Source organism: Notamacropus eugenii, chromosome 3, assembly GCF_028372415.1.
Source record: "Notamacropus eugenii isolate mMacEug1 chromosome 3, mMacEug1.pri_v2, whole genome shotgun sequence".
NCBI lineage: Eukaryota > Metazoa > Chordata > Mammalia > Diprotodontia > Macropodidae > Notamacropus > Notamacropus eugenii.
Window position 1 is genome coordinate 444,886,225 of NC_092874.1, and position 72,089 is coordinate 444,958,313.

General features: G+C 36.0%; 1 pseudogene; it reads left to right on the forward strand.

Annotated features, from left to right (window-relative positions):
* Positions 1-6,862: 6,862 nt before the first annotated feature.
* On the forward strand, positions 6,863-57,874 carry LOC140532281 (nucleosome assembly protein 1-like 1; annotated as a pseudogene).
* The last annotated feature ends 14,215 nt before the right edge of the window (positions 57,875-72,089 follow it).

Consider the following 72,089-nt stretch of genomic DNA (forward strand, 5'->3'; position numbering starts at 1 on the left):
CAGAAAGCACAATGATTACCAAGAAGTTATGAAGTCAGAGACCAAAATACAGATCAATATAATCCACAGAGCTTAAGCAGAGACAAAATATAATTTTAATTTGTCTATAAAACATGATGCACTATATCAGAGCTTTGTGTCACAGAGATACTTTTACTGGTCAATAAAGGCAATCGATACATCAAAGAATGCGAGTTCAAATCATATAAGACTCTTCACTGAGTATGATAAAATAATAAAATGCTGAAATAATATACTCAAAAGTAAAATAAATAGATCAGATTTTTTGCTGTCTTGGGGAGGTGGAAAGGGGGGAAGAGAGGAAAAAAAAATTTAAAGCTCAAAATCTTATGGGAAATGAATGATCTTAAATATAACTGGAAAAAATACTATTTATAAAAAAGGAAAAAGAAACAGTAAAGGCAAAGGCTTAAAATGGATTTTGCATATCGTGTTACTTCATGAAATAAAATGTACTTTAAAGGAGACTATAAATGTTTTTGATTCCTCTGGAGACAGAGATGATTAGGTTCTTTAAAGTACAAACTTGGCATAGAAAAGAAAGGATGAAAGGGTAAACAAGTCCATAAGGAATGAAAAAAATTAAGTGGTGATTTAATGTATCCTTGTTGTAAAAAAGCAGATAAAACTGCTATCCTGTAGAATTCTGACCCTGAGTATGATATGAATGACATAACAAAGAAGAATGTTGAAAGCTAATTCCAGTTAGTTTGATCCTTAATCGTTTTAGAGAGAAAGAAAATGATGGATGAGGTGGAAAAAAAGACAATAGTTATAACTAAGAAGGTCAAATGATTAAATTTTGCCATAAAATTAGAATTGCAGAATGAACTGATACAGGATCCCTCAATTTTCTGTTTATAAGAAACAGACATTACACGTAAAGTTATATTTTTCTTTGATGGATTTTAATCTTATTAATATTGGCCATCTGTCCAGTGTAGATGATTGTAACACATCTCATGCTCTGGAAATTTTAGCCATGTCCTCAAAAAAATCTTCCTCAGAGATCCAGTTTGCTTGTTGGGTTGTATCTTTTGGCCCTTTGATATTGCATGTAGAACAGTGAAGTATATTGTCTATCTATTTTTTGTTCTTTGTTCTCTCTGTTACACATACACACACACACACACACACACACACACACACACACACTCAATAACACCAGTAACAACAAGAAAAGCAGCAACAAAAACCTGGAGCCAAAATGGAAGAGTACGCAGCAAATCACTTCAACTCTCCCATTCTTACCTCCAAACAACTATAACATAGCTCCCTGAGACAAATCCTGAAAGAGCAGAACCAGCAAAAAGACAGGTGAAAAAACATTTAGTTCAAGAAACTTGGAAGATTGGCAAGAAAGTGCCATTTTACTCAGGTGAAAGGGGAATGCATTCCGGGATGCTAACTAAGCAGTCCAGCCAAGTAGTAGCAAATTCCACCTTAGCAAACCAGTGGGAGATCTGGAGCCCCAGTATGGTGGAGCAGGCAAACATTACCTCCAAAGGACACGCCACCACCTCCCATGTACTTTAGCCTAGCCAAGGAAACTGGTAGACTCCAGTTCCTAGAACCATCACTTCTCTCAGTGTAGCCTCAGGCAAACAGGCAGATGGCAAGCTTATGGGTTCCTAAACAAACAGGTAGAGCCAGAACTGGTCTTGTGACTTCAGCATAGCTCCAGGCAAGAGGCAGCCTCTGGAGGCAAGACTATCATGTGCTTCAGCATAACTACATGGAAACACAAAAACATCCCACTGGGTCTCAGCACACACTAGACACCTAAAACCCTGAGTCAGCATGAGGTAAGCTGCTAGGCCCCTACTGCCCCCAGCAGTACCAGCCAATCCCCACCCCAACCCCTACAGACATGAAGGTCCCCCAGGTACCACAAGACAAAATCCCATGGAACCAGGCAAACAACTAGGGTCTGCAGTCACTAGTACAAGAGACCGGAGACAGTGCCTTTTCCCACTACAGGAGCAGAAGTCAAATTAAACCAAATAGGGAAATGTCTCCCTACACCAAAAAAAAAAAAATAGGACAAACAAAAATAACAAGAACAAGAAAGAATCTGATCATAGGAAGTTATTATGGTGACAAGGAAGAACCAGGAACAGATTTAGAAGAAGACAACAATGTCAAAACACTTTTGGGCAAAACCCCAAAGAAAAATGGGAAGTGGTCTCAAACCAGGAAGAACTCAAGGAAGAGCTCAGAAAGGAGCCAAAACATCATGCAAGAAAGGTAGAAGAAAAAATATCCCATTCTTTGTGACCTCATTTGGGGTTTTCTTGGCTAAGATGCTGGAGTGGTTTTCCATTTCTTTCTTCAGCTCATTTTACAGGTGAGGAAACTGAGGCAAACATGGCTAAGTTGTTTGTCCAGGGTTACATAACTAGTAAACGTCTGAGGCTAGATTTGAATTCAGGATTTCCTGACTCCAGGTCCATCACCCTATCTGGTATGCCACCAGTTTTCCTTAACTTCACTCATAACAGATTGGTAACTATGAAGAGATTAGGGGAATGAGGTTTACCTGGAGTCAATCTATTAAGGTAAGGGCCATAAAGTACTCTGGGGAAACCTTTCCCTGAGGAATTTTCCAAAGAGGATTGCCCAGGAGACTGGACTCACCTCCCCTCTGAGCCAAGTTAAACCCTTACCTTGGTGAGATATCTCAATTTGCTTATCTGTCTTGATGTGTTATCTGTATTTACTGCATTTGGTTGGTAATTGACAATATAAAGCCCAGGAAATTTCCCTAATGTCCTTAAACCCTTGAGAAATTTGAGTAACCAACATGATACTCAGACTACTAATGCAGTTTTGTTAACTGGTTTCAACAACAAATTAATTGCCCAGGGTGGCATGAGAAAGGAATTGATGAGTTAAAAGCTACAGCCCAGCATGACAATGACAGAAAATAAAAAGTAAAAGAAAAATCTAAGGATGTTTCCATGATCTGAAAGAAGAGCAGGTTGTTAAGAATTTTAAAAGAAGAAGGGGGCATTAGTGGAGTAGCTATTAAAGAAGGATTTGAGAAATAAATATAGCCTTTAAGACAGAACTAACCCTGGTGAATATTAGATATAGATTATTGCTGTTGAACTTAATTTTTGTGTTCCCACCTAATACTTGACATCAGGGCAATGTGTTTAAAAACTGAGAAAATATATATTTTTAATTCAAAGTATACTTTGATCAATTTGTGAAGCTTAAATCTGAAGTAAATAATAAAATACATAAAAAATTAAAGGGTAATTGAGACAATGCCTATTTAGAAAAAGCATTTTTAAGCTTAACTTATATATCTACTTTGGCATATATTAAATCTTTCACCAGATGAGCTCATTTTGCTAGTCAGATCCTCATAGATTCTTTTCAAGATTCTTCCTTTGGCTGGTTGTTGGTAATGTCTATGCCAGACACAGCACTCAGAAAAAGAAAGAAGCAGCAAGGGTTATGTGAAAAACTTAAATTCTCTGAAGTTTTAAGTGGTCTCAATTCCTAATTTGATGTCCATTTGATGTCCTCTGTTGTTAATAAGATCAGAACCACGATGTTTGTGTTGGTTTTCAAGACATGCAATAGTTATTAGAAAAACAAAATTTATGAGGCTGATGAAGATTTGTTAATGTGTTGGTCATAGGTAGTTTCCAGAATCAAAGAGTGAAGTATTATGAGATTAAATCTGATGGTTTGGGGGCCATCGCACTTCAAATTATTCCTAGTAATGTAGTTTATCTGGAAAAAACAAAATAAAACAAAACAAAAAAAAACTTCTTAGTCCCTATTCCCATATATTAGAGTTGCAGTATTAGAAAAAGCAGAAATACTAGCCCCTTTTCACTGCATTTTTCTTTGTATAATCTCAGGTCACCCTGATCTTTATCTTGCCACTGGACCCAGATGGTTCCAGAGGAGAAAGTGAGGCTGATGTCTTTCTACAATTCTTCCTCACTTAAATCCAATTCACTTACAAGTCATGACATCACCTTCCTAGGGTCAAGTTCTTCTCCAAGAATGAAGGACAAATAACAACTAAACGTTATGTGTGATATACATGACTTTTATTATACTTTGATTGGTAACTTTAATTAAGCTAGAATCAGAGGGGGGAATTATAAAATTGACTTTAATTGTATTTTGTTAAGACATGATGAGCTAGATTTAATATACTCTTTCCTAGTTCCTTTCCTTTGTGAACTTCAGCCACTACTTATATTTCAGAGAAACTTGCCTAAAGTGAAGCTTGTCTCCTAATTACCTCCACCTACAGTCACCCCACCCATTACTAACTTTTCAGAGAAACTTGGCTGACCTAAAGATCATAATTCATCAATTTGAACTACTCTAACAATCCTCATCACCTGCAGACTGCTTCCATTGCCTGGGAACCTTTCTCTTCTTACTTGAATCATATGTCTCAGCTATATTAAGCGTTTTCAGAAGGGGAGGTCCAAATGATGTAATATCAGTTTGAACTATTTCACTGATAGCCAATTTAAGAGAGTCAAATTTTCTTTTCAGCTCTGGTCTTTTCATCAAGAATGCTTGAAAATCCTCTATTTCATTGAAAGACCAATTTTTCCCCTGTAGTATTATACTCAGTTTTGCTGGGTAGGTGATTCTTGGTTTTAGTCCTAGTTCCTTTGACTTCTGGAATATCCTATTCCATGCCCTTCGATCCCTTAATGTAGAGGGTGCTAGATTTTGTGTTATCCTGATTGTATTTCCACAATACTTGAATTGTTTCTTTCTAGTTGCTTGCAATATTTTCTCCTTGACCTGGGAACTCTGGAATTTGGCCACAATGTTCCTAGGAGTTTCTCTTTTTGGATCTCTTTCAGGCGGTGTTCTGTGGATTCCTTGAATATTTATTTTGCCCTCTGGTTCTAGAATCTCAGGGCAGTTTTCCTTGATAATTTCATGAAATATGATGTCTAGGCTCTTTTTTTGATCATGGCTTTCAGGTAGTCTCATAATTTTTAAATTGTCTCTCCTGGATCTATTTTCCAGGTCAGTTGTTTTTCCAATGAGATATTTCACATTATCTTCCATTTTTCCATTCTTTTGGTTTTGTTTTGTGATTTCTTGCTTTCTCATAAAGTCATTAGCCTCCATCTGTGCCATTCTAATTTTGAAAGAACTATTTTCTTCAGTGAGCTTTTGAATCTCCTTTTCCATCTGTCTAATTCTGCTTTTGAAAGCATTCTTCTCCTCATTGGCTTCTTGAACATCTTTTGCCAATTGAGTTAGCCTATTTTTCAAGGTGTTATTTTCTTCAACATTTTTTTGGGTCTCCTTTAGCAGGGTGCTGACCTGCTGTTCATGCTTTGACTGCATGTCTCTCATTTCTCTTCCCAGCTTTTCCTCCACCTCTCTAACTTGATTTTCAAAATTCTTTTTGAGCTCTTCCATGGCCTGAGCCCATTGGGTGGGCTGGGACACAGAAGCCTTGATTTCTATGTCTTTGCCTGATGGTAAGCATTGTTCTTCCTCATCAGAAAGGAAGGGAGGAAATGCCTGTCACCAAGAAAGTAACCTTCTATAGTCTTATTTCTTTTCCCTTTTCTGGGTATTTTCCCAGCCAGTGACTTGACCTCTGAATATTCTCCTCACACCCACCCCGCCTCCTAATCCTCCCAGCCAATGTCTGGGGTCTGAGATTCAAATGCTGTTTCCAGCCTCAGGGCTTTTGGCGGGGGCAGGGCTGCTATTCAGCGTGAGATTAAGTTCAGGTGCTCAGGTCAAGGCAGGGCTGCCTCTCAGGCTCATTTCCCTCAGGGGGTTTATGCAGAGACCTTCAACAATGGATCCAGGCTCCTGCCTGCTTAGGGAGCCCTGGTCTGCAGCTGCCTCTCAGCTGCTGCCTCCCGAGGGGGCCTGAGTTATGGGGGCACCCCACTCCCCTCTCGACCCGCCAAAGAGACTCTCTCACCGACCCCCGTCACCTGTGGGTGGAGGGACTTGTGCACCTGCTGGAGATCCTGTCCCTGAGGCCTGCTTGGGTCTCTTCCTCTTGGTGCTGTGGCCGCAGAAGGTCAGGGCTGGGCTGGGCTTTGCGTCTGCAGCGTGATGGACCTTTTGTGAGAGGTTTGCAGGTCCCTCTGGAACAGAAATCTCCTTAGCTCCACTGTTCTGTGGCCTCACTGCTCCAGAATTCGCTGTGAGCTACTTTACACCGATGTTGTATGGGTTGTGGGTTCGGAGCTATGTGTATTTGCGTCTTTCTACTCCGCCATCTTGGCTCCGCCTCCCTGATAGCCAATTTAAAAAAAGACACCTGAGTTACTTGATATTGCTCTGTCTTATTAATCGTTATAAAAGATGTTGCTAGCCTGCCCTGTGATAGGACATACCTCCTGCCACTGTTGGGGCCCTGAGCTCCACCTCTGCAGGCATAGGAGCCCCATCTCTCCTTGGTTTGCCATGGAGTATGTGGGCTCTGGAGCAAGGACTGCTGGACAAGGCTCACAACACTCCCATTTAGTGGGCTGTGCAGGTCACACCTGAACCAAATTTGACATCTACCTACTTGTGTCTCTCTTGAGGCAAGAAAATGCAAAAGATATTTGTGTAATCCAGGTTTCTCCAGAGCTGAAATATACGGATTACTTTGTGATTGTGAATGGAACCTGCCTGAGACACCTTCAGTTTATGACTCAGTACAGGGGCAGCTAGGTGTTGCTATGGATAGAGCACCAGTGTAGGAGTCAGGAGGCATGGTCTTCTTCGGCAATGAAGGACAAACACACACACATGACCCAGGACATAGTGGAGATGCCTAAGGTCCTGAAATCCAAGAGTGATGCATTTGTTCAGATTGAAGGGAAAGATGTGGCTAATTGACTGTGTGGATTTTGGAAGCATGGTGATTCATTTGATGCGTCCAGGGACCCGAAAAACCTATGAATGGGAAAAGTTATGGACCCTGGGCACTTACGATGATCAGATAGCTCAGACTGCACCAGAGTCGCTGCCTAAAGACCTCACCCTTGGATTGCCACCAGAAGAGGAAGCTTCTGCATGTACTCCATTAGAGGCCTAGAGAGAATAAAGTAAAAACTTAAAGCAACTAGATTCGGGTAATGTTACTATGTGGTTTTTTGTTTGAATTTCCAATGAATTAATCCACTAGGACAGTGTGGCTTCTGGGCCAAGCACACTCTCACATGCACTTGATGTGAAAAACTCATGGAAAACATAGAAAGCTTTAGAAACTTGGCAGTGGCAACACTTTAGGGACTGGCTAGATGGGCCTTTCAGAAAACTTACCTCAAACTAGAAGTACTGCTTAGAGCCAGAAGGGGCACTTCAACATTTCTCCTGGTCCCTAATGAGTCTTTGTGGTCATTGACCTGGTTTGACTTCTCACCTTGGAGGAGTTGCACCTTATATCATTTAAAGAACTCTCTTCAGCTTAAAAGGTTAACAAAGGGCAGAAACATCCTTTGCTTAAGGACTGGCTTCCCTGGGGATCATCTCTACACTGAGACTTCATTGTAATTTTTATTTATGGAGAGAGAAGAAAACGCCTATGTGAAAAATAGACAGCTCAGCTTATGGACTCTTTCTAGGTTTGATACTGACAATGTGAAATTTAAAAAAATAACTAATAAGGGATCGGTTCTTAATTTCCAATTTATAGTTTGCCTCCTGACCCAAATTTAAGGCATCACAATTTTAGCTGTAAGCTTGTTTGATATGAGTTTAGAGTACAATTGTATTTAATCACATCCTCTGAATGTCATTCTACATTAATAGTTATAGAATTAGAATAGTGCCCATTTCAGAGAAAGAAGTTCATAATTCTAAGGTCATAGATTCAACTGGCAGTCAGATGCTTCTAGCTCACCAAATCCTGGCTGACCAAAACTGCTGGGGATCCCTAGTTGTTTAGAATGACAAAGCTTTCTTCCCTAAACAGAAATGTTTGGTTAACAAAACTGAGAGTGGACACAAGTTATAGAGATTGGTTCAGAATTTGAGTCTCCTCTGCCTCAAAAACAGTCTTTCTTTTCCCCTTAACCAGTTAGAATACTAACAATGGAATTTTTCTACTATGCATCAGAGGCCTGTTCTACATCTACAACTATGATACCTAATCTTTGCATTTTAGAAGTAATTTCTGGCTTTAAAAAAAAAAAATCCCTGCTGGAATTCAAATCTTTCACACTGGAGCTATACATACACCAGGAACCATGGTGGGAGTAAGTGGGGCTGGGTCAGAAAGAGGCATCTAGAGAAGAGGAGCTGTCTTGGAGCTGGCCATGCACCTAAGGAAAGCTTTCTTTGTCCTGGACAGACAGATGCTAGCTTGCTCTTCACCTGCGAATGTGTCTGACCTATGAGCCACTCTGGGACCTCCTTGAATTCCAGACATCAAAGCAGTGCTCATTTGATTTAGCTTAAAAGGCTAAATATGAGGAAAACAAAATAAAACCACATACTAATTTAAAAAAAAAAAAGGATTCTGTTGGCCATCACTCAAGTTCTTTGGTAATTTAAGGAAGTCATTAACCCAACCCAATTTATTAGTTACTGTTAGCCTGATAGAAGTTAATTATGCTGCAAACCTTGTCTCTTAATTTACTTTGATTTCTATCATAATGTTGGGAAGGCATTCCCATACTATGAAGCTAGAAGGTATCAAAGAAAGAAAGTTGGCCATTTGGTAGTTTCTCACATCAAATAATTATTCATAATAAATACATTAGTTCAAGACTAATATTGCTAAAGGAAAGAGTAAGTAAAGTCCTAACTTTCAAAATTTCTGTACCCTGAGGTGTAACAGTCACATGTTAATTTCAACATTCACATAATGGTAAATAGTCCCTACTGTATTCACATGGTTAAATAACCCTCAGTCATCTAATCAACTAGCAAGAGTGACTGAGACAGAATAGTAATCATTCACACTTCTATGGTCCTATTCTTTTATAGGGAAGGAAAGGTCTTACACTGATCCTATTTATCTTTGATTTACCATTGATCCACACAGAATTCTTCTGAGACAGATGAAATATTATGGGAGTTGGGGAAAGACTGGTGTGGCTTTGAAATGCTGACTATAAAATATCTTACCATGCCTGAACAGGGTGATTTGTGGGTCATTTCTGTTGGCATTAAGAAGAGAGACCTCTTATTAAGAGGATTATTACTCATTGTTTAAAAGCTCTGTGGGTACTCAGTTTTTATGAATTCAAGGGTTCTGACTAAACAGTTTCCTTTAACAGGAAGTTTCTGTCTCAGTAATTTCTCTTTTTAGAAAAATATCGTGATTGTCCATGGCTGCAAAAAACCTCAGAGATTATTTATGAACACATTCTATTTCTTACCTTTGTTTTCAATGTCTATTTTCAAAGTACTTCAATGAGTACTATTTTATGAATCCTATGAATTGTTGACTAGAAATTTATTTTTATTCCCTTTGAACATCATTCACTGGAAGGAACTTTTTTATGTAATAGCGCTAAAAGAGATTTGAACTTGACCTCTCAGAACCTGAGTTTGTATCCTAGCTCTCCTACTTACTGCCTGTGTAAACTTAGCCAAATCACTTCCAGTCATTTGACCTCAGGTTTATCTTCTATAAAATGAGAAAACTGAACTCCTTAATCTTGGAATTAAGCCAAATCATGTCTGTTGCATATCTCCAATTTTGGTCCCATAATTTTCTATTCCATTGAACTAGTTATTGTTCTGCAATTCTTTCAGTCATGCCTGACTCTTTTTGACTCTATTATGGGTTTACTTGGCAAAATTACTGAAAGAATTTGCCATTTCCTCCTCCAGCTCATTTTACAGATGAGAAAACCGAGGCACTAAGTGACTTGCCCAAGGTCATATAACTAGTAAATGTCTAAGGCTCAATTTAAATTTGGTTCTTCCTGACTCCAGGCCTAGTGCTTTATCCATTGTGCCATCTTGCTGCCCATTGGGCCATGTGGTCTGAGAACAGTAACAAAATATAATAGGATTTTTTTTAACCCCAGGACAAGGAAAATGAATTACCTTTTCAGTTAGTGATGAGTGACTTTGAGGAGATTCTAGGACACTGGATTATATTGGGGTGAAGGCTACAGTGGCGAGTTTTGGAAATTTCTTGTTGTAACTAAAGCTTTCATTTACTCTTGCTTGGTGACTTAAATGGAGTCATTCATGTAGGAAATATTAAGGATTTGCTAAAGGAAGAAGACATTCTTTGTGACTCCAGGCAAGTCACTTAATGTCTGTTTACCTCGGTTACCTTCATTGTAAAATGGGTTTCATAATAGCACCTACTCCCAGGGTTTCTGTGAGGATCAAATAAGATAACATTTGTGAAACTTAGCACAGTGTTTGCCACATAATACACATGTAAAAAACATGTATTACTTTTCCTCCTTTCCTTTGTTGCTATGCCTTTTAAGTAAATACCCCTTTACAAAATTTTACAGATGTGTGTTGATCCTTCGTTGCTGAAGAAGACCATGCCGTCAGGAAATAATGACATAACTTGCACTTGACTTTGTTTTGAGTGAGGTAGGGCTGTGCAGGTCACCAACCTCACTTCTCCTCCAGAGCCATCTGAATCCAGTGACCTGATATTCAACAAGATGACTGGAGATGACCCAGGAGGAGACAATTGGGGTTAGTCCACCTTCAGGCAGTGGGAGTCAGGATAATCGCTTTTACTCTATTTTATCAAATTATGTACTGACTGTTGGGATTGGAAGCTCAATTCCGTGTGGACAGTCTCGGGTGGGTAAAGGTGGGAGCTTCTAAATCTTAGAGCTCTCATGAGACCCCCCGCCCAGGAAACGGCAGGGGATCGAGGTGAACCGAGCTATCTCGAGTAATTCCGCCTCTTCCCATGAGAAACGTGATGGGAGAGAGATCTCCCCGCCCTCGAGATTGTCCCGGATCTGGGCACACCTAGTTACCTAACAGCACGGTATTCAGATGGAAACTATGCGGCTGAAGGTTAAGTAGGATTGAGGAAGCCTGAAAGCTCTCTTAGCACGTGAGGAGCCAAGAGGACAGTAGGCTCCGCTTCTCTTCTCTCTCCCCTCCCCCTCTCTCCCCGCTTGTACTTCTACTTCCAATCCCTTAAGATCTTAGCCTCCTTAGGAAATCTCCCCCTCTTCCTCCTAAGGAAGACCCCCCTGCACTTGTAACCAAGACCCTGAAATAAAGCTCAATCCTTGTTCGACTCTGGAACATCCTTTCTCTCATATGAGCATCCAGTTTGGCCAACCGAAGACCTCGGGAGGTGAGGTAAGAAGACTCGGGTAGCCCACACAGGCCTCTAGGCCTGGCAACTGACTAAATTGTAAAGACTGAAATCATTCTTTAAAAACAAAGTGTAGCTTCAACATCCTCTCAGCTTCCTGAAAACACTATTCCTGGATATTTAGAATAGTTTCTTTTATCTACATGCTAACAGTTAGATGTGATTCTAACATAGATGAGACAACATCGTGTCATTTAAGAAAAACACAACAAAACAAAAATTGACTTTGGAGAAGAAGATTTAAGTTCCAGTTGTAGCTGTGTGACTTCACACCTGTGTGATTCTGGGTGAAATCTTCATCCAACTCTACTGCTCTCATTATCACATTTCCTTTTCTGATGATTAAAGCAAAAACACATCAGAGTGACTGGAAGTTGGGGAATCCCTTCACACAAAATACTTAATATTTGGCCACCTGCTGACTGACTCCCTATTCACCCACAACAGGGATTGTAATTTTTTTTTTTAAAAAATCAATTAACAGAAGTCCTATTTTCGTAAAGCAGCTCAGTCAATAAAAGTGCCATATAAACAAAATAGTGGTAATTAGTTTAAAGAGCTAGTAATTATGATAATTACACTGTTACCTCATTTGTTTAATCAGGAAGGGGTGCATTTTCAGGCTCTTGTACTGGGATGCAGAATTGTAATTCATATTAATATTCACCAGGGCAACCTAGTTGAACCATACCCTCTTACTCTCTCTGACCCAAATGAATCAATTATTATTTAGCATAGAACAAGTCATCTTGGTGGGGGCTTTATTTTTTTTATGATTTTAAAGTCAATCAGCAAATTAGATAAGAAGGAGCAAAGCATTTCACTTTGATTTTCATTCCCAAGTATGATGCAAGCTGCATATGATTTATTTAACTTGTCTTACCCTTAATCCACAGTGAATATGATTTCTCTCTTTTTTTAAGGAAACAAGTAAGGTAAACAAAACAAAGGATGCTTCCAATTGAGTGTTTTCTGTTGGAAAGATGAATCTGATATTTTATAGAGTAGAAAAACAAATATGATGAAAATAGTTGATCTAAAGTCTGTCAGGAATTTCAGGATATATAATGAACAAGGCCATTAAAATGTATGTGAGTAGGGGAGAGAGGAGAGATATAAGAGAGGCAGAGAAAGGAACAGGGCTTTAAGCATCTCAGGAGAGCCTCTAGTAAATTGTCGGCTTCTTTGCAAAGAGGAAAGATCAAACAGGAAATCAAATGCTGCAAGCTGAAATATAAATAGGGTATGAATTGTAAGGAATTGAGTATTTACTCATATAGCGCTGGAGTCTCCCTTTGCTTAACTACTCCCAAGCAATAAGTCAGGAAACTTTCGAAATTCAATTAATTTCATGAGTTGCAAGGGTGACAAATGACCAGGGAGTAACTGGGGCCCTGAAGGAAGCCTCAGTATGGCTCAAGGATATTTTATATGGAGGTGATATGTGTGTTGTATGTCAAACAGAATTTTTTTATCCCTTTGGAAAAAAAGGCATCATGCACATGCACACATACATACATATATACATGCAGACACACGTGTGTGTGTGTGTGTGTGTATTTTAGGTATAATTGATTTTTTTCCGTTGTAATTTTCTATCAACATCCACAACTACGTTATTCAACTACCAAGGAAATCTGCTCATTCTCAAAAAACACAAAGTGTAGAGTTATGGTAGATGGGAAGACAACATTATACAGTCCTGGAAAGTTAATTAAGGGGGAAAATCTAGTTTCCTGAGATGCAGGGGGTCACAGTGCTTTTCTTTCATTTCCTTGAAATTCCCCCTTGGACGACGAAATGAGAGAAGCTTCCCCACTTGTATTTGCATGAATAGTAAACAGGAGTTAGCCAACGCCAGCCTTGCTTATTAAATTTGCAATGTCTTTTATGAATCTATGTATCCATTGTCTATCTTAAATGGCTCTGCATTTCCTGTAAAGGATGTGATGATAAATATAGCAGTGAGTTCCTTTTTAATATCTTAAGTTCAAGAAACCAGTAAATAGTTGCTTTCTTTCTATTGGAAATGGTATGCAATTAGTAAGCAGATTACAGAGTTGCCTGGAGATGCCAGTTGGAAGTGAATCTACTGTGCTTGGATTTTGACTGACTTGAGAAATGAAAATAAATTGGTAATTAAAATATTTTTTTTCCTTCTGTATCTTTAATTCTTGAAGAATGTCTTTAGACTTGGCCCAGTTGCAAAAGCAGACTCATCCATTTAAAAATTTATATTTATTGAAGACAAAACCCAAGGTGAATTCATCACAAAGTTGTAAGGAATCAGTGAGGATTTCTTAGTGCCAATCACTTCCAGTTCATGCTAAAATGAGCTAACTCCTTTTGAAAGGAAATGGTCTTGACTCTTCCTGGATACTGATGATACCATTTAGGAAACACTGACTTCAATGTACAAAACAGTTCAAATGGAGTTCCTATGTAGTTGTTTCCAATTTAATGAACATTTTTCTATTAGGTTGGGAGAATTTAACTTCCAAGGTCCAAGAGAATTTGATGCCCGAAACCTAATTTTTCCTCCTAGGTAGGAGAACATTGACAAAGGGAATGTATGACTAGGAAAATCAGAGACTATTGCTCTCATAACTTTGAGGAGATGTGGATCTGGCTAGAATAGAACAGCTTTTCTGTTCAATCCCAATCCATAATGCCTTATGAAAAGGCTACAGTCTGTAAATGGGCTACAGTACAAGGCAGTGCTGTACATGGGCAAATGTGGCTGAGACATGACTCACCTTTTAAAAAATCATATAACTTTTATGCATGACTTTTGGTTTTCTTCATATTAATTTCAAATATATTCCTTCCCTTTCCTGTATTCAGAGGACTCCATTTTTTAACACAGACTCAAAATAATGTGAAGAAAAGAAGTTCAACAAAACTTTACATCTCACAATATATACAATACATTACATCCATAGTTCCCCATTGTTGCAATGAAGGGAAGAGTGTGCATTTTTTTCAACCCTTCTCCCAGACCAAGGTTCATCAGTGAAGCTTCCCCCTCCCCCAAATACTTCTACAAATTTTTCTTTCTCTTTGAGTTTGGGTCCCTAGAGGGGTCATTCTTTTCAAAGTTCAGGGATGTATCCACCACTTGTTTAAAACTGAAATTCATGCCACACTTCATCCCATTTTGAATAAACTAGCAGAGTCAAGTAGTTCTTAGCAAGGACTAGCAATGCCCCCTGCCCCCACATACCTACACACTCTTCCTAGTTCTAGAAAAATGATCACTCTTTCTGTTGGTTCTTAAAAGAGTCTCTCAACCCAAGGTCCAATAAACCCACTCTGTCCCTAGACCAAATTATTCTATTTCTATTTTAATGTTATAAATGCGCAGATATCCTATTTCCAGCATTAGCATAGTGCTTGGCACATACTAAGTGCTTAATAAATGTTTTCTTCTTCCCTCCATCCCTTCCTTCCTCCTTCAATTTTCCCTCCTCCCTCCCTCCCTGCTTAGCTTTCTGTATTTTTTCTGTTTATTGTTATTCTTTGACATTGATTCAGAATTTACATAATCTAATCCAGTCTACTCAAATCACTAATGAAAAGAGTGAGACATAGAGAATTTAAATGGAGTTCAAAGTCACTTATCTAACACATGGAAGAACTTGGATTTATTAGAATAGAAGACTCCTGATTTACCTAATTACGAGGGTGAATTATTTATCCTGTCATATGGTCCCCAACAGAATGCAATTTGTTTTGGTGGTCTAATTTTCTAGAGCTTGTATTTTTACATACATATATATGCATGTCTTAATGTCCTGTTAGAGTATAATTGCAATTTTGTGTTAGATTTGGATTCAGTAAATTGTTGCTCTATCATTCACTCTTGTCAAGACCATTGAACACTAGACTCTTCCAGCCTCGACTATCTCCCAAGTCAGTCCACGCTCATGTTCGTTGGTTCCATAACACTAATTATTGATCTTATCCTCTGCCATACCCTTTTCCTTTAGTCTTCAATCTTTCCCATCAGCAGGGGCTTTTTCAATGAGCCCTGTCTTCTCATGTGGCCAAGGTATGTATGCTTCAGTATCTGACATTCCATTTGCATGAATTCTCCAAAAGTCTAACATACCTGAGACAGAATATGTTTTATTTTCTCAGGACAAACCCAGCAAAATGGAGTCTCAATTCCACTAGCGTGGTCTCTGAGTGATGGATTATTTTGTCAAAGTGACTTATGCTAGAAAGAAAAAAAAGAGAAAATGACCTTGATTTTCTTGGTCTCCTGTCTCGAAAATAGAGCGGAAGAAAAGAAGGTGCTAAGATTCATATGATATTCAAACTACCTTAAACATCAACTTAGTTGTTGGTACTCTAAATGTGATATCAAGTAATTAATTGATAACCATTTATTAGGCATTTACTTTGTTCCCAGGTTTTCCTCCACTTTGTGATAGATAGAAAGAATGAAATAATTCCTATTCTCCAGAAACTTTTATTATATAGGGGGAGACAACATATACATATGTGCTGAATAAGTATATAGAGAAAAATGTAAATAATTATAAGGTAGTTAGGAAAGGAGGGTGCCAGCAGTTGGAGTGACCTTTGAACAGTGAACAACAATTAGACTTCCTGTAGAGATCCATTAGTGCACTGGGACAAAATTTGCCCAAGATGAAAAGAAATGATTCTGTTTCTAAAGAGTGTCAAAACTGCATGAGCTCATTGATATCTGAATTAATTAGCTTTCTGGTTAATCTCTAAATACAGTTATGGTCATGACTTATTCTAAATGGGTTTCAGCATAGTTAAGACAAAGAACCAAATTTAGTTTAAACGTCTCTATACAAAGATCATAGCGGTGGCAGTATTTACTAAACTTTTTAATGTGATACTATTGTGGAATTATTGAGATCATTACACAATGGATTCTATGGTAGGATATTTGAATGACTTGAGTAGCTTACTGATAAGTCATTGCTTTGACTTCATAGAAGCAAATTGAGAACTCATAATAGTTTATTTCTTTTTTTGGCTTTGGCGTTAGGATTTTAGTTAATTCTAGTGAAAGTGATGCACTGATATTTATTTATTTACATTGTACATTAACATATTACCATCATCTTCATCTGCATCACTTTTATGATGGATAACAGTAACATTGATTGGGTTCCTATGAAAATCAAATGAGATATTATATATACATACACATATATACATACACATATATACATATACATGTACATATTTATAGGCATACACATATATGCACATATACACATACACAGATGTGTATACACATACATACATGCACATATGTATATATGATATACACATACATATATATTTGTAAAACTTAAACTGATATATCTATATGTTACTTTAAGTTTTTCCCAAAAACTTTACATAATATAAATAAATAAATACAAATTTTCTAAGTATAAAATGAAATTACTTTAAGTTTTACAAAAAAATACTTTACATATATTTATTATCTCATTTGATCCTCATAGGAACCATATGAGATAGATATTACTATTATCCCCATTTTACAATAGAAGAAACTGAACCCAAATGAGGTCTAACAACTTCTCATATGTCAGACTGCTAGTTAGTTTCTGTTGCTGGTTTTACACTCTTGTCTGCCTGATGCCAAATCTAGCACTCTGTCTACTATGACCTAGTTGCCTAGTTGGAAAGGTAAAAGAAATGGTGGACTAAAATACCATTTTTACTTCATTCTCTATTTTGCCAGCCCTAGAAATGCAAGTATCAAGATCACAACACCAAATATTATTTTTGCTACAGTTGCTATTATTGATATTTCTATTTATGATGAAGGATATGAAAGAAAGAACAAGAATAAGGAGAAAAGAGAGACAGGAAGGAGGGGAAGGAGGGGAAAAGGAAGTAGAGATGATGTTGATGAAGAGAAGGAAGGAGGACAGGGAAGATGAAGTTCTTAGCATACAATAGGCATATTTTAATGTCCCATCTCTGAACCATATTGGTTTCATGATACTTGGTAAGGCATTTAACTGGGTTTCCGTATGTATCTCTTTGAGTAGTGGTTGTTTCTTCACTGATATTTCCCTATATCACAAAACAATAATAGCTTTATTTATATTGCAATGTATATAGCAACAGACCCCCAATAAACATAGAATTCTTCTAGCTTGCCACAATTTTTAGAATTGCATGTTCAAGAGTTTTCTCATTGGGCTCTCAGGGTGGAGCTGAGATGGAGGAGTGAGAGCAAGTAGTCACCTAAATTCTAGGACAAACTCCTAATCCTGTGGGATTAGCTGAAGGGATAAACAATCTCTTAGATGAAGAGGCTAGAAAAATCATGAAGGGAGGGGTCCCTCTTGCTGTGACTGAAAGGGACCAGTACAGGACCAGAACCATCCCAGACAGCCACACCTCAGAGAACCAGGAGGAGATCCTGAGCACATAAGCATCAACATCAGGTCCCCAAGTGTGCGTTAGTACAGCCAGGGAAATCGGTAAGACACTAGCACAGAAGGAATTCACCAACCACTGATACTACCTGTGCTCTAGTATAGGAGAGGAGATCTTCTGTGACCAAACCACTCCTCCCCCACACCTCACATACCAAGGAAACTCCAGGGAAATTAAAAAAGACATCAACTGGCCTCTGCTCTGGCACACCAGCCACTTCAGCACCAGGTAAGCTGCAGCATTCTAGCTTCTAGCTGAAAGAACCAGAGGTCACAATAAACAAAACCTCAAGTTCCAAACACAAAAACCATGGGACAGACCCCCCTGTGCCCCAGAAACAGAGCTCCACTATAAAAGCCAGGAAAAAGGCAACCATCATGAGCAGGAAACAAACTAGAAATGAAAAGACCACAGAATCTTACTATGGGGACAAAGACCAAAACATAAATGTCAAAGAGATCAGTATTGAGACTGTACTCCCATCTGAAACTTCAGAAGAGAATATGAACTGGTCTCAAGCCCATAGAGCATTCTTAGAAGAGCTCAAGAAGGATTTTAAAAGTCAAATCAGGGAGAAAAATTAGCCAATGATTTTAAAAATATTAAAAAGAACTTACTGAAGAGAACAGCTCCTTAAAAAGGAAAATTGGACAAATGGAAATGGAAGTACAAAACCTAACTGGAGAAAATAGTTCCTTAAAAGGAACAATTGGGCAAATAGAAAAAGAGATACAAAATTAATTGAAGGAAACAATCTATTAAAGACTAGAATCGTGCAAGTAGATGCTGATGACTCCATGAGATATCAAGAATCAGTCAAATACAATCTAAAGAATTAAAAAAAAAATTGAAGAAAATGTGAACTTTCTCATTAGAAAAACAACTGACCTGGAAAATAGATCCAGGAGAGAAAATCTAAGAATTATTGGTCTACTGGAAGACCATGATGAAAAAAAGAAGCCTGGACAGTATCTTCCAAGAAATCATCAAGGAAAACTGTTCAGAGTTCCTAGATCCAGAGGGCAAAGAAGTCATCAAAGGAATCCACCAATCACCTCCTGAAAGAGACAGCAAACTGAAAACACCAAGGAATATTGCTGTCAAATTCCAGAACTATCAAGTTAAGTAGAAAATACTGTAAGCTGCCAGAAAGAAACAATTCAAATATCGAGTAACTATGTAGTCAGGAACACACAGGAAAGTAAAGCTTCTACATTAAAAATCTGAGGGATTGGAATTTAATATTCAGTAAGGCAAAGGGGCAGGGACTACAATCAAGGATCAATTACCCAGAAATTGAGCATAATATTTCAGGCAATAAGGTCAGATCTAAGTAAGTAGAAAAACATCAGTTGTTCATGTGTAGGCAGAGCTAATATAATAGAAATGACAATTCTACCTAAATTAACTTACTTATTCAGTGCCATACCAATCAAACTAGCAGATAATTATTTTCTAGAGCTATTCCTTGGCTCTCCTGTGTTTTCAATAGGAACGAGTGTTGTGTTTTGGCAAAAGTTTTCCCCATCTATTGAGATAGTCATGTGGTTTCTGCTAGTGTTGTTGTTGATATGGTTACTAATGCAAATAGTTTTTCTAATATTGATCCATCCCTGCATTCCCAATTTCAATCCTACCTGATCACAATGTATTATTCTCATGATAAGTTGCTGTATTCTTTTGGCTAAAATCTTATTTAAATTTTTTCCATCTATATTCATTAGAGAAATAATTTCATTTCTCTGATTTGGTTCTTCCTGCTTTAGGTATAAAAACCATATTTATTTAATAGAAAGAATTTGGGAGGACTCCCTCTTCCCCAATTTTCCCAAAGAGCTTATATACTGTTGGAATTAATTGTTCTTTAAATGTTTGACAGAATTCACTTGTAAATTCTTCTGGCCCTGGAGATTTTTTCCTAGGGAATTCGTTGAGGATTTGTTCAATTTCTTTTCCCGAGGTGGGGTTATTTAAGTATTCAAATTCCTCTTCTGTTAATCTGGGCAATTTATATTTTTTAAAATAATTTTCCATGTCATTTAGATGAAAGAATTTATGGGCATATAGTTGGGCAAAAGTAATTTCTAATTACTGTTTCAATTTCCACCTCATTGGAGGTGAGTACACAATTTTCAATTTCATTCAAATTGGTAATTTGATTTTCTTCTTTCTTTTCTTAGTCAAATTGACCAAATGTTTATCAATTTTATTGGCTTTTTCATAAAACCAACTCTTAATTTGGTTTATTAGTTCAATAGTTTTCTTAATTTCAATTTTATTAATGTCTCCTTTTGTTTTCAGGATTTCTAATTGGGTATTTACTTGGGGATTTTCAATTTGTTCTTTTTCTAGCTTTTTCAGCCTCATGCCCAATTAATTGATCTCCTCTTTCTGTATTTATTCATGTAAGTATTCAAAGATATAAAACTTCCTCAAAGAACTGTTTTTACAGTATCCCGTAAAATTTGGTAGGTTGTCTCATTATTGTCATTCTCTTAAATGAAGTTTTGATGGTTTCTATGATTTGTTGTTTGACCAATTGTTCTTCAGAATTAGAATATTTAGTTTTCAATTAATTTTTGGTCTATTTTTTCATGGCCTTTTATTACATATAATTTTTATTGCATTATGATCTGAGAAGGATACAATGGCTATCTCTGCTTTTCTGCACTGGACTATGAGGTTTTTATGGCCTAGTACAAGGTCAGTTTTTGTGTATGTGCCATGTGCCACTGAGAAAAAGGTACATTTCTTTCTATCCCCATTTAATTTTCTCCAGAGATCTATCATATCAGCCTTATCTGGAGTTTTATTCAACTTCTTAATTTTTTCTTGTTTATTTTGAGGTTATATTTATCAGGTTCAGAGAGGCAGAGGTTGATGTCCCCTATCAGTATAGTTTTGTTCTCTATTTTCTTCTTGTAACTCCCTTAACTTCTCCTCTAAGAATGTGGATGCTATACCACTCTGAACATATATGTTTAGTAATGATTCTGTCTCGTTATCTATGGTGCCTTTTAGCAAGATATAGTTTCCTTCCTTATCTCTTTTGATTAGATCTATTTCTGCTTTTGCTTTGTCTGAGATTAGGATTGCTAACTCTGCTTTATTTATGTCAGATGAAACACAATATTTTCTTCTCCAACCTTCTGCTTTTACCCCTGTTTGTGTGCCCCCATTTCATATATGTTTCTTGTAAACAACATATTTTTGTATTATGTTTTTTAATCCATTCTGCTATCAGTCTCTGCTTTTTGGGAGAATTCATACCATTCACATTCACAGTTATGATTACTATCTGTGTTTTTCCCTAGTTTCTTGTCCCCATCCCCCACCATTTGTGCTTTGAGTTCTCCCTTTTCCCTTCCCCTGCATAGACGAGTTTTAATTTTTGACCATCACCTCCCAGTCTTCCTTTCCTTCTTTCAGCCCCCATCACTTTTAATCCTCTTTTACCTTACTACTTCTTCCTTCTCTTTTAGTTTCCCCTCCTCTTTCTTTCCCCCTTCCCCTCTTACTGCCTATAGAGCTATTTAGATTTGTATACTTAGTTAAGCTTGTTGTTCCCTCCTTGAACCAAATCAGATGAGAGTAAATATCAAACAATGCTCATCTCTCTCCCCTCTTTCCCTCTTCTGTAATATAATTTTGTGTCTCTTCCTGGGTTGTAATTTATCATTTTCTGTTTCCTCCTTTTCACATCTCCTGTTACAATTCTTTCACACCCTTAAATCACATTTTTATTATCATGTCATGCTGGGGATGGAAGCTCAATTCCAGGTGGACAGTCTCAGACGGGTAAAGGTGGGAACTTCTAAATCTTAGAGTTCTCACGAGACCCCCCAGGAAACGACTGGGAATCGAGGTGAACCGAGCTATCTCGTGTATTTCCGCCTCTTCCCGTGAGAAACGTGATGGGAGAGAACTCTCCCCGCCCTCGAGATTGTCCCGGATCTGGGCACACTATTGTTATCTAACAGCATGGTATTCAGATGCAAACTATGCTGCTGGAGGGTTTAAGTAGGATCAGGAAAGCCTGAAATTTCTCTTGGGCGGAGGGGCGTGGAGTGGACAGGACAACAAGGCTCCACTTTTCCTCTCTCCTCTCTCCCCTCCCCCTCTCTCCCCGCTTATACTTCTACTTCCAATCTCTTATTGTAAGATCTTTGCCTCCTTGGGAGATTCTTCGCTCCCTCCTAAGGAAGAATTCCCCTGCACTTGTAACTAGACCCTGAAATAAAGCTCAACCCTTGTTCGACTCTGGAACGTCCTTTCTCTCATACGAGCATTCGGTTTGGCCAACCGAAGACCTCCAGTAGAGGTAAGGGAAGACTCGGGTAGCCCTCAGGCATCTAGGCCTGGCAATGTCATTTACTTTATACCCATTCCCTCAATCTGTGTGTATCCCTTTAATATATCATTATTAATAAAATATTCTCAAGATTAACAAGTATCATCTTCCCTTATAAGGATGCAAACAGTATGCCTATGTCGAATAAGAAGTTCCCCCTCCCCCCATTTACCTTTTTATGCCTCTCTTGAGACTTGTGTTTGAAGAATGAATTCTCTCTTGAGTTCTGGCATTTTCATCAGGAAGGTCTGGAAATCCCTTATTTTATTGAATGTTCATCTCCTTGCCTGAAGTATTATCCTCAATCTTGCTGGGTAAGTGATTCTTACAGAATGCCATATTCCAATTCTTCCCATCTTTTAATGTAGAAGCTGCAGGTCCTGTGTGATCTTCACTGTAGCTCCTTTATATTTCAATGGTTTCTTTCTGGCTTCCTGTAGTATTTTCTCCTGCACTTGATAGTTTTGGAATTTTGCAAAAATATTCCTTGTTGTTTTTAGTTTGGGATTCCTTTCAGGTAGTGAACAGTGGATTCTTTTGATGACCATTTTGCCCTCTGGATCTAGTACTTCTGGGCAGTTTTCCTTGATGGTTTCTTGGAAGATATTGTCCAGGATCTTTTTTCCATCATGGTTTTCTTGGAGACCAATAATCTTTGAATTTTCTCTACTGGATCTATTTTCCAGGTCAGTTGTTTTCCAATTAGATGTTTTACATTTTCTTCTATCTTTTCATTCTTTAGATTCTATTTAACTGAATCTTGATGTCTCATAGAGTCATTAGGTTCTGCTTGCCCAATTCTAATTTTTATCTAATTGTTTTCTTCAGCTAACTTTGCATCGCCTTTTTCATCTGTCCAATAGTTCCTTTTAAGGAGTTATTATCTCCAGTGTTCTTTTGTACTTTCATTTCCTTTTGTCCAGTTTTTCCAGTTAGGTTTTGTATGTCCTTTTCAATTTGTCCAATTTCTCCAGCTAGGCTTTGTGCTTCCTTTTCCATTTGTCCAATTTTTCTTTTTAATGAGCTGCTCTCTTTAGCCAATTCTTTTTTTCATATTTTTAAAACCATTGTCCAGTTTTTCTTCCATTTCTCTAATTTAGCTTTTAAATTCCTTCTTCAGTTCTTCCAATAGTGCTCTTTGGGATTGTGACCAGTTCTTAGTCTCTTCTGAAGTTTCAGATGGGACTACTGTCTCAATGCTTACCTCTTTGGTATTCAAGTTTTGGTCCTTGTCTCCTTATAAACATTTTATGGTATTTTCTGCTTTGTTTCTTACTCATGATGATGATGATCACCCTTTACCTGGCTTTTAAAGTAGATCTCTGTTTCTAGGGCACAAGGAGCTCTTTCCCACAGTTCTTGTGCATTAAACTGAGGCTTTGTGTGTTGCAGTTTCTGGTTCTTTAAGCTAGAAGCTAAAATGATGCAGCTTGCCTGGTGCTGAGCTGGCTGGAATAAGAAAGCAGAGGTCAGGTGATATCTTTCTGGGTTTCCCCGTAATTGTCCTGGAGCTATCTGTGTTAAATGTAGGGGAGGGTTGGTCTGGCTATAGCAGGCCTCCTCTGCTGAACTACAGCATAGACAAACTCAGCGTTTGGTGATCCTGTCTGCCCTAGTGTCTTCTCAATTCTCCTGGGGTGCTGAGGCATGCCTGGGGTCCTGGTGTTGGCTGTTGCAATATCCAACCCCTAGATCTCTTCCTGGTTTGCTGAGCTGGGGCTGTCTGGGACAGCTCCAGTCCTGAATTTGTCCCCTTTGACCAGAGCAAGAGGGACGCTCCTTAGTGATTTTCCTAGCTTCACGTGCTACGAGACTGTTTGACCCTTTTCCAGAATATTTTTGGGGAATTATTTTATGGGTCTTTCAATGTCAACAAGGGGAGGGAGAGAGCATTTACTGATCACTCTGCCATCTTGACTGTCAGAAGTTCAAGCAGATAACTTGCAGACATTTAATCTGTGGACTGATAGTTTCTGAAGCAACCACTTGCTGGAGCTCTGCAGATCTCACTTGCTTGGCTCCTCTGGACTCCTGCCCTGGACTGATATGCCCTAGATTTTCCAGTGAGGCCCCAGCCTCAGAGTGCCCAAGGCTTCCTGCTTGGCCCTGCCAGAACTGGGACTTGCTGGTGCAGCCTGTATGCTTTGCACTGGATGCTCGTCCACCCCCCAGAACAAATCCTTTCTGTTGACTTTCCAGTCTGTGCTGGGCTGTCAATCTGCCACAATCTGTCTTCTATTGGATTCTGCCCCTCCAAAATCCAGTCATATTCTCTTTTTAGAATTTTTGAAAGAGTCTGTCTAAGAGTTTAGTTGAGTTGTTGCTCTCACTCCAACATCTCAGTTCCATCCATAAATGCCTCATTTATAAACTATATAGAGAACTGAATCCAAGTTACAGGAATACAAATCATTCCCCAATTGATAAATGATCAAAAGATATGAACAATTTTCAGAGGAAGAAATTAAAAGTATCTATAGTCATGTGAAAAAATACTCTAAGTCCCTTATGATTAGAGAGATACAAATCAAAACAACTCTAAAGTACCACTTCACACCTATCAGATTGGCTAACATGACAAACAGGAAGATAAATGTTGGAGAAGATGTGACAGAGATGGAACACTAATTCATCACTGGTTGAGCTATGAGCTGATCCAACCATTTAGGAGGGCAATTAGGAACTATGCTGAAAGGGCTACAAAAGTACGCATACCCTTTGACCCAGCAATATCACTTCTAAGACTGTACCCCAAAGAGATCATAAAAATAGGAAAGGGCCCCACAGGTACAAAAATATTCATAGCAGCTCTCTTTGTGTTGGACAAGAACTGGAAATCAAGGGGATTCCCATCAATTGGGGAATGGCTGAAAAAGTTGTTGTATATGAATGCAATGGAATGTTATTGTGGTGTAAGACATGATGAACAGGAAGACTTCAGAGAAGCTTGGAAGGACTTATACGAACTGATGCTGAGTGAAAGGAAAAAAAACAAACAGGAGACCATTGTACACAGCAGCAACCACTCAGGAGACCATTGTACACAGCAGCAACCACTGTACAAGGAATTTTTCTGGTAGACTTAGCCCTTTACATCAATGCAAGGACCTAAAACATTCCCAATAAACTCTTGAGGGAAAATGCCTTCCACTTTCAGAGAAAGAACCAAGGAATAGAATCACAGAAAAAAGTAGACTATTTTTTCTTGTGTTATGTTTTGGTTTAGTTTTTCTCATGGCTTCTCCCATTCATTTTAATTCTTCTATGCAACATGACCAATGTGAAAATGTGTTTAATAAGTATATATGTGTAGAATCCATATAAGATTGCACCCTATATAAGGGAAGGAGGAAGAAGGGAGGGAGGAGGACGGGGAAAGAGGGGAAGAATATTTAAGACTTATAGAAGTTGTTGTAGAAAACTAAAGTCAAATAAATTAATTTAAAAAAAGTTTTGTCATTGCCTATTTTGTATCTAGAGGAAGTATTTAATTGGAGCCTGCTCCAATTTCTTGCCCTCCTTTTTCTTCTTTTTTTCTTGTCTCTTATAATTCACTTTATGTGTCAGTGTAAAAGGTTGTTGAATGTGCTTTTTCTTAAAATTTGAGAGATGTCATGATACTGTCAGTGGATATTTTTGTGAAGAATGAAAATGATTTCAGTTCCAACACCACTGACACACTTTCTCACTTGGTTCCATGAACAAATAACATTTGGTTCCTTATTTCTTCATCCATATAATGGGGCAAGTGGACTCGATGGTCTTTAAGTTGATTCAAATCAGCCAACTTTGGGAAATATAGCTGTTAGTTCATAGCATCTTTCCTACAAAATTTATAGAAGCAATTTTGAGGAAAACCCCTTAATTATTAAATACTTTGGGCTTTTATTGACTGTAATGTATTTGAACAGCTTAATTTTAAATATCATGATAACTCATTTTTTTATATTCTCATATTTAAAGACCTTTTTTCCTTTTTGTCACTTCCTGGCATGGTTCCCAGCTATTGTGAAGAGAGGTTGACAGCTTTGCAAAATAACACTAAAGGGATTAGGATGCTAATAAGTTCAATGGATCATTTAGGGTCGTAAGAAAATAGAGTCACTTTCCCCCCATCAAATCCTGACATCATCAGTTCTCATTTTGTGAGACATGATGTTGTTCTACAAAAATGATGCCTAAACATAAAAAAAAAAATATTTTTTGAATGTTTTAATATGTTAATTTCTATGTTTTTGTTTAGGCTAAATTTATTGTTGACAGATGAGATAATTACAGATTGATTCATCCAGTGTTGGAGCGGGAGATCATATAAAGATGATATAGTTTTATGCCTTTATTTCATAGGTTAGAAAACTGGGACCTATACAAGACCAATGAGGTAAGAGGTGAAAAAAAATGAATTTGTTTTAACGAACATCACTGCTTCCCAGTATGATGCCTGCTCTACCAACTCCCAGATTCTTTTATAAAATTACTTGACCAGGACAATATATTGAATTCATATATATATATATATATATATATATATATATATATATATATATATACACACACATATATATGTATATATATGTATGTATGTATATATATGTGTGTGTATATATATATATATATATATATATATAATTTTCCCCTGTGAACTACTAAACCATGAAGTTATCTCCACATCTACAAGGATCTCAGCTGTACAAACCTAATGAAGACTATGAGGCACTTGTCTTGATTCGCAAGGATACATAGGGAGTTCAGTTTGGGATGCAAGCAATGCATCATTTCAGCTTAGGTGGAGGATACAGGGCTTTGTTTTTGATGTATTTAGGGCCTCCTGAATGCTCTAGTTCCAGTGTTTCTGGAAAATATGGCGACTCAAGAAGGCAAGTTCAGGGGACCCCTTTTACATTCCTTAACAGTAAATACAGCCTGTGTGATATGGTTAAATCACTTCTCAGTGTCCTAGGGAATCTTGTAAGACTTCAAGATGAAGTTGGATTGCCAATATTTTCAGCATGAAGGAAATTTCCACACTGGAAGTCCACCATATGGATGTAATTGTGTATCTTCATTGTATATGTTCAAATGGAATCTACTCTTGTATGCAATCTAAGGCACTGTTATACCTGAAGGTGAAGATAAGATGGCTTTAGAGGCAATTTGATACAGAGGAAAGATCATTGAGTGTGAGATGAGCAGTCCTGGCTTTGCTTCCTGATTACAACACTTTAACTGTGTGAGTCACTTAACACTTCTGAGTCTCATTTACCTGAAAAAAGGATCATAATACACTCACATACACATACATATGCACATACATATGCACATACATATGTGTATATGCATGTATGTAATGTACACATACATATGTATGTACATACATATGTGCATATACACACATATATAATATACACATACATATATGTGTATACCTACACACATATATGTATACTGCTTATTCTATTATTAGTTGTGAGGATTAAAAGGTATAATATATGCTAAAGTGTTTTGTTATCGTAAAGTGCAAGAAAAAGAAAGCTATTAATATCTTTTTATTGATTCAAAATAGACAGTTGTTACCAAGACCACGTGATGAAGCAACCTATTCTGGATAATAATTATAAACAGCATTTATTCAGCACTTTAAGCTTCTCAAAGCATCTTAAAGTTTATCTCATTTGGTCTTCATAAAAATCTTGAGAGGATGAACTTAATGAGGCCTAGAGAGAATAAATGATTTTCCCCTTATCACAAAGCTATTAAGTACCTGAGTCAAGATTTGAACTCTGGCTGCCTGAATCTAAGGATGAAATTCTATCCCCTGCACTAGAGGCAGCATTCTCTCACTTCCAACCCCTTAATTTCTAAGGAGGAGATCTTGGACATTTGTCACTTTCTCAAAATTGCCCTCAAGGGTACAACTATGAATGAATACAATTCATCCAAGTCTCTTCTGTCATTTAACACCACTTTCCCCTCCCTCAATGCTCCTCTGAACAGGAGGGAAATAAATGAAGTGAGGGAAAGAACATTTTATGTGGGAGGTCTTATCTATTCACTACACAGTTCCTAGACGCAAACTTTCTACAAACTCTTTGCTCCTAGCTTCTCTAAGAGGATACAAAAGGGCTAGAGAGACCTGGCTCCAGGCAAGGCTTAAAATTTAACTGCACAACAGAAATAGGAATTTGAAGATAACACGTTGTCATCCCTAAAGGCATTATCTTTCAGGTCAAATGTTTTTGATGCACATTTAAACTCCAAGGAATAATTTATTACAACTCCCTTCTGCGTAGAAATCTTTCATTATAATCTATAAACACAAAAGCCAAGATCTTTCTGGATCTTTCAGACAAAGCTCAGTGTTTCTAAACATTTCTTGGAATCAAGATAGACATAGCTATAGACTCTGCTTTGTAATCCACTGCAGGATAACAAGCATCAAAGGGTGAGCTTTACACTTTCTACTTCCTTTCCCAAAGCACATTCTTTGTTGAGTTTTCAGAAAAACACATGAAGGCAAGTGATTGAACTAATGCAGCTTTGGTCTTGTGAATCAAAACCTATCCAGTAAGAGCTAAAGAGGGGGAAAGTGATTTAACGTATCGACCAAGAATAACTAGGATATCAGCAGAATGATGGCTTAGAGTGGAGTGGGGCAATGAGTGAATTAATTAATGCATTACTGTATTTCATCTGCTAGATGTGGGTGCCAACAGAATGCAGGTTAAACCAGGAAAAAAATCCCAATCAGTATTCAGTGATCAGGTTGGACAAGAGATTCTGTGAAGGTAATTTGGTCAATTCTTTGAGATCGTACTGATTTTCTTCCTCAAACAGAATTAGGAATATTATCCTACTTGGTTGAAGACAGTTTCAACTGAAGGAATTATGAATTTTAGGAGAAATTCATGAAATGTGAAGCTGAGCAGCAAACAAGAAATCAGTGGGTGCAAGGTAACCATTAGGGAAATAAAATCATGAATGAAGTGATGAAAAGAACTAGGTCAGCAAAAGGGAGAAGACATCTCCTTACCTAAGCAAGCCCATACTCATGTCATTTCCCACTCAGACCTTTCTTCCTTATTCAGTTTTTTCTTCATTTTATGTAAAAAGCAGTTTCAATAAGCTTTCCCACAAGGACCATGGGTATTATTACACTATATATAAGTGGGAATGGAATCATTGAGAGTTAGAATTAAGCTGTCAGTCTTTTTGGAGAGGTTCATTTGTTAGGAATCTGTGAGAAGACTGGGATTTAACTCTGTCTCCTCAAGATTCCATTTCATCTTAAAGATAAAGTATCATGAGCCATATAGTAAAAGTATCTTAAAGAGAGAGTGGAAATTTATGGAATTTTAATTAAACTGATAATCCCCAATGAGAGAGCTGTGGAAGCATTTGTTGCACTCATTGTTTTTTTTTTTTTTTTGTCTTCCCTCTTTTGTAAAATAATAAGACTGCTAGAGGGTTAGAGATACAATTTGTGATGGAGTACAGACACTGTAAACCATAGAGTAGTGGAAAGGGTGAAGAGAATGTATGGAGAAATATGGGAAGATACTTTTGAACTGAGATAGTGTAGAGTAAGTCGTGTAAATGATGTAAGTAGAGTCAAGACAAAAAATGTAGTTACAACAATACTATAAAGAAAAAGGGAATTTAAAGACATTATTATTCAGATTATTATACAACCAATTTGTATACCATTAGAGTGATGATGAACTGTAGCTCTTTTCAGTATAGATATGGTGGACCATAAATGTGTAAGATAAGACACACATTGTAAGAGTAAATGAATTGTTCATTTTATGTAATTGGACTTTGTAAGAAGTTAAATTTTATCCTAGATTATTGAGAAGACATATTTATGCATATGCTTAATAGCTAGGATTTGTATAGTACTTCATGGTTTTCAAATCACTTCAATTATATTACCTCATTTGAGCTTCACAACAACTCCAAGAGGTAGAAGCTATTGTCCTAGCTCAAGGATGAAGAAACTGACATTGAGTGAACCTAAGTGATATACTATAGGTGGAGAAAAATGAGTTTAAGATACTTTACCTATGGTGGATTCTTGAAGACAACATACACAAATGAAAGTTCATACAAATATTTGTACCTGTTGAACCCCAAGTTACCATTAGTAATTCAGTGATCAAATTAATGAAGGTATTATTTTCTTATTGACAAAGGTAACAACCCATTCATGACTACCTGTCCTTTATAATGTTTTGTACAGGTCTTCTCATAAAAGTCCACAAGATATTTTTATAACTTTTTTTTGTTGTGTGTTTTAGATTTAGTATTTTATATTTCTTGATATCATTTAGATAATAATGGTGTACATGCTTATTCATTGGTTTTCATTCCTCCTCACTCCAATACTGGCCGATATTTTTGCGTATTTCTAGTCATTTTCCTTTCAGGTGACATTCTTTGCAAAACAAAACAAAACAAAACAAAAAAAACAACAACATATTTCACCAACCTAAAGCTGGAAAGAAGTTTGGTGGAAATCTAGTCCAATTCTCTCGTTTAATAAATGAGGAAACTAAGGCTCAGACAGGTTAAATAATTTGCCCAAGATCACACATTTGGCTAGCAACAGAAGTAAGATTTGAAATTCAGTAGTTGCTAGAAAGAAGGGACTAAACCTGTGCCACCATTGGTTTTGAGAAGCCTCAGATGATAAAACTCTTTGTGCCAAAGTAGGTTAGCCCCTTCTCTAGCTTGCAGCTTAGAAAGTTGAAAAGTTAAATGACTTGATGAATAACATATTGTTAGTATGTGTCTGAATAAAGGATTGCACTGTGGTGATCCTGGCCAACTGACCATCTCTCTGTCTTTTACTTTCTGTTGCCTATGAATAAAATTGAAAATTGAAAATGTGTTGTGCTCTGTTCATGATCACTATTGGTTATCTTTTGGGCAACCCTCAATTTTAAATATGCAGATATTTTAATGGGAAGCTAGGTGGTACAAAAGAGAGTGTTCCAGGCCTGGAGTCAAAAAGATTCATTTTCCTCATGTGGTGATTAAAAAGGTCCAGAAGACATAATTTCTGGGTAATTTAACTATTTTATTAATAAGACCAACATATTTATTAATAAAAAGATGGTAATTTGGCTGTCTGTCTTAGACCAAAAACAAATTATGGCAGCTGGTTCACGGTTTGTACATACTTTAAAAAGTAGATATTTCCAAGGGTAGGAATCAATCCTGATTGGTTAACATTTAATGAAAGAATGAATATTAAAATGAGAGACTGAGAGTGGCATCATGTCATCCTTGCGCAGAGATACTATCTATATCCAGACCACCTCCAGCCTTGGGCAGTTTAGACAATGGGGTCTGCCTACACCCAATTTAGACAAAAAGATCTGTCTCCACCCAAGCTGACTGAATGAAATTCACCTTAAACTAGAAATTCCTTCTAAGATTGGGTGAGATTGGATGGAGGAGAAGGTTAGCTCAATCTTCAGAGACTGAGTTCTTGAAAACAGAAAAAAGCAGGGAACTGTGAATCTACTCAAATTATTATATATTTCTTCTCTCACTGAGTTCAAATCTCATCTTAGGCACCTACTAGTTGTATGACTCTGGGCAAGTCACTTAACTGGATTTTCTCATCTATAAAACGAGTTAGACAAGGAAATGTCATGCCAGCTCAATATGTTTTGCCAAAAAAAACTTTTAATGGGATCACAAAGAGTCATACACAGCTGAAAATGACTGAACAACAACAAAAATATTGTGATATTCAGCATCAGAAATAAATATCCTATACTACCAGTCAGGGGTGGAGAACTGGCAGCCTTGAAGCCACATGTGCCCCTAGAGGTCCTCAAGTGCAGCCCTTTGTCTTAATCTAAACTTCACAGAACAAATTCTCTTAATGAAAAGATTTGTTCTGTGACATTTGGATTCAGTCAGAGTGACTCATTTGAGGACCTAGAGGGCCATGTATGACCTTGAAGCTACAGGTACCTCACCGTTGTAGATTAAAAGTCTACAGAGCCATTGTGCTGACCTCATTGTTGCATGCCTGTGAAATATGGACAGTCTACTAGCACCATGCCAGGAAATTGGCTTCCTTTTGAACTGTCATAGGAAGATTCTGAGGATCATGTGGCAGGATAAGGTACCAGACGCTGAAGTCCTTGCTTGAGCTGAACTGCCAAATATTCAAACTATGCTTCAGAGAATGCAACTCCAATGGGTTGGACATGTTGTTTGAATATAAAAGTAAATTTTCCAAAAAGACTATTTTATGGAGAACTCACATAGGGCAGGCAATCACATGCTGGCCATAAGAAATGACACAAGGATACTCTCAAGGTCTCTCTCAAGAACTTTGGATTGGACTGTGCAACATGGGAGATACTGGCACAGGACTGCTCAGCATGGCATGCCTGCATCAGAAAGGGTGCAGTGCTCTATGAGCAAAGCAGAATTGAAGCAGCACAAAGTAAATGCAGGATGAGAATATTTAGGATATCATGGTGATGTCAATTTGGTCCTCTTCAAAGACGAAGACAAAAACGAACCAACCTCACCCCTGTAACTGCCTCAACAATGTAAAATTTAAGAGGTAGTTGGCAACCTCATTATTCTAGCAATATGATTGCTTGGCATGATCATATTCAGTAAGCATTTATTATTCTTTAGCAAAAGTTAAGTACTCTGCTGATATTGGCGACATAAAGACAATGAGGAAAGCAACAACAGTAGTAGAAACAAAAAAGTCCTGCCCTAGAAGAGCTTTCATTTCAATATTATTTAGGCTTAAAATCACTAATTTCTTTTATTTTTTCCTTTTTTCCCCAAATGTATTAACTTATTTGTTTTCAGTTTTCAACAATCACTTATGTAAGTTCCAAATTTTCTTCCTTTCCTTCCCTCTTCCCTCGCCAAGATGTCAGGCAGTCTTAAATGGTATCTTCACATGCATTCCTATTAAACACATTTTCACATTAGTCATGTTGCATAGAAGAATTAAAAGGAATGAGAGAAACCATGAGAAAAACAAAACAAAACAAAACATAACAAAAGAGAAAATAGTAAAATCACTAATTTCTAAACTTTATTTAATTCTTTGTACTTTATTCTTAAATAATCTGCTCATCACTTTTTCAGAGTCTATTTGACTTAACACGTACTTCTATCATTTCCATAGTATCCAAGTTCAAAGTTGTATAATTAAGTTTAAATCAAGCCATAAGGACCTTGGTTCTTCCCTTGTAGAGGTTAATTTTGATAGATTAACTCAATAATCATGAATAGTGAACAATTGTATTTATTCAAGTAAATAGTAAAATAGAAATTGACAAAGGAATACTAATTAACTTAGATGACCAACTATGCAAGACTGAATCAACATAGAGTGAGGTAAGAGCTCAGTTCAATCAGTGACATAATGATCTCACCAGACACATTCTCTCTTAATCATATTTGGCATTGCAGACACTAGTAATCATGAGACTCCAAAATCACTCTGACATGGAGTGTAATTTTTCCCCACATTCTTGCATCTTCATAGATTCTTGTACGGTATTTGAAAGTTTACTTCTTTCTTACCTCTCTCACTCTGTCTTTATAAATAATATCATAAAATCCAAGACAGATAAAGTGACTTGCCTGAGATAATAGGTAGTAAGTATAAAAAAACAGGATTTGACCCAATTATTTCTGGGTCATAACCATTGTCTTCACCTTGGACTCAGATAGCTCCCTCAGTTTGTCTTGTTCCAATTACCCCTACCCATCATACTATCATTGATTTTATACTATCATACTATCAATGATCTTATCTTCGCTACACTCCAGTTTCCTTATTTAAAAAGTGAAGATTATAATTTTGCTTATCTATCTCAAAGGGCTGTTGATGAAATTAGATGCTTTTTAAAACGTCATCTAAATGTATCCTCCCCCTGTCCCTCCTCTACCTCTAATATTAATAATGATAGCATGATTATAGTAATTATTAATATGTACAAATATATTTTTTAGCTTGAGAAAATGTCTTGAAAAAATTAGATGAAAAATGAGTGATTTGGAGAGAGCACAGTTTTTTAAGTACTATGACTCTGTACTTGAGGATATGCCTATAGAAAATGAAGGGTCTTTGGTGGGGAGAGAGAAAGAATTCAACATTATAATCTTTGAGTTTTATAGGAAAAAATGATCATGGGCCAAAATTCATGTTTTGAGCAATGTAAAAGAAACAAAGGTCATGGTCTTATTTCCAAATAATTATTTTTTCTTGAATTGTGATCTATTTCCATTAGTTCCCAGAAATGAAATATATTTGTACATATATCAAAGTTAATAAAACTCCTAACTTGAAAAGTACCCCTTTCCTCCCCCAAATCACCACAATATTATTTTCCCTTTTCTTATCATTATGACTAAATAATGATGGCAAAACTAATGAGGCTATTACCCCTGTAATTGGGAACCTAGGCTGTTTAGCAATGATAAAGTTTGCACTAAGCAGAGTTAATGGGCCAACCAGTCAGTCTCAGTGAGTAGCTAGTCTTTAGAGCAGGAAAAAATAATGTTTAAAAGGGAGGATATTGTTCATAAAAGGCGGCTATGTTTTCCTTTTAATTTTTGATTAGTGTCCATTGGAATCCCTTCCTAGCAAAAACTTAGAAATTCCAGGTGAAGAAAGCTAACAATTTCTTATGTCAGAGGTAAAAGAAATGACTTTCTTCTACTTGCCTCTCTTTCAGAAATGCACTACAGATCTTTTCTTTCAATGACAGACTCAAATATGTGAACTCTGTTGCACCTTTGAACATGACCTTCCTCAAATGACTAACAGAATTGAGAAGACTAACATTAAGTATAAAACAACCCAGGCAAGCTGATCAATGTAAAAGTCAAATTTCCTCTACCAAGACCAGTTCTCAGAATCACCAAAAAGATGAAAAGGTGGACAGAGAAGATGGAGGTAAGAAAAGTAAGGTTACTATATTGCAGGAATGTAAATGTGCCAATCTAGTAACAATTTTCCCGAAGGTTAAAACGGTTAGAGAGAATTAGAAACATCCCTTTGCTAAAAGCATTTAGCAGAGGAATTTAGATTACTCTTATTTATGTCTCCTGTAATCTATTCAAATTATTTTCACAACATATGACTGTGGAGGAATGCCAGTCCCAGAGAAGACTAGGGTAAGAGGACATTTCTACATAAATTCCTGAATTTAATTCAACAGTAATTTATTCCTTCATTTAAGAAGATTTTTTAAGCACTGTCCATTTGGATATGTAGATTAAAATGACAATCCTTATTATGAAAAGTTTTTCCACAGAGATCTTCAAAAGTGTGTTTGGAAATGCCCCCGCTGGTTTTACAGGTAATTTTTTAAATTAATTGTTTTCACTAGTTGGGAGCATGTTTCAATCAATCAGTTAATAACATAGGATTAAGTATGAGAAGTCTTTGAAAGCTATTTGATGAAATAAAATGATGCCAATAAGAAATGTTTTCTAATTGACTTTGACAACTTGATCACACCCTCAGGTCATAAATAAATAGCTAGAGAGTTTAGAAGTGATGCATGTTTAAATTTATGTACAGCTAAATCCTGAAAGAAATAATTTCTCCTGCCTATCCATTTGGCTAAAGGACATCCTCGTTACCTTCAAATGATCCAGAGAATATTGAATCTCTCACATTTCCATTAGTATGCAAGTCACATCCTCAGATCAACTGGATCCACTTTTTCCTGAACTTAATATTTGTGGGAAAGTGTTTCACAGTTGTTGGGGAATCTTTCTACCAACTGCTCTTACTATTTTTTCTTAGTAATACCCTATTCTAAAAGATCTTTAAGATTAGCCAAACAAATGATGATCAAATGACTATTACTGGTGGAAAATATCACTTTATATACTACAATAACTAATTTAAATTTGATATATATGGTTCATATGTGTCTATTCTATTTTTATTTTATTATTATTTATTAATTTATTTTCGGTTTTTACTATTCATTTCCAGAAGATTTTGAGTTGTAAAATTTCTGCCCATCTCTCCCCTCTACCTCACCCCAAGATGACATGCATTCTTATTACGCCTTCTCCTAGTCTACCCTCCTATCATCCTCTCCTTCTCCTTTCCCCTAACTTTCTTGTAGGGAAAGATAGAATCCTATATCCCATTGCCTGTATATCTTATTTCCCAGTTGCATGTAAAAACAATTTTTAACATATGTTTTTTAAAACTTTGAGTTCCAAATTCTCTCCTTTCTTCCCTCCTTACCCACCCTCATTGAGAAGGTAAGCAATTCAACATAGGTTATACATATGTAGTTAGACAAAACACTTCCATAATAGTCATGTTGTGAAAACTGTATTTCCCTCCATCGTATCCCAATGCTCCCCTCCCCAATTATTCTATTTTCTCCTTTGATCTTGTTCCTTTTCAAAAGTTTTTCCTTCTGAATATCAACTCTCCCAATCTGCCCTCCCTTCTATCATCCTTATCCCCTTCCCTCCTACTTTTCTGTAGGGTAAGATATCTCATGGAGTGTATATGTTATTCCCTCCTTAAGCCAAATCTGATGCGAGTGAAGTTCACTTTTTCCCTCTCACCTCTCCCTTCCCTTACATTGTAAAACCTTTTTCTTGTGTCTTTTATGTGCAATAACTCACCTCATTCTATCTTTCCCTTCTCCTTCTCCCAATGTATTCCTCTTTCACCCCTTAATTTTATTTTTAGATGATATCCCTTCATATTCAATTCTCTCTCTCTCTCTCTCTCTCTCTCTCTCTCTCTCTCTCTCTCTCTCTCTCTCTCTCTCTCTCTCTCTCTCAATTTTGTATGTGACAGTCAAATTTTCTATTGAACTCTGGTCTTTTTCATTAAGAAATCTTGAAGGTCTTCTATAACATTGAATGTCCATTTTCCTCCTGAAATATTATGCTCAGTTTTGCTGGGTAGGTTATTCTTAGTTGTTATCTTACCTCCTCTGTCCTCTGGAATATCGTATCCCAAGCTATTAATGTAAATGCTGCCAGATCTTGTGTTATCCTGGTTGTATTTCCCCAATATTTGTATTTTTTTTTCTGGCTGCTTGAAATATTTTTTCCTTGACCTGGGAACTCTGGAATTTGTCTATAATATTTCAAGGAGTTTTTTTTTCCTGGGATCTCTTTCAAGAGGTAAATTTAGTGGATTCTTTCAATATATATTTTACACTCTGGTTCTAGAATATCAGGACAGTTTTCCTTGAAAATCTCTTGAAAGATGATGTCTAGGCTCTTTTGTTTGATCATGACTTTTAGGTAGTCCAGTAATTTTTAGATTATCACTCCTGGATCTATTTTCCAGGTCAGTTGTTTTTCCAATGAGCTATTTTGCATTTTTTTTCCATTCTTTTGATTCTGTTTTATAATTTCTTGATTTCTCAGAAAGTCATTAGTTTCCATTTTCTTTTAAGAAATTATTTTTTTCAGTCAACTTTGGGACTTCTTTTTCCATTTGATCCATTCTACTTTTTAAGGCATTCTTCTCCCCATTGGCTTTTTAAATGTCTTTTGCCATTTGGGTTAATCTACTTTTAAGGTGTTATTTTCTTCAGTATTTTTTGGGAATCCTGTTTAGCAAGCTATTGATTTGTTTTTCTTGATTTTCTTTTATCACTCTCATTTCTCTTCCCAATTTTCCCTCTACTTCTCTTACTTGATTTTCAAAATACTTTTTTGAGCTCTTCCATGGCCTGGGACGAATTAATACTTTTCATGGAGCCTTTTGATGTAAGAACTTTGACTTTGTTGTCTTCTTTTCTGATAGCATGTTTTAATATTTGTCACAAAGTAAGATTCTATAGTCTGAGTTTTTTAATTCCATTTGCTCATCTTCCCAGCCAAATATTTCACTGTTTAATTTTTTGACAAGGTAGAATTCTACTTACAGTTGGAGGTGTGTGTGTGTGTGTGTGTGTGTGTGTGTGTGTGTGTGTGTGTGTGTGTGTGCTTGATCCTCCCACTCTCTGTTGGTCCAGAGCTCCATAAGTAGCTGCTGCTGCCCCAGCTGCCACCTCTGCCCCACCTCCTGCTCCAGGGCTGGGGCCAGACCTCAGTTGAACTGAGCTCCTTTCTAATCAGGTCCCACAGGGTTTTCCCACTGACCTTCTATGATGTCTTTGGCATTTGTGGGTTGAGAATTCTGGAAACAATCAGAGCTGCCAGTGATTCAGTTCCCTGAGGCCTGTTCTGGCTCTCTCTGTGCCAGTGTAATCCATGCCTGGACCGTGTTCTGCTCCCAGACCAGTGAAATATACCCTTCCTGTTGCCTTTCCAGGTTGTCTTGGGCAGGAGATTTACTTCACTCTATCATTTTGTGGGTTCTGTAGCTCTAGAATTTGTTTAGAGTGATTTTTACAGGTATTTGGATGGGAGCCCAAGCAAGTCCCTGCTTTTATTCCACCATTTTCTAAAATAATAATCTTTAGAGCTTATATGAGCTACACACAATAAGGAATGTGGACTGGACTTGTAATATGAAGGGTATAAGAAAATTCTTTATGAGGGAACTTCCTTTTACTAACGTAAATCAGATCCTTCTCTTAAAAGTAATACTCCTAGAAAGTTACTTTTAGCAGTGAGAAGTTGAGACTTATCCAAGGTTATGCAGTCAGTATGGGTTAGAGTTGGGACTCCATTCTGGGTATTTCTCACTTCAAGAACATCTCTCTATCCATTATGCCAGGTTGCCTCTCATGTACACATATAAGAGAAGAATATAAAATCAATAAAAATTAAGTACAAATTAATTATTGTGTGGAAAGGGGCACTAACTTTGAGGTAGAGAGTATTAGGTGGATAAGAAAGACTTCATGGAGAATGTGATAAAATATTTGAAGTTATCTAGAGTTTCTAATAGGCAGGGATAAGGAGGAGATACATGGGGATGGGGAGTTGGAGCATTAGCCTGGTAAAAGATATTCTGAGGTTCCTATATATGAAAGGCAAAGATTTGCAATGAAGGAAACAAAGCAAAGGTGAAACACATACACAAACATATACATATATACAAGCACCAAGGAGTTTAAATTCCATTCTAGTATGTACATGAAAAAAAACCACATAATAATTGAAGGATAGAGAGCAAACTATAAGTTTGGTGGTCACTCGTGTAATGCTGCAGGAAATGGCACCTAAGCTGAAGAAGTAATGATTCTAAGAAATGAAAGAGGGGAAGGAACACCTCTAAAGCATAAAGACAGGGGACTGAATGCCAACTTTAAGTAATAGAAAGTAGGAAGTCTTAAGGCCCATTTTCCATCCTTATCTTTTTTGACTTAGCCACATATTTTGACTAAATTTACCAAGCCTTGCTATTCAATGTTTTCCTTTCCCTTGTCTTTTCTGACATTGATTCCTCCTGGCTCTCTTCCTAACTGTTTTCTTAGTCCATAATCTCAGTTTCAGGCCCAAAATGTCTCCCAGTCCTCTTTTCTACATGCTCTTATCTCTCAATTTTGATGATTTCCTGCTTTCTCCCTGTACTCAGGTACCAATGAATTGCTGCATTTTTTTGTCTATGATTCCTTCCAATGAGTTGATGATGACCATGTTTGTAAGAAAAAGAAAACAATGACAATTTTCCCCTCAACTTTCTACTTTATGGTAATCTTCCTCATGACTTTTTCCCTCTAACCTCTTAATTCAATCACCTTCCTTCCCTTCCTTGTGTATTCTCAACAACCTAGAAATGTCTGTTATGTTTTCTATTCTTTGACTTTGTTGCTGTCATGAGTGTTTTTTTTTAATTATCATTCAATATTTTATTGTTCTATCTACATTGGATAAATAGTTGCTATCAATCCTACCCATAAAAAATGGCAGCAGATCTTTTGTGGTGGCCATGAACTGGAAATTGAGGGATGTCCATCAATTGGGAAATAGCTAAATGAGTTGTTATATAAATGTAATGGAATATTCTTGTTCCATAAAAAATGATGAGCAGTAGATGGGCTTCTTAAAGAAAACTCTAAAGACTTATATGAACTGATGATGAGTGAAGCGAGCAGAACCAGGAGAACATTGTACACAATAAAAGCTGCATTGTGTAATGAGTAACTTTGATCAATTTAGCTCTTCTCAGCAAATCTAAGACAACTCCAAACAACTCATGATGTAAAATGTTATCCATATCCAGAAAAAAAGAACTACGGCATCTGAATGCAGATCAAATCATATTATTTGTTCTTTCTCTCTCAATGGTTTCTCCCATTGGTTCTAATTCTTCTTCACAACATGGCTAATGTGAAAATATGTTTATGAATGTATATGGAAAGCCTAAAAAGCAAAACAAAAAAAAGTGGCAGCAGACATGAATACACTGCTACACATGCAGGTACTGCCATCATTCCACTAACCGCAGAAGCTTGCCACATCAACCCTCCTCACCTGAGTATTGTTAGAAGTCACCTCTGAGGCTACATCAGAATCACATCAGAATCTCCTGTTTTTTGGATTTTCCTTTAGGAGGCCAGTAAGGTAAATCATCATGTAGACCAGCAGCCACTTCAGGAATAATGCTTTAACTTTTTTAAAGAACTTGCTCAATGATAATAACCATGTAGCTTCCTCTTTGTGGAGATTTCCCAATTCCCACTTGCATTGGTGGACTAAATACCCAGGTGACAATGAATACTAATAGTCCTCAGGTTTTGGGGTTCAGGTTTCCTAAAGTTTTCTAGTACTGTTGCTCATGAGCCTCCTGGTCTGTTCACCACCAATTGTAAGCCAGGATATATTAGCTTTTATAAAGGTTATATAGTAAGTAGTTTTATCAATGACAGTTAAAAAAAAATCCCACATCTCTTGGGGTGCATTTTCAGCATGCAGATGCAAGTTTTATAGTAAGACTCAGTTTAGTTTTATAAAGCCTGTGTAGGCAAAGGGTGAACACACATCTTCTAGGCACGGAAAGTCCTTTTCTCCCTTCATGTAGTCTTCAAAATATTTCCTTATCTCTAGCTCTCTTCTGGGGCTTCCAGGTCTTAAGTCTTCTTCTGTGGCTTTGTCAATTTCTGAAGTTGCCTTTTATTGATATTTCTCAGTTTTGGTGGTTGACACAACTATTGGGTACTCCAATGGAAAACACTACATATGTCATTCCTGACCCCTGCTAACCCTGGAATATTTCTCCGCAAGCCCTACCTACCTTAACCTCACTTCTTCAAATGATGAGTTCCTCCTAGAGACTCCATTTTGCAGAAGGGCCTAGGTTGGATGCTTTCATTCTCATTCTGGCCTTGTACCTGATTTCAAAACCATGCCTCTAAGCCAGGGACTTTTCACCCTCTTTCCACTCCACCTTGTCCATTTACCGTATTCTCTTTTTCAATTAGAATGTAGTTTACTTAGAGGTGGGAACTGTCTTTGTTTCCACTTGTATTTGTATACCCAATTTGAGGAGAAGGACAAGTAAAGTGGGAGAGAAATAGATAAATACATAGGCAAAGGACAGAGATATAAGTAGAAAGAGAGTAAAAAGGAGAGAGAGAGGAGACAGGGACAGAGAAAGAAAGAAAAATAGATATAGATTGAAGAAATAAAGGAGGGAATGGTGGGGGAAAGAGAGAGAGAGAGAGAGAGAGAGAGAGAGAGAGAGAGAGAGAGAGAGAGAGAAACAGGTTCTCAGCAAACTGTAGAAAATTGTATAGTTGCCAAACATTTCTACAGACTAAGGCAAATGAAAGGCATCTGATGAATGTAAGTTGCACAAACATCATGGTAATGATAATCTAAGAACAATGTTACTTTCTCAGTCACTGTTCTTTTCCCCCTGAATTTTCTGGGAACTCACTTCACCACTCATTGTCCATTTTGCCTTTGTTTTGTGCCATTTTATGTATTAGTTAACTTAATCCTGCAATATATATTGATAGGGATTTTTCACTCCACCAGCACCTACTAAGCATATGGTAGTACTATATAATTACATTGTTTTCAGGCTGTAGTCCAGGCTCTACTGATGAACTTTAATAATACTAGGGCACAAAAGCCAATGAGCTACTCTTAAAAATTTCATAGTTATGTTGACAACATCTATACAAGTGTTATAGAAGGCACAAGCAAGAGATAATTATTAAATCAAAATTTCCTTAAAATTTACTTTGTTAATGGAAAGCAGAAGTAGTAAGTGACTGAGAAAGTGGTAAATTCCCTCTTATAGAAGGCCTTTGGGGACAAGGGATATAACCACATATTGGTGAAAGTTTAGAGAGAATTCTTCTTCAGGTATGAGCTGGAAGGATGATTTGAACTAATAATTGCCTCTTGGCTACCAGATAAAGGTAGATCCATTACTGAAGGCTCATGGGACACATTTTTATGAATGGAAATCTATAGAATATACTTGATCCTTAGGGTAACTATTTCCCTCTGATGGACCCTATCTGCAAAATTGTGGGGGCAAGCCCAAGTTGGCAAGAATAACTTGTGGGGGGTGCTATATCTATTTGAATGAGTGAGTGAAAAAAAATGATTAAAAAGAATATATTTTTCCAAGGATTTCCCATTCTAATGAGAGACAAAACACATAAGAATATTTCTACTGCAAGTCATGGGGTTCCCTCTTTCTGCTTCCTTCCATCTCCATTCATTGAACCATTTGATGGTGATTGGAACTTTGGTATTTTGGTGGTGAAATCTTTGTTTTCTTATTATTCAGTAGTTATGACTACTGAGGAGATAGAGCCTACAAAACTAAAAGTAGTACAAATGTTCACAAGAATGTAAAATATGATCCTTGGGGTTAGTTAGATTTAGGGACTGTTGTCTGGGAAGGAGGTAGTAATAAATATATTCTGTAGAACACATGGGATACATATCTATAAGTGGCAGTTGGTTTTGGTGGTAGGTGAGGTGTTAGTTTGCTTTTGTACAAAGTTTCTTTCTGGGGATGATTGTGGGAAATAGCTTCAAATAAAAATAATAATAATCGGTGGTCTGATGGGCATTATTTTTCCTAGTGCTTTGGAGCATAGGGTTGTGGACTCATTCCATTGAGGTTGGAGGGGAAATGATGGTAGTTTGATAGGTAACTAATCCTACTTCCTATATATTATTTAAGATACCTTGTTTTCTTTTCTTCAGCTAGTCCTGCTTTCTTGCCTCTTTGCTGGCAGGTGGTTTAGAGTTGTTGCTAGTGTTAGGTATGTGTGTGTGTGTGTGTGTGTGTGTGTGTGTGTGTGTGTGTGTGTGTGTGTAAATTGTAGGTGTGTTCACAAAAGATGATTCCTTGAATGATGCCCATAGAGAAAGGCTGGTAGCTGTTAGAGTGATCTGGGGGAGGGGGGGGGGAGGATAGAAAGCTGTCCTTAAATCTTGCTTGGATGTAGCCAGCAATTGCTCAGAAGGACATTTCTATGGTAGATGGAATTGCAATCTCTTCTCCACAAACGTTAATCCCCTTGATGATGGTTATAGCAGCAAGCTAAAAGCTACTCTCATAGTGGTGGTTTCTTTCTTTTCTTCTCTAATGATTCTCTGAACACTGGACCACATCACTGAAAATGGACAAGTGTGTCTACAGAATATTATCAAGGTAAACATGGGTATTATCCTCTATGTTATTGCGGCATTTGCAGGTCAAATGTTCTGAATTTCTAGTCATCAATAATCTTCATCTTTGTTCATGAAGACACCTGATAAGATAACTGATACAGTGGCAAGTTGTGTATGCAAGGACTTGGTTCAACTCTCCTTTTATTGCTTTTCTATAAAACCAGATAACATGGATGAATCCTATTAACCCATGAGTGGAGTATTTTTAGTTCTCCAAAAGCATATAAGAATGAAAGTGAAGAATGAAGAGAATGCTAGGACTGAAGTCTTGCATATCTGGCTTTTAATATTGTTTCTGACACTATGCGACCTTGGGCAAGTCCCTGAACATCTCTAATCTGCAATTTCCTCATCTGTAAAATGGTGATAGGAGTAGAATTTACCTCAGGATTGTTCTGAGGACTCAATGAGGCATTATAAAGAAAGCCCTCCTTCCAACCCCCCCCCCCAAAAGATCTTTGCTTGGAATTGAATCAGTTTAAGTAGCTCTGGGGGGAGGGGGAACTCCTTATATCTAGGGGGGCTAGCAAACAAGCCAAATAGACTTCGAGAGTTTCCTGGGACACTCAAAAGTGAAGTCACATCTCCAGATCAACAGATTCAGTATTTGTCTGAAGTGGAATATAAATCCAGGACATCCAGACTTTCAAACCAGCTCACTAGCCACTGAACATACTTTCTATCACTATATAAAATAGTAATAAACCAAATTAAATTAAATTTGAAATTCGTAGCAAAAGCAATAAAACTTGTTTTTGCAAATGAGTTTTTATTACATGTTCCTCTGATTACATATTCAGGAAAAAATGAAAATACAGATTCTCAAAAGGCATGTGTTATGGCACCACAGTAATTATTGTTTAGGGAAAGTGTTTGTTTAGGAAATGTGACTCTTTTAAAAAACTCCATCCTTTTTTTCATTCTTTTGCAAAGAAAAAAAAACATGCCTTGATTTTTGGTAACACCATATGAAAATGCACAGAGGTACCTTTGGTATTCATACCAGCCTTGATATATGAATCTCTGCCACATTTAAAAGATGAGACTTGGAGAATTTCATTAAAAGCCCCACTGTAAACTCCCAATGACACTTCGTGTATTTGAGAGTGAATTGCAGGCGGATGCTACTGAAGTGCAAAATCATTCCATAAATTATCTATGGAAGTGGAAAAGCAGATGAATTCTCAGTCGTGAGTTATTTTTAGAAGCTCTGACTATCTACAATCTTGTGTATCACCCTTCCTGAAACAATGGATATAAATTAAATTAAAATAAATCCAAGTGTACTATGGTTGTGTTTTCTAATAGCTATCCAACAATTGTCTTCTATATTTGACACTCTTTTTCAAAAGAGAAAGAAAACTTAGTACTTTTAACCCCATAATTTCTAAGGACATGAAATAACATTTACATTAAACTAATAAGGATGCCAATGTTTGAATTTAATTACGTGATTTCACATATACATGTGTTTTTACCTATAGTGTATTTATCTCTCATTGGAATCATATGGTTAAATAAAAGCTTTGAATATTAAGTACAGACTTGCGTGTATTCACAGGTATATTTTAAAAAGTGATTTACACATTCACATTCTCATGCTTTTGCACTTTTAACACACTGTACCAAACAATTCAAGGTTGACTTGTTATATTCTTTACTATCCTGTGACACCAAAGTGCAACGTAAATATAGAAGAAGCTGCTCGCAAAACAGAAGTACATTTTCTTTAAATTTTTAGTTAAAAACTATTTTTTCTTCCTTTTGCCTTCATCAAAGACCAAGAAGTAAATGAAATGGATACTCTATGAGCAAATCATCACTGCTTTCCTAATCCCTTTGAGAGAGTCCGCTAGTACTCTGTTGCACCTCATTGCAAAATTACAGGAAGAAGAAATTATCCTCTCAGATCCCTAGGCATTGTGACAGTCACAAGACTAAAGATTCATCTGGTGTGGGGGGCAGCAGAAATGCAAGGTTTAGTCTTTTCTGGCTTTGAAAGTGGTACACAGTTAGACAGATATAACTAGAAACCACACAGTGAGCTGATGATGGAACTTTTTATCTTAATGTCTGGTGGCATTTAGTAACCTTCCAGTAGAAAATGAGCTCTGTGAATGCAAGGATTTTTTTTATTATTATTAATTTCACATCGCCTGACACTGAGAAAAAAGTATATTATGTAATTAAAATTCATGTTGAATGAAATTAAAATAAAATAAATAGGTGACAGCACTCAGCTGGAGCTAGGAAGTCTTGAGCTCAATTCTGCCTCAGAGAATTATTAGTTATGTGATCATTGTATGAGTCACTTAAGTTCTATGTTACAGTTTCCTCATTTGAAATATGTGAAAAAATATAGCATTTATATCACTGGGTTGTGGGGTGAGTCAAAATAGATAACATTTGCAAAGAGTTTTTACAAACTTTATAGCATTATATAAATTTTAACTAGTAAGAAGTAGCTAGATGGCACAGTGGCTGCAGTTCAGCCATGCAGTCGGGAAGATCTACATAAAAATTCTATTTCACACTCTTATTAGTTGTGTGACTTTGGGCAAATCACTTTGCTAATGTGGACCTCAGTTTCCTCATTTGAAAAAAATGAGTATGATAAAACACTCTCCTCTCAAGGTTGCTGTGAAGATAAAATGAGTTAATATTTATAAAGCTCTTTGTAAACCTTGAAGTGTTATATAAATGCAAGACAATAATAACTATTCTTCTTAGGATAGCAACCACAGTGCCAAATATAGACTGCAAATAATTCAAAGAAAGAAAGGTTCATATATTCACAAAAAATGTAGCATAAATTTTTGTATTAATAAAAACTGGAAGAAGAGTGGGTGGCAATAAAATGTGATATGAATAAGCAAACGGTGATGAATTTGAATTAATGGAATATTACAGTGCCATAAATAATTAGGGAAGCAATAGATTCAAAGAAACATTCAGTGACTTTGAAGAGATGATGGAGGGGCAAACAAGCAGAACCTGCAGAATGATATGTGCAATGATTACCTTTATGTCCATAAAGCATTTTAAAATATCTATCAATTATCATTTCCTAAACAGAAGCAAATGAGATTCTTTCTCTAGAAAAAATAATTCATGTCAATCGTAATGTAATTATAAATACCAATTATAAAAGGCAACTGAACTTAGACTGAGTGAATCAACCAATACTGATTCCAGAAAAGAGAAGATAAATACTCTTCTCTCCCTTTGGAAGAGAATCGGGTTACGGTGGGTACAGAATGACACATACGCTGTCAGACAAGTTTCTGGGGCAAGCAGATTTTGTTTAACTGCCTTTCTGTTTCAAAAATATTTAATGAAGGGCTAGAGGAATAACATCTGAGATATACAACATGTCAATAAAAGTTTTAGAATTAAAAAAAAGAAATTTAAAGTAAGAAATATGTCAAATAGTTCCTGGCACCATTCTTACTATTTCAATTCTCTTCCGTCATATTTGACCATTTGCTCCTACTACTATAGACAGATTGAGTGCTATCCTAAATTCAGCATGTTTCCATACTCTCTCAGCTTGTACACGTTGTTAACTGTTACCTAAAAGTATTCATGTTTATAGTTACTGAGTTCCAATCTACTTCCTACGTCAGGAATGAAAAGATGACATTTCTTGCACATTAAGATAAACAGTGCATTTCTTCCATCACTTCAGGGAATATGTTCGTCAAGTATGATGGTTTTTGCAGTTCACTGTTTATAATATTAATAGCTAAGCAATAAGAAGGGTACTATTGAACTGTCAGGAATGATTTGTTACCAGATGTTAGCATAATTTGCCAGCTGTCAAATTTTAATAATTTTTATTTGCCTAAAATGTGACACTCAACTTTCATGGTAAATCAAGACATAGAGCAGAACTTATTTGATGTTACAGCAACTGAGCAAAAGTGTGTATGGGCTGTGATTGATCTCTCAGTTTGAGATGAATATGCATTTGATACACTCATTTTAGACAATGTGGTTTTTGTAGACATCAATTGGTAAGCAGACATTGTATTGGTATCTGATGGAATTCTATGTGATCCCTCAGTAGCTATAAGCTGCCTGAAACAAAATCCAAGTACAATCTTAATTTGCTTTGAGGCTTCTGTTTCAATTTATTTACTCCTCAAAAAGCACTATTCATAAGAAAATCATGAATCTATTCAAGGAATAATGGTATCCAATTTAATAATTCAATAGACGATGAATCTGGGATCTCACCAATAAGAATATTCCTTTCAATAATATAGACAGACATCTAGCCATGTCTTCTCATCCAGTGTGACTCATCTCAACTCCCCCCAAAATTACACTGGTGTTCTAACTAATGTTTTATGCATATTAGTCTAGTGCTCTTGATAATGCATAGATACTAGAAAAGCAAAAGTATTTTTATTTCTTTCTGTTGGCATAAAACTAGTCTACTTTCACTTCCTGTCTTTCTGATGATGTCCACAATTTCATTTGGCAAAAAGTATCCCATTCATTTCTCTTTAGGAAATGATAACTGATACATATTTTAAAAAGTACTTCTCAGGTATAAAGTACACAACTCACTTTTATCCCATCTCAGTTTCAGAATTTTTTTTTTTTAACTTTAACTATATCACCACCACTATTTGCCCCTCTCTTTATGGTACAGCCATCTTAAAATCCAATATGAAAAGGATTATTTTCATGCTTTTTAACACATGTACAAAAGGGAATCTTATGCAATGTTTTGTAACTCCAACAGCCAATTAATTTGGTGGGAAGAAGAGGAAGCAGAAGAAGAAGGTCATCATCATCATCACGTTTAATTGGCTTCTTAACCTCAAAGAGTCATTCTGGACTTATTGATAGAAACCTGACCTCAGAATCAATAAGACCAGGGTTTAAATTCTAATTCTGATATATACTGTCTCTATGACCCTTCCTCTATGTGTTTTTCTTTCCTGAACATTGTCAATAGTGGCAAATAAAAGAAATATATGCAAAAGCCTGCCTTATGAGATGTCAAAAAATCAAAGATCTCTCTCTCTCTCTCTCTCTCTCTCTCTCTTTCTCTCTCTCTCTCTCTCTCTCTCTCTCTCTCTCTCTCTCTCTCTCTCTCTCTCTCTCTCTCTCTCTCTCTCTCTCCAGTCAGTAGTATTTTTCTTGGGTACTCTGTATTGGAAAATTGTACTGGAAAAGAGGAGTTGATATTAAGTTTAAGAGAGATATTAATTATGACTAGACTAGTTGATAACTGCTCCCACTTTGAAGCTTTATCCTGAACTCAAAGATGGTTCATTGACGTGAAACCTCCCCCTCTTTCCCTCCCCCCTGCCAATATCTGGCAAAGCAAATGCAAGTGTTAACTGCTGTCCATATTTATTTTTAATCTTTCTATACAGTTCAAAATTACATATTTGACCATTTAGTCTTCAAGATTTCTTTCAACTGTCTAGATTCCCTAGATGCAAAGGCATGTAAATAGACTCACTTCTCTCCTCCACACCAACTTTCTTTCAAATATTTTGTGGACAGGCATATTCTGAGCTCACAGAGATTATAGTGGTATATAAGTGTTGTCATTAACTTACTTAATGAGCAAATGAATTAACCTGTCTGACATTCAGTTTACTCATTAATACAATGAATAGAATATACATTACACGTGCTTCAAGGACTTCTTTATCTTATAGTAGCATATTCCAAGAATGATAGTAATGATAATAATGACAATAATAATACTCAGAGCAGCAACATAAGTAATGTATGGATCTAAGGAAGCATGTCTACTCTGGTCCTTTTAACTTCAAATACAATGTTTTTCAATATGTCACTTGATTTTAGAAAATTGAACAAAAATCCTGGTAAATCCAGTTTTCAAGGCAATATTGTGATTTTGAGAGGATAGAGATCCTGCATTTCTCTGTTAGAAGTTGCTGGTGGAAAGAGAAGACTGTGCCATAGCAAAATGAGCACTGACAAAAGAATAAACTCAAGCCTTGGAATGATTTAGCAGAAGAATTGAACCTGGAAGAAATTGTTTGGATAATGTAGAGTAGAGTTGAAATATGAAATGTCTACTCTCAGTGCCTGCAAATACTTCATGTTTTCATGGTTTGAACTATCTTCTTCTTTACAAGGACATTACAAAACATGCAAGTTATTGGATCCTTTTTAATAAACATTTTATGTTAATTATACTTGCGAGTATCTTTGAAGTAAACATTCCTTTTGAGTGAGGAATATCGATAACTGTCCATCCATCCTGGAGTGATCTTACAAATTAAGTTTTTTCTTTAACCTTCATCTTTGGGGAGACCACAGACGTGAAACAAATTAATTTTTTAGATATTTTTTAATCCCCTGAGATGTTAGGGCATTGAAATCGTTAGTGCAAGAACATGAGGAAAAGAGAATGACCATTTTTAAGTTGGCAAACTTGCAGGAACTCAACCTAGAGACCCAAAACAGTGATTCTTATCATTAGAAAAAAAGCACTATAGTTCCATTGAAAGAACTTGGCATTGGAAATCATAAAACCTGGATTGGTGTTTCAGCTCTGCACTTAATCAAATGTATGGCATTTTATTACAAGCTTCTAGTTGTAGAGTTTAGAGGGATTTTATAGTTTATCTTATCTAATATTCCCTCTCCTTTTGTAGATGTGGGAATGAGGCGGTTCAGAGAGTCATGTCTTTCCCAATGACAGACAAGAAGTGCATTCCCTCACCCAGTCATAGCACTGTTAAGTTACCACACCTCTGCTTTCTATTTCTAGTGTGCCTCATTGTCTTGTTGTGTTCCAATCTTAGAAAGCAAGCTCTTTGAAGATAGACACTCTTTTTTTGCCTGTATTTTGTTCCTCAAAATTTAATTCAGCACCTAGATCCTAGTAAATGCTTAATAAATGTGATTTCATTCATTCATTTCTTGATCTTTCTTGGCCAATGTTTCTTCATATTTCATTAAAAGGGTTAGAGCATATGATTTCTAAAATCTCTTCTATCCTTTTCCATTCCATTGCATTCTGTTTCTATCATCCTCTACCTTATGTGTAAAGACCAGGAAAGGGAGTTAGGCATATGTAGATATTTAGAAGAGGAAAATTTAATTTTCCCATTTTTCCCCCTTTAGAGAAGAACTGCAGATCTAAATGTTATTATCTTATATAGCTTCCAATAATCTACTCTAAAAATCTGAATAGAAGAGTGTCAAATGATTTTACATTGAAGTATATGTTATGACCAGGTTGTAAAGATATACACAAATGAATTTATTTTTTAAAAGACCAAATTAATTCCAATAAATAGCTATCATATACTTATATATGCATAGAATTTGTCGCCTTTAAATTTTCTCTCCAAGAGGAGAGATTATTTCTTCTTGTGTTTTAATCCTTGCACTTAGCACACTACTTAGCACATAACAGATGATAATTAAATGCTTGTTCTTTGATTATTTGTGAAAAGAACAACGTATAACCCAGTTGAATTCAAATGACCAACACTGATTGTATTCCGTGATTCCCAAAATTATTTGGTATCTTTTTTTAGGGGAACTCAGTTTATGTTACCACTGTATTAAAACCACTTCAATCAAACAAGTTTATCTTGGTTGACTAATGGGAAGAAAATTCAGAAAGTATAACATTCAGCTCAATACTCTTGCCAAAGACAACGGATGTATAACAACAATAACCATTGCAAACATCAACTGCTTGTCTGATGCTTGGGTAGTGGAGGAGAGAACAAGTATTTATTAGTCACCTAATATATGGCAGATAGTGGGCTGAACACTTCATAAATATTATCTTGTTCAATCCTCACAACAGCTCTGTGAGGTACATTCTTTTAGAATCCGCGTTTTTACAGTTGAGGAAACTGAGGCAGACAGAAAATTAGAGACTTAGGTAGGGTCACACAATCAGTGTCTGCAGCTAGGTTTGAATACAGAGCTTTCTGTTCCAGGCTTAACTCTCTATTTATGCCATCTCACTGTGATTTAACTAGTGTAGGACATTTCCACTATGGAAACTGACATTTTCTCTACTTCTGCAGATTAGCAAATAATTTATAACTTTTGGTCATCTTTCTTAACTTTCCTGGGGTAACACAGTCAGTACATGTCAGAAATGGGATTTAAATTCTGGTCTTCCTATATTTGAGACCAGTTCTCTGTCTGCCATGATGCCTGAGGATGCTGACTTTTATGATGAGTATGTATATGTGTGTGTATGTGTGTGTGTGTGTGTGTGTGTGTGTGTGTGTGTGTGTGAATTTGTTTCTGGCAATACCTCTATTTGATTAAGCACTCAGTCAGAATGGTACAACTATTTCCATGTCTAAGAAATAGATGGGAAGACAGAGAGCTGTGCTCTTATTCATTTCATAGATTTGCTTGGAGTTGAGGAGAGCAGAGTAAGTGATACTTCATATACTGATACCATAAACAGACAAGGTAGGCTGGGGAAAATCTGAAATACCAAAACTTTATATGGTAGATACGTAAGCAGACATGAAATGGACTGACTAGATAAATGTGTTATTTGATAATACTGTATTAAGTCAAAATTACAAACAGATCTTACTGTTTGTGCAGGGACAGCTAGATGGTACAGTGAATAGAGCAGTGCCGCTGGAGTCAGGAAGATCAGAGTTCAAATCTGTCCTCAGGCCTTTATTAGCTATGTAACCCTGGGCAATTCACTTAACTACGTTTGCCTGTTTCCTCACCTGTAAAATGAGCTGGAAAAGGAAATGGCAAACTATTCCAGTATCTTTGTCAAGAAAACCCCAAAATGGGATCACAAAGAGTTGGACACAATTGAATTGACTGAACACAACTTGCTTTTTATAGGACAGGGCTTTCCAATTCCTTTCTTTATTTCCACCTTCCTTCCTTCCTTCCTTCCTTCCTTCCTTCCTTCCTTCCTTCCTTCCTTCCTTCCTTCCTTCCTTTCTTTTATTGTAATATGACCTTCAGATCCAAATCGCAAACAATTATGTGGGAGAATTATTATTTCCTCCATTAAGCTAGATTTCATGAAACAAGAGTGCACAGAAATCAAGAAGTTCCTAAAATTCTTTAGAGAGAAAAATTGAAAAAATTTCACGGAAAATTGTCATTTGACACACAAACTACAGTACTGATAGTAATAGCAATCATAACATTAATCTCAAAAGACTTTGAAAAAGAAAAGATAGGCATGCTTAGGGATTTTGATATGATATTTATGTTGGTTGGCATGAATTAAATAGAAAATCAATAATAACAAAGCTGAGTAATTAAAATAAAATCAGCTATTTGCTCTACTTGCTATGAACAAATGAATTCTCCTGTAATATGTTACATCAATTTTAAAATCATTTCAGGGTGTGAAAATAAGAATATGTATTTTGACCATTTTTATGCTAAGGACCATAAGAGGAAAGGTGCCTGTAAATGAGTACACTTGAGGACTGACATCAAACAAAATCTTGGCAGAATTACCTTGAGAAAAAGTTGAAGAAGAGTAGAAAAATAACTTACATGATATCTTATCTATTTACTACTATACACAGAATGTTTGAACGGCATGTTGAAAAGTTAAAATTAAGTACAATAATAATAAGAACTATTAGGAATGGAATTCAGAAACAAAAGTATAGTAAAAATTATAGGATCTCTTAGTGAAAGAAAAAGTCACAGGTTCAGTGGTGACATAATGAGTAAAAGTAATGCAAACAATAATAAGAATTGTTAGTATTTATATAGCATGTCCATGATTACAAAGCCCTTCACAAATAATATTTCATTTTACCTTCAAAATGCACTGGGAGGTAAGTGATATTGTTATTCCCATTTTACAGATTGAAAAACTGAGGTAGAGAAAAATTAAATGAATTGACCAACATCACAAAGCAATAACAATAAACAAGTGTACAGGAGAAAAAAAAACATCATAGAAATTTCTGGTCACCTGTACTATTGAAAGAAATGCAACATAATGAAATGCTGATTGAATTTACCCCCTCCACACACACAGACTCACGCAAACAATATAATTAATGAAAGAAAAGCTAAATCACAGGAAATAACTAATTTTACTGCTAAATGTAAAGTAGGAGGGCCAGATCTGTGATATAATTAATAGCTTTTGAATGACTTACTTTATACTTTCCCAACTTACTTTGGACACAGGTTGATCCTCCCCCAAGAAAAGGAATTACATCTCTATAATCAAAAGATGTAAGGACTAGAAACTCCTCCACATACAGTGAACTTCTTTGTTTTTATACATTCTACAAAGTATTCTCAAGTTGCATCATTCAGAAATTCTTTAATCATTTAAAAGAAAATATGATTTTAGAGGAAAATAAAAAGGTATGTCCAAATTATAGCTCTATAACAATAATTATTGAATGTGTCTCTTGAGGGCAATGTAACATTTACACTGAATATACTTATTTATTTTTTAAGAAACCATTGTCTCATTTCCATTTCGTGGCTTACTTGTGTAACACAAATAAATGCAATAGATCCAAGTATAATATGAAAAATATAATATTTCATGTCCCCATGGAAAAAAAAGCCTTCTTAAAACATGCTGTTCTCTCAATGATGTCAATAAAATGGATATAATTGATCAATTTCATGCCCTTATACACAACCTTCATCTGTTTCTAAGGAGAATTAAATTCCTGATATCATCATATCAAAACATTTTTCAGGAAAACAATTTAAGCCTTTTATTATTCAGCTTAATCTCAAATTCATTTACCCTTTTTCTAAGTAAAATGTAGTATTGCTTCCTAATTAAAGCAAAAGACAGAGCAAGACAATATACTAAATGACTACATATGTGAATGAAATAAATTCAGACAACTCTAACAAAATACATTTAAGAAACAGAGACTTCAAGAGGTGGAATTAATAAGATGGCAGGGTAGAGAATGGACTCAGTTGAACCTTCCCAACATTTCCCTCCCACCAATTTTTAAATAGTTTTTCGAATTAAATTCTGTAGTGGCAAAGCACAAAAATGATTAGAGTGAGACACTTCTTCAAGCTGAAGACAACTTAGGAGGGGGAAAAGAGAGATCTGTGACACAAAAGAGGAACCTGACTCAGAGCCCATGTTTATGAAACTCATGTTAGACTAGGTGGTGGCAAAAGCAATGGCAGCTTCAAGAACTCTCAATCCAGATATGATAACAGGCCCTGGGAACTTGTCAAAAACAGATTACAGGGCACTCATGTATTAGCACCGAATGTAGGAAAAGACACTGACAAATTGTGTATATACCTACTCCTCGGGATCCAGGGTAAAGAGCATTTTCAGTCAAGAAGGGGTCCTGAGGAGATCACTTTAGGTCACAAAAGATAAGGGTCCTTGAGTAACAGTATACTTCCCAGTGCTGAAGGAGCAGGGGCTATGAAGAGTGGTTTGGATAGCCATATCAAGGGATTAAGGCCCCCTTCCTGAGTAAAGACCACAGTCCAGACCAGGAAGCAAGGACCACAACTCTCTCCAGATCATACTGTTTTCAGACACTGAGAACTTCTAGACCCCCAGAACTAACTCTGAATACAGAAATATGAAAAAAGAATGAAGCTTGAAACATGACTCTCACACCTCATGCTAGGAACAAAAATTAACTTTACCATAAATTTGAAAATCAAGAAATAGAATGGAAAAATAAGCAATGAACAATGACAACAAAGAACTTTACCATAAGAATCTGCTATGGTGACAGGGAAGATCAAGACACACTCAGGAGAAGACAATGAAGTCAAAACCTCTAGAAGAAAATCATTGAAGAAAAATGTGAATTGGACACAAGTATAAAAAGAATTCTTAGGAGAGATAAAAATAATTTCAAAACAAATAGAGAAAAATAGATCTAAAAATGAAAGCAAAGGAAGAAAATTATGAAAACACAAATAACAACTTTATAAAATACCTTAAAATAATAGAAAACAATAGCTTAAAAAAGGAATTGACCAGAGTCAGCTAAATGGTGCAGTGAATAGATCACTGGCCCTGAAATCAGGAGGAACTGAGGTAAAATCTGGCCTCAGACACTTGAAATTTACTAGCTGTATGACCTTAGGAAAGTCACTTAATCCCAATTGCCTTGACTGCCCCCTCAAAAAAGAAAATTGATAATAATAAAAAAAAACGAATTGGCCACATTGAAAAAGAGGTACAAAAGCACACAGAAGAAAATAATTCCTCAAAAACTGGAATTGGCCAAGTGGATGTTAATTACTTCAGGATACATTAAGAAACAATGAAAAAATTCAAAAGAATGAAAAATAAATAGAAGAAAGTATGAAATAATCTCATTGGAAAAAAGAGCTGAACTGAAATACAGATTGAGGAGAGATGATACAAGAATTATTGTACTACCTGAAAGCCATTTAAAAAAAATAAATTTGTTTTGAAAGGGCTGAGGCATCAGCTTTCAAGGAATTATCAAAGAAAATTGCTCCAATATCCTAGAATCAGAAGGTGAAATTGAGATCGAAAGGAAACATATTAGCACCTCAAATAGATGTCAAAATGAAAATTATCAGAAATATTATGGATGTCTAGAGCTCTCAGGTCAAAGAGAAAGTTTTACAAGTATAAAGAAGGAAAAGATTTAAATAATGTAGAGGCACAATAAAGATCACTCAAGATCATTCACAATGTAGCAACTACCATTGGAAAAGAGTAGAAGGCTTAGACTATAAAATTCTGAAAGGCAAAAGAATTCATGTCACAACCAAGAGTAACCTACACAGTGAAATCAAGTATATTCCATGAAGGGAAAACATGGATTTTTAAAAAAAATAGAGGACTTTTCCAAGCATTACTGATGAAAGGACCAGAGGTGAATAGAAAATTTGATTTTCAAAAAGAAGGCTTTAGCCTGCCACTGCCAGGGCCATCACCCTGAGTGACAGTCTATGCAGCTCTGGCTACTTGGTCTCTGCATAAGCTGCAGATCTCAAATATTGAGAGATCTTACAACGTGGTGGAAATTTACACCAAAGAAACTGAAGTTGGCCAACAGGATATAGAAGGTGTTGGAGAAGTGGAAGAAGAAGAAACTGGTGAAGATGCAAACAGCAAAGCATGTCAGTTGACTGTTCAGATGATGCAGAACTCTCACATTCTTATAACTCTTCAAGAAAGATTGGAGGTTTATAGGGAACATCAACTGGATACACTGAAAGCTTGCTAAAAGTAGTCAAGCAACATGTGAATGCCCTCAAAAACATTCAGGTGAAATGACACAGATAGAAGCCAAATTCTTTGAGGAAGTTCATGCTTTTAAAAGAAAGCATGAAGTTCTTTACCAGCCACTTTGTGATAAGAGAAGTAAAATCATCAGTGCAATTTATGAACTCACAGAGGAAGAATGTGAATGGAAACAAGATGATGATGAAGAGATCTCAGGAATGAAAGAGAAGGTTAATTTTGAAGGGGAGAAAAAAAAAAGATGAAGATGAAAGAAGACTCTAAAGAAATTCCCGAATTTTGGCTGACTGTTTTTAAAAATGTTGACTTGCTCAGTGATATGGTTCAGGAACATGATGAACCTATTCTGAAGCACTTGAAAGTGAAGTTCTCAGATATTGGGCAATTTATGAGTTTTACATTCAAATTTCACTTTGAACCCAATGAATACTTCACAAATGAGGTATTGACAAAGAAATATCACACGTGGTCAGAGCCAGATGATCTTGATCCCTTCTCCTTTTATGGAACAGAAATTATGAGTTGCACAGGGCGTCAGGTAGATTGGAAAAATGTCACTTTGAAAACTATCAGGAAGAAACAGAAATACAAGGAATGTGGGACTGTTCTAATTGTGACAAAAACATTTTCCAATGATTTTTTCTTCAATATCTTTTCTCCTCCTGAAGTTCCTGAGAGTAAAAATCTGGATGATGATACAGAAGCTATCCTTCCAACAGACTTCAAAATTGGTCACTTTTTACATGAGTGTATAGTCCTGAGATCAGTATTATACTTCACAGGAGAAGCTGTGGAAGCCGATGATGATGATGACGACGACGACGATGACGACGACGACAAGGACGATCATGATTATGAAGAAGGGAAAGAGGCTGATAACGAGGAAAGAGAAGAAGAAATTGATGAGGAAAATGATGCAGTATATCATCTGGAGAAAGATCCAAACCCAGCCAAGAGCAAGCAGTAGTTAACATTGCGTGTTGTGGCCTTGAGGGTTACTGCACTGACCCAGTCTAAACAAAACTAGTAGTTACTTACAGCCTTATGTTTTGTATTTTCTTGGTAGAATCAAGTAAACAAGTCTTGATAAAAAAGGGAAAAAAAGAATGCATAAGAACCAGTTCAAACTATAGGTTCGTTCTACATAGCATTTTAATAGTATACTTTCAGCCAGATATGTAGAACACAGTGAATCCCATAATGCATGCCCATTACCACATAGCATGGTTCTTGTGAAGTCTTTTGTCGTGAAGCTATTAGACTGCAGCTGCAAATATCATCCAGATAGTTATTTGAGAACAATATTGGTTTAGAAAAAAGAAATCCTTCTGAAGAATCAACCACAGTATTTTTCCAGCACAGTAGGTAATTGAATGGGTTTAAGTCTGCTTGCACCAGCTGTGCCTTCATTACTTTGTTAGAGAAATGCAGTAACTTGTGCTAACTAGGAGACAAAGTATTTTGAAATTTGATGTAAGAGACTAGTAAACAGTTAAGAATTTCCAGTAAGACCACATCTAATGTTCTTAACCATCTCCTTGTTTATGGATTTTTGTATTTTAATGTGACATAGTGATCTACGAAGAAACTTAGTCATCCCATCAGGGTTAGTTTACCACTGGTATGTGAATAAAACCTAGTATTTTCAGGGCAAAAAAAGACTTCAGAAAAGCATAAAAATGTAAGCATGAAAGAAAAGTCATAAAGGACTAAATAAACAAAGCCATTTACCTCTCTCTATGGAAAGATAATACCTGTAGCTTCTAACAACTTTATCATCAATAAGGCAGTTAGAAGGATTTGACATAGAAAGTGGGCAAAGGGGTGAGTAAATTACGTTAGGATTATGTAAAAATAGGTATGAATTCATAGTTATGATTACAATCTGTATCTTTCCCTCCATCCTCTTTCCCACCATTTGTGCTTTTAATCCTCCTGCCTCCCCTCCCCTCCTCAACAGAGTTTTTACTTTTCACCACTGCCTCCTGCAGATGCCTTCCTTCTTTTAGCCCACCTCCCTTTTACTCCCCTTTACCCTTCCTATTCTTCCCTCCCTTTAAGCTTCCCCTCCCTTTTCTTCCCCCTCTCCCTCCTACTGTCTATAGAGCTAGTTAGATTTATATACTTAAGTTTATTGTTCCCTCCTTTAACCAAATCAGAGGAGAGTACCTCTCACACAATGCTCTTCTCTCTCCCGTCTTTCTCTATTCTATAATTTTGTACTTCTTCACATGATGCGATTTACCATTTTCTTCTTCATTCCTCCTTTTCACATCTCCTGCTACAATCCCTTTGCATGCTTAAATCACATTTTTATCATCATATCATTTACTTTATACCCATTCCCTCTATTTATGTATATCCCTTTTATATTTCATAATAGATGTACAATTCTCAAGATTAACAAGTCTCATCTTCCTTTATAGGAAAGTAAAAATTTTGCCCAAATTGAGTAACAAGTTTTTCTTTTCCCCTGTTTACCTTTTTATGACTCTCTTGAGACTTATATTTGAAGATCAAATTTTCTATTGAGTTCTGGCCTTTTTGTCAGGAAGGTCTAGAAATCCCTAATTTTGTTGAATGTCCATCTCCTTGCCTGAAATGATATGTTCAGTTTTGCTGAGTAATTGATTCTTGGTTGTAGTCCCAGATCCTTTGCTTTACAGAATATCATATTCCAATTCCTTTGATATTTTAATGTAGAAGCTGCAAGGTCCTATGTGATCCTAACTATAGCTCCTTGATATTTTAATGGTTTCTTTCTGGCTGCCTGTAGTATCTTCTCCTTCACTTGAGAGTTCTGGAATTTTGCAACAATATTTCTTGGGGTTTTAGTTTAGCATCCCTTTTGGGAAGTAAAACATAGAAGAAAATGTAAACTATCTAATTGGAAAAACAACTGACATGGAAATAGATCCAGTACAGAAAATCTTAGAATTATTGGTCTCCCAGAAAGCCATGATTTGAAAAAAGAACCTGAAGAATATCTTGCAAGAAATCATCAAGGACAACTGGCCTGAAGTTCTAGATCCAAAGGGCAAAATCATCGTTGAAAGACCTCCTGGAAGGAATCCCAAACTAAATATATCAACAAATATTGTTGCAAAATTCCAGAACTATTAAGTGAAGGAGAAAATACGACAAGCAGCCAGAAAGAAATCATTCAAATATTGAGGAGCTACAGAACCATACAGGACCTTGCAGTTTCTCCATTAAAAGAACTGGAATATGATATTCCATAACGGAAAGGAACAGGGACTATAACCAATGATTAATTATTCAGCAAAGCTGAGCATAATATTTCTGGCAAGGGGAATGGACATTCAATGAAATAAGGGATTTCAAAACCTTTCTGATAAAAAGACCAGAATTCAAAAGAAAATTTGATCTCTAAATGCATGTATCAAAAGAGTCATAAAAACGTAAACAAGGAAAAAAAAAAAAACTTGTTACACAGTATGAGCTTACTGTTTACATCCCTATAAGGGAAGATGATACTTGTTAATCTTGAGAATTGTACATTTATTATAAAATATAAAAGGGACATACATAGACAGAGGGAATGGGTATAAAGTAAATGATGTGATGATAAAAATGGGTTTTAAGGGTGTGAAGGAATTATATTGAAAAATGTGAAAAGGAGGAGGGAGAAAATGGTAAATTACATCACAGGAAAAGGAACAAAATTATATTACATTAGAGAGAAAGAAGAGATGGAGATGAGCATTATTTGAGAGGTACTCTCATCTGAATTGGTTCAAGAAAGGAGCAGCATAATTAAGTATATGAATCTATCTAGCTCTATAGGCAGTAGGAGGGGGAGGGGGAAGAAAAGGGAGGGGAAGTTTAAAAGGAGGGAAGAATAGTAAGGGTAAAGGGAAGTAAAAGGGAGGAAGGCTGAAAGAAGGAAGGGAAGACTGTGGGAGGCAGTGGTGAAAAGTAAAAACTCTATTGAGGAGGGGAGGGGAGGCAGGATGATCAAAAGCACAAACGGTGGGAAAGAGGATGGAGGGCAAGACACAGATTGTAATCGTAACTATGAATGTGAATGGAATGAACTCTCCCATAAAATGGAGATGGAGAGCAGAATGGATTGAAAACTATAATCCAACAATATGTTGTTTACCAGAAACAATTTGAAATGGGAGGATACACACAGGGTAAAAGTAAATGGTTGGAGCAGAATACATTGTGCCTCAGGTGATGTAAGAAAAGCAGGGCTAGCAATCCTAATCTCAGACAAAACAAAAGCAGAAATACATCTCATCAAAAGAGATAAGGACAGAAACTCTATCCTCCTAAAAGGCACAATAGACAACGAAGCTATATCATTACTAAACATGTTTTCTCCAAGTGGTATAGCATCCAAATTCTTAGAGGAGAGGTTGGAGGAGTTGAAGGAAGAAACTGATAGGAAAACTGCAGTAGTGGTGGACCTCAACCTCCCCCTTTCTGAGCTTGATAAGTCTAACCTCAAAATAAACAAGGAAGAGGTTAAGGAAGTAAATAAAATTCTCATGAGGTATACATGATAGGTCTCAGGAGAAAATTGAATATACCTTTTTCTCAGTGACACGTGGCACATATACTAAAATTGACCATGTTCTAGGGCATAAAAACCTCACAATTCAGTGCAGAAAGGCAGATATAGTCAGTGCATCTTTCTCAGATCATAGTGCAATTAAAATTATATGTAATAAAAGGCTATGGAAAAATGAACGAAAAGCTAATTGGAAACTAAATAATCTAATCCTAAAGAAGGAGTGGGTTAAACAACAAATCATAGAAACAATCAACAACTTCATTCAAAAGAATGACAATATGAGTCAACCTACCAAATCTTTTGGGATACTGGAAAAGCAGTTCTTAGGGGAAGTTTTATATCTTTGAATGCCTACATGAATAAAACAGAGAAATAGGAGATCAGTGGCTGGGACATGCAGCTGAAAAAACTAGAAAAAGAACACATTGAAAATCCCCAAGTAAATACCAAATTAGAAATTCTGAAAACCAAAGGACAGATTAATAAAATTAAAATTAAGATAACTATTGAATTAATCAATAAAACCAATAGTTGGTTTTATGAAAAAAACTAATGAAATTGGTAAACCTTTGGTCAATCTGATTAAAAAAAAGAAAGAAGAAAACTAAATTACTAGTATCAAAAATGAAAGGGGTAAACTCACTTTCAATGAGAGGGAAATTAAAATAATAATTAGAAATTACTTTGCCCAACTTTATGCCCATAAATTTGACAATCTAAATGAGATGGATGATTATTTTAAAAAATACAAATTTCCCAGGTTAACAAAAGAGGAAATTGAATACTTAAACAACCCCATCTCAGCAAAAGAAACTTGACAAGCCATCAAAGAAATCCCTAGGAAAAATCTCCAGGGCCAGAAGGATTTATAAGCAAATTCTATCAAATATTTAAAGAACAGTTAATTCCAATACTATATAGACTATTTTTGAAAGCTGGGGAAGAAGGAGTCCTCCCAAATTCTTTTTGTGATAGAAATATGGTTTTGATACCTAAACCAGGAATAGACAAAACAGGGAAAGAATATTATAGACCAATTTCTCTAATGAATATAGATGCAAAAATTTTAAATAAGATTTTAGCAGAAGTAATACAGCAACTTATCATGAGAATAACACATTATGATCAAGTAAGATTCATACCAGGAATGCAGGGCTGGTTCAATATTACTAAACTATTAGCATTATCAACCATATCGACAACAAAACTAATAAAAACCACATGATTATCTCAACAGATGTAGAAAATTTTTTTTAATAAAATACAACACCCATTCCTATTAGAAACATTGGATAGCATAGGAATAAAGGGAACTTTCCACAAAATAATAAGCAGTATCTACATAAAACCTTCAGCAAGTATTTAATGCAATGGAGATAAGCTAGATGCATTTCCAATATGATCAGGGGTGAAACAAGGATGTTATTATCACCACTATTATTCAATATCGCACTAGAAATGTTAACTATAGCAATCAGACAAGATAAAGAAATTCAAAGAATTAGAACAGGCAAAGAAGAAACTAAGTTATCACCCTTCATAGACGATATGGTGATATTCTTAGAAAATCCCAGATATTCAAGTAAAAAAAAAAAAAAACTACTTGAAGTAATAAACACCTTTGGGAAAGTTGCAGGTTACAAAATAAACCCACAGAATTCTTCTGCATTTCTGTATATTACTTACAAATCCCAACAGGAAGAGATAGAAAGAAAAATCCCATTTAAAGCCAGGGTAAATACTATAAAATATTTGGGAATTTACCTGCCAAAACAAGCTCAAGGACTATACGTGCACAACTACCAGACACTTTTCACACAAATAAAGTCAGATCTAAGTAAGTGGAAAAACATCAGTTGCTCGTGGGTAGACTGAGACTGAGCCAATATAATGAAAATGATAATTCTACCTAAATTAATTTACTTATTTAGTGCCATACCAATTAAACTATCAGATAATTATTTTTGAGGGCTGTAAAAATAAAATCAAAATTCATCTGGAAGAACAAAAGGTCCAAAATATCAAGAGCACTAATGCAAAGAAATAATAAGAAAGGTAGCTTAGTGTTACCAGATCTTAAATTGTATTATAAAACAGCAATTATCAAAACCACTTGGTACTGGCTAAGAAACAGAAGGGTAGACCAGTGGAATATGCTAGGTACAGTAGGCAATGAACGTAGCAACCTCCTGTTTGATAAACCCAAGGACCCCAGCTTCTGGGATCAGAACTCACTGTTCGACAAAAATTGCTGGGAAAACTGGGTAACAGTGTGGTGGAAACTAGACATAGACCCATGCCTGACACCCTACACAAGAATAAAGACCAAATGGATACTTGATCTAAGTATAAATATTGATACCATGGACAAATTGGTGGAGCAAGGAATAGTGTATTTATTAGATTTATGGAGAAGGGAAGAATTTTTGACTAAAGAAGACAGAAAGCATTATGAAGTACAAGATGGTAACTTCGATTACATTAAACTGAAAAGTTTTTGCACAACCAAACCAAATGCATCCAAAATTTGGAGGGATGTAGAAAACTGGGAAAGAATATTTTCAGCTAGTGTCTGTGATAAAGGCCTCATTTCTAAAATATATATAGAACTGAGTCAAATGTACAAAAATACAAATGGTCAAAAATATGAACAGGCAATTTTCAGAGGAAACAATTAAAGATATCTATAGTCATTTGAAAAAATGCTCTAAATCGCTTTTGGTTAGAAAGATGCAAATCAAAACAATTCTGAGGGACCACATCACATCTGTCAGATTGGCAAACATGACAGAACGGGAAGATAACAAATGTTGGCCAGGATGTAGGAGAGTTGGAACTCTAATACACTGTTGGTGGAGGTGTGAGCTTATCCAATCATTCTGCAGAGCAATTTTAAACTATGCCCAAAGGGCTACAAAATTGTGCATAACCTTTGACCCAGCAATACCACTCCTAGGACTATATCCTTAAGAGATCATAAAAATGGGAAAGGGTCCCATATGTACAAAAATATTTATAAGAGCACTCTTTGTGGTGGCCCAAAACTGGAAATCAAGGGGATGCCCATCAATTGGGGAATGACTGAATAAATTGTGGTATAGGAATGTAATGGAATACTATTGTGCTATAAGAAATGATGAACAGGAAGACTTCAGAGAGGCCTAGAAATGCTTATGTGTTCTGATGCTGCGTGAAAGTATCAGAACAAGGATAACTTTGTGCACAGTAGCAACCACAGAGTTTTTCTGGTAGGCTTGGAACTTCACTGCAGTGCAAGGGCTTAAGAAAAATTCCCAAATATCTTCTAAGGCAAATTGCCTTCCACATCCCGAGAAAGAACTATGGAATTCAATCGCAGAATGTAGCAGATCATTTTATTTTTCTGTGTGTGTGCATATTGTGATTTGATTTGTTAGATAATTTCTCCCACTCATTTTAATTCTTTAACACAGCGTGACTATAGTGAAAATGTATTTAATAAGAATGTGTGTTTAGAACCTATATAAAATTGTATGCCTTCTCAGTGAGGGAGGGGGTAAGTAAGGATGAGGGAGGGAAAAATAATAATCTAAGTTATATGGTAGTGATTGTAGAACACTGAAAATAAATAAAATTAAGTAGTTTAAAAAAATAAATCTTGGAGGGAATGTGAAAAACTGGGCCATCAATACATTATTAGTATAGTTTGAACTTATCCAACCATTTTGGAGAGCATTTTGGATCTATTCTCAAAAGGATAGCAAACTATACATGCCCAGTGATCCAGCAAAACCATTGCTAAATAGATATTCCAAAGAGATCAAAGAGGGGGGAAAAGTGCTGTATGGAAAAATATATATTTATAGCAGCTCTTTTTGTAATGGCAAAGAATTGGAAATTGAGAAGATATCCATCAACTGGGGAATGGCTAGACAAGTTGTGGTACATGTTTCTTATAGGATACTATTATGCTGTAAGAAATGACAAAAAAAATGATTTCAGAAAAACCTCGGAAGATTTTTGTGAATTGATCTAAAAGTGAATCAAATAGATCCAAGAAATCATTGTACATGATAACATCACTATTGCACAATAATCAACTGTGAATTACTTGACTACTCTCAGCAATAGAATGATCCAAGACAATTCCAAAGAGACTGTAATGAAAAATGACATCCATTTCCATGGAAAGAACTTACGGAGACTAACTGTAGATTGAAGTATAACTTCTAAAAAGTACTCTTCAGTATTCCTGTTCTTTTTCTTCATTTTTATCCATGTTCTCTGTTACAAGATGGCTATCATGGAAATATGCTTTGCCTGACTTCATATGTATGATCTATATTAATCTCCTTAAGGACAGAGGAGAGGAGGGAATTTGGAATTAAAATAAATTCTATTATAAAAATGAATATTAAAATAGTTTTTACATGATTTCTTTTTCAGAAAAATTAAAAAGCATTGTTTAAAAAGATGATAATAAAATGAGTAGTCTCCAAATAGCTATCAATGAAGATGAAATTTAGTCAATCATTAGGATTTATTTTTCCCAATTAAATGCCAGTAAAAGTGACAATCTAAGTGAAATGGATGGATATTTACTCTGTGTGTGTGTGTGTGTGTGAATGTACTGTACTCTGTCTCTCTCTGTCTCTGTCTCCAGAAAAATATTCTTGAGATAGTCGAACTTTATTTCATAGAGTGATAGTCAAAGTCGACAATAGGTACAGAATGTTATCATTCAATGTAATTAAAATAATTACCCTCTAGATGTAGCTTATGGAATGACAAACATCTTAAAGTAGTTCAAAGCATCACCACAGGTTACATCCACATGAACTCAATTAACAATATGTTAGATAGAAATGTCATACAAATGTTTAAGTCATGCAGATTTGTTTGGGGAAATGAATATTGTTTATGATGCCTATTCAGGACCAGATCATCTCCACCAGAAATTAGTCCAGATATGTGTAAGTAACCTGTAAGTAATAAAAGCATATTATGTGAGGATATGGAGGCCCTGTGCACTCTGTAAAAGTGTAGTACATATCCAAAATCTAGAAAAAGTACTTGGTGACTAGAATTATGAATCAGGCATTGTCTATCCTTCCTAAACTTACAGAGGGCACATTTTCATACTGTCCCCACAACGTCCTTGAGAATTGAATTCTGCTGGCATTGTATCTTCTTGAGATAGAATCACTCCCCACATTACTGTGACATGACATATACAAATTTAAGACTGCTGTGAATATATTTGAACACATCGAGTAAACATAAACTTTGAGTTATGTGGAATGAAAAGCTTTTCTTCTGCCCCCTCCATCTCCTAATGATTTTAAAAAAAGATTTTTATTTGTTGAGACCTGGTAGGAAAAAAAAAAAGTCAAATCATGTGACTACAAGACAAGGTAATATCATTCTTGTCTTTATGCTCCTAGAATTGTTCTCAAAGTAATTTCAATAAGGCTACATTAAATGATCTTGGCTCCTAATATTTTATTCAATTAAAAATAACTATATACAAGTGTGCAAAATCTGCAGAACACTGAATAGAAAGACTCACAAAAAGATAGTGATGAAGAATGACACCCCCTCCAGAGAAACAGATAAACACACACACACACACACACACACACATATTCACATCATTCCCATTTCAGGTCAAAATCTGGCCTCTACAAAATGAAAAAAAAAAACACCATAATTTATTTTATTTTTTTCAAATGATTCAAAAACTAAAATATTGTCTGCTCAAATCCACTATTATACCATTATTTATGAACAAACTCTAAAATTCTAGGATGCCATGATTTGAGATGGGAAGTATTCTTATAAAACAACTTAAATTCTTCATGATGAGAGATGTGAGGCAACTAGTCATATGCACTTAGGAAAACTCAAGTTTCAGGTGAAATATTTAAATGTGATATTTTCCCCAAGACTTTTCCAAAAGACTTCAATAACTTCTTTATGTTTTAGTCAGATATACCATCTTATTTAGCTATTCATTTCTCACATTCCATTTCCCCTCCTCTTCTCTATTACTCATCTTTATGGGGAAAAAGGAAGGAAACAAAATAAACTATCCCTCTGTGGTCATCACTTTCTTACTATTTCATAATCATTGTCAATAGTTTTAGAATACTTCTGGCAATGCCATTTATGTCCATGTGAACAACCAAAAGGGAATAGTTTCCAGTTTTTATAATTGTTGGAAGAGCTTCTCTTCTATAATGAATACATGCCCCAGGATGACAGTAGACCATTGCGTTGTTGTTACAATATTGATAAATAGCTGTCTGTAGAAAACCTGACCAGTGAGCCCCCGACTGTTACTCTTCTTCTGTCCTTCCTCCAGTCTTTATTGGATAATATTGTTTGTGGTTCTACTCTTTCCTTTTTTGGAGGAGAAGCAGTGTCTTCCACTTTAAAATATCCCCCTTCTTCCTCTTCAGAAAGAAGCTCAAATATATATTTAATCTTTCATTGTATATCTTCTTCTTACTAACAATCTGTACAATGTGAATAGTTCCCAAAGATTAATCTTGATTCATTTGGTAAAAATAGACTGCAGTTGTAATAATATGCACAATTATTTATTTGCTAGGGTAAAGGGGGAAATGGAAAAATTCAGCACCAAATCTTGTATTAAACACTTACTTTTCACAAGTAAAAAGAGATAACATATTGGTTAGATCATTGTGAAGAATACATTGAAAGAAAAACTTCTCTCACTTTAGAGTTAAGGAAAATGTAGCTTTAGTTCTCTTTCTGATACACACACACACACACACACACACACACATACACACTAGTTCTATGACCTTGGAAATGACAAAAAAAAAAAAAAGATTTGCTCTGTAGTCGTTTTGAAAATTTTGAAAATCCTTCTTATATTCTATCATTTTATGTCTTCACAACAGACTTCTGAGATGGGTACTAACATGTTCTTCTTTGTACATAGCAGAAAACTGAAACTATGAGAGGTGAAATGATTTGCTCCAGGCCCACAACTAAGTGAGTAAGTGATGCCAGATTCTCTTCCTGACTTCAGGTCTAGGACACTATATACAATGCTAACCAGCTTCCTATCATGGTTCTTCTTAGTGACCTTGAGACTAAATGTTCCATTATGAATGAAATAAAAAATCTGGGTTTAAAAAAAGGTACAACAGAATAAAACAAAAGGATACAAGATGTTGTGCTAGATGGTGAAGAAAAAAATTAGAAAGAAACAGAGTGAAGGAGACAGAAACACAAAATCCTGTTTTCAAGAATTTTTTGACATTGTATTTACACAGATAAAGAAGTGCAAAATGCGTACAAAGTTATGCAATTCCATAAAGTAATTCCAAGGAGCAAACACTAACATCTAGAAGGGGAGGGGGAATCTGAGAAGATCTTAGACCAGCGTTAGCACCTGCGCTATGCTTTGAAGGGAGAATGAAATTTTGAGAGGTTGAGGTGAGTAGGAAGTACACTCATCAGATACATTTTTATTCATGAGGTTTTTTTGACATTTATTCAATTTCTGCATTTCTCTTGAGTTTAGTATGATCTACAGTCTTTACTGATGCAGGTGGTCTCTATGGCAATTTTTCCAAAGGTCACATCCAAGTAGATGAAATAGAAGATTTCAGTGTGTCTTTACATTTGAATTGTGTATTTTGTATGTGTATCCACATAGAACATTGACTCTACATCCAGTGCTTAACTACTTAAAAGCTAAAATAAATGATACCTGATATTTTTATTGCTGTTGTTGTTAGTGGGGTTTTTTTTGTCTAGGAATCCATTTTATGAAAAAGACTTCAGTTGATCAAGGGATAAGTAGCACGCTATAAATTAATATATGGGGAGGAGAATGAAATAATGGAAGGAGAGAGTTAAATAAACCTAAAATCTTTACTTAGTCAAATTACTTTTGATGCAGGATGATATTCTGGTGTTGGAAATAACTTTTCCCATGTTGTAGATAGACTAGTGGGCTTGAAGTAATAAAGACTTAGATTTAGGTCCTACTTTTGATACTTAATAGTAGGAATAGTATTGCCATATGCTAATAATTCTATTTCTTAACTTCAATTTTCTTCATCTTCATCTTAGACTTTTTGAATCTCTAGTTTCTTTCAAAGCAAATGTCAGCTTCTATAGAATGTCCTTTTTGATATCTTTGTCTCACTCAAATTATCTTGTGTTCAGGTATAGCACCTTTTCTGAGCTGCCTCCACAATCCTGTTATCATTGCTGAGAAGGGTTTAAAGAAGAGAAACAACTTCTTCTCTCTTCAGGATTCTAGTGGTGGCCAAGAAGGTTCACACTGCCTAGTTACCCCTTATTATTACAAAGTCCCAATATGGTATGGCCCACAATATTGACCCCTCCAGTTGATATCAATTAGGCAGCTATACTTATTTAGCTTTTAGGAAGTCATATTTACTGACTTTAGTGAGAACAATTGGTACCAAAACATTTTCCTGATCACATTTTGAGTGTCTCTCTCTCTCTCTCTCTCTCTCTCTCTCTCTCTCTCTCTCTCTCTCTCTCTCCATCTCTCCATCTCTCTCTGCATGTCTCTGTCTCTCTCTCTCTCTTTCTCTGTCTCTGTATCTCTCTGTCTCTCAAACACACGCACACACATATAGAGAGAGTTTAGAGAACATTTGTGGTACAAGAGTAACTCATGGTTCCTGATTTCTAAAATTCCTTTTCTCCATTTGTGCAGTAGTTGGCTGAATTTGGTGTGTGTAGCTCCCTGCCAGATTCTAAAGGTCAATACATTTAAAAGTCTTGAAGGTATATTTTCCTAACATATCTAGTTTGTTCTTAGATTTTTATGCACATTCTGCTGTTGGGCATTATTATTCTAAGGACACCACTAATGGATGAGAAATGCACATCTTTGGGGGAGATGAAGAGACATTATTTTGCTCTCCCTGCAACTGATTCTCTCTCATTCCGTTGGCTGTGGTAATTCTACAATTTGACTAGCCTAGTATTGGAATTAAAGATTACAGACTGGCTTAGTGTATTATCCAAGCCTCACAAAGTACTATTGATTCTCTTTCAAGAGCCATATGATATTTCTTATATGACAATACTGTTTATATTCCAAGATTCAAATTCTTAATAAGATCATAGATTTGGAAGTAGAAATGTCTTTAAAGACTATGTAATGCAACCCCTAACCTTAAAGAGGAATAAATTGAGCTTAAGGCACTTTAAGTCACTTGCCAAGAATTATATATGTCATAAGGACCTAAGAGGATTTGAACACAGATCTTCCTGAATCCATGCTCAGATATTTATCCATATCTCTGTCAAATCGATTAATGATTATTTCATGCCTATTTTGCACCTTTCGTTGATCAATTGATTTAATGGGTAATTCTAGGAAGTGTTATCACAGGTTTTACTTTGAATTAACTTGAAATTGAATGAAAGTAGTATTCTACTTCATAAAGGTAAAGGGAATAGAAAGTCTTGTTGGTTACATTAACTGACGTTGAGATATTTGTGTGTATCTATTTTTAGATATATGTATTTATTTTATGTTTATAGATGTATATATGTATGTGTATATAGATGTGCATACTATATACCAGAATATAATATAAGCTAGTAAAGGACAGCAAGTGATTTTTGAAAAATCCATGTATTACTCAGGCCTAGAGCAGTTTCTGACAATTAGAAAAATGCTTAATGTTTTCTGTCTTTGTTATGGTACTCCATGAGACAATCTATACAAAGTGTATTGTAAACTAGAAAGCAGTGTATCTATGGTATGTTAAAAATTGGAAAGATATATGTAAGGATCAGCTATTACTGACTGTTTTTTGAGGGGAGAAAAGAAGCTGTTGTTAAACTTTACATTTATGTGAACCAGGAGTCAAAATAAAGGCTACTAGACTTGAGAGTTACCACCTCATATAATTCCTAGCCCATAGGGTAGAACTCAGTATTCATCCAAACACAGGGGGAATAAGTGTATTATTGGTAGAAAGGATATCTTATTAAATCAGTCTAAAATATTGTGCTTGTCTCCATGCATGAACTGGTTCCGAAAGAAAGAGATTGAATTCAATCAAGCAGTTATTTTGAAAACAACCAGTTGAATTTGATCAAATAGAGGTTTATTTTTGAATTCCATCATTCAATAGTTCAATATTTTTCCTAAAAAATCCTGAGTATAAAGCATAGCTTTAAACCATGTCTAAATCTGCATTTCGAACATTCACTTTAGTGCTATTTAAAAATCAACAATGAAATAAAATGGACATCAAATGTATTTATTGCTTCGCATAAAAATGACACACCATAAAAATTATGGAATGTATTAAAAAGGAAGCATATTTATCACAACAATTAAAACAGCAAAAGCTTAATAACTAATGAACCCAGAGAGAACTTTGCTTTCCAATAAGTTTGGTGATAAAAGATAATTTTTGACAAAAATGTGTTTCACAAGCTTCCTTATTACACTGGTACCTATTTGTTGTACTTGGCAAACAATGACAAATATATCCCATTGTATGAGAGTAGCCTAAATACGTATTTTGCAATCTTCTTGAGAAATTATAGCCAAGTCTAATTAAATGTTTCTAATTAAAATTGTGTAGATAGGGGTGGAATTAATGGCTTAGTTTGTACTATT